Here is a 66,974-nt window from a genome sequence, read left to right on the forward strand (position 1 = left end):
TTGAATGTTTTTTCAAGATAAATAAAAGAGTGTGAGTTGATCAAAAATATAATTTCATTTGAATCGATCAATGATGAATAGAAGGAAATAGAGAAATGATATAAATAGAGAGAAATAGAGTGATAAAAGAGAGAGAAGTGTGACAGAGAGAGATCGATTAATTGAGTACTTATTAATGTGAATCACAATATAATACTGGCTTATATCAATAGCTTACAATACAGCAACATTATAGATGAATTTACATGATATAGACTAAGAAAATAATTATTGAACTGTATATGATAATTATGAAAAAAGCAAATTGTAATAACTATAGATAATAATCATATTGTTATGCATGTACATAAATTGGCGGAGCTTTGGACATATCAATGTCCATTCTTCGGAAACAATATACAAAGTATCCTTCCCTCACTAACTCTCTACCAAAAAAGAGTTGATGAGAGAGACAGAGTTAAAGAGAGAGTGAAAGAGATAGAGTAAGTGAGTAAATATCTTCAGAAAGAGATATGAGAGATTGATTGATTGATTGATTGAGTACTTGATTGATGTAGATTACAATATATACTGGCTTATACACTTATATAAAATAGCTTACAACAACAAAATTATAGATGGATTTACATAATATAGATTAAGAAAATAATTATTGAACTGTATATGATATGGAAAAAGCAATTTGTAATAACTATAGATAATATTGTAATGCATGTACATAAATTGGCGGAGCTTTGGACATATTAATGTCCATTCTTTGGAAACAATATTCGAAATATCCTTCCCACTAACTCTCTACCATAGAGAGAGAAAGAGGGAAAGAGAGAGAGACAGAGTGAAAGAGGAAGCGTGAGAGAGTTGATGAGGAGGAGAGAGTGTGAAAGAGAGCGAGAGTATGAGAAAGAGAGATAGAGTGAGGAAGACGGAGTGAGGGAGAGAGAGTGTGAGAGAGTGTGAGACGATATTCCAATAACATCCAAATTTTGTGTAAACTTAGGTCTGTGATCATTGATATATCCCTGCTTTAGAGAGAAAGAGAAAGAATGAGAGCGACAAGGAGAGAGCTGAAAAAACTGGGAGCGATTATAGAGATAAAGTGAGAGGAAGAGAGAGACTGAAAATGACAGGAGGTGGATGAGTGAGAGAGGATGAGCAAGTGAGTGGTTGGAAACTAATATCACCCAATTTCCTGATAAATCAGCTGCATCATAGTTAATATATCCCTGACTATCAATAGTTGGCCTATTTTGGTGATGTCAATTATTTATCCATCCCTTGATAATTTGTCAACAAGTGGGCTATTCATATCATGATTATTACTCTATAGCGAGGTCCACGTTATAATGGCAGTATTTGATTAACATTGGTGTTGCTATCCTTGTCTATCATTCCACAAAGCAGATAGCGAATGTATCAAATCATAGTGTTGTGTATCGAGTTGAGATGATACTGTATCATATTGTGTTGATACTGTATCATGTTGTGGCTGTTCTTGTTCTATGGTGAGGTCCACGTTATAATGGCAGTAATTGATTAACATTGGTGTTGCTATCCTTGTCTATCATTCCACAAAGCAGATAGCGAATGTATCAAATCATAGTGTTGTGTATCAAGTTGAGATGATACTGTATCATATTGTGTTGATACTGTATCATGTTGTGGTTGTTCTTGTTCTATAGTGAGGTCAAAGTTATAATGACAATATTTGATTAACATTGGTGTTGCTATCCTTGTCTATCATTCCACAAAGCAGATAGCGAATGTATATAATCAAAGTGTTGTGTATCAAGTTAAGATGATACTGTATCATATTGTGTTGATACTGTATCATGTTGTGGTTGTTCTTGTTCTATAGTGAGGTCCACGTTATAATGGCAGTATTTGATTAACATTGGTGTTGCTATCCTTGCCTATCATTCCACAAAGCAGATAGCTCTATACTCGCTTGTGTCTATAGTGAGATATTCACGATATGGAATCAGTGAGAATGATAGGAATACAGAGTTGCCGATTCTCTGTTATGTCAATGCCATCTGTAGACGGTAGCTGATACAGGTTTATTGATGTAATATATTAACTGTTCATTCTCGTTTAAAATGATGAATATTATATTTTATTAAGCAAGAAATTATATTTTTATATTTTAATAATGAATTTTCATAATCACGATAGAATAATCACGAATATATATAAACAAAATATGATACAGTATCAACACAATATGATACAGTATCAACATAACATGAAACTGTATCAACATAACATAAAATAGTATCATCTCAACTCGATACACAACACCATAATTTGATACAAAACTTCCAAGCTTTGAATTAATTCTACAAATCATGGCATATCTTCTCATGCTATATCTTCTCTACAGTATCACACAATATTATATAGTATCAACATAACATGATACAGTATCATCTCAACTTGATACACAACTCCATAATTTGATACAAAACAGTTATCGGCTTCAGTTAACAGTGACGTTTGCAACATAAAGGTCCTTTACCATGGCATATCACCACAGATGATACAGTATCATCTAAATATGATACAGTATCATCTCAACTTGATACACAACACCATAATTTGATACAAAAAACTTATCGGCTTCAGTTAACAGTGACGTTTGCAACATAAAGGTCCTTTACCATGGCATATCACCATAAATGATTCAGTATCACCTCAATATGATACAGTATCATCTCAACTTGATACACAACACCATAATTTGATAAAAAACTTCGAAACTTTGGATGAATTCTACAATCCATGTCATGTCTTCTTGTGGTATCTTTTTTCTATGATTATATGTTTGTTGATTAATATTGCTATATTTGTTTCAGATACTGGGCTGTGACAAATGTGGACTACATTCACACAAGGAACGGGTCACGTATTGTGACAATGATTGTCGTGGTATGGTCAGTAGCACTGGTGGTCAGCCTGGCACCTCAGTTCGGATGGAAAGACCCTGATTATTTAGACCGGATCAATCTTCAACAGAGGTATGTGTCTATTTTATCTATTATATCAAGCGAGCAATCCATATATATATATTTGAATGGTTTTATATTCATGTCCAACGGATCTCGAAAACGCCTCTAACGATTTCCACGGAATTTGGAACATAGTAGGTTTATGATATAAAAATTCGATTGCGCTAGGTATAATCCCTGGGAAAACTCTTTGACTCAAGACATGAAAAGGATAATGATTATTCATCCTTGGGAAAAAACAAAAATCTGGTGTGGCGCACTCACACAACTTTCATTGCCGTTATGAAAATTGATCACCTGACGCTAGTGTTCCCGCGCATCTCAAGTCCACTATTCAAAGATTTGAGCCAGCTGGTGACAGGGCAATAACGCTGGAGACACACGAAGTCTGCTATCTCTTCATAGTGAATGATTTAATAGAATCAACAGTTGCCAACAGTTTGCAATTGAATAATCTTTTTTCTCGAATTTCGAACTTATTTTCAATTTTTGGTGAAAATGCTACTGGACATTAATAGTAGAGATTTTCATGCTTAATCTTTTCCATTTGGAATTTCTTGTTCAAATTGTATCTGAAGCCTGATAATTGGGAATCAAAAATCAAACTTTACCTAGATGGGGCGGAGCTCCTGAAATTTTCACAGATATGAGACTTGTGGCAGTTGATAGAGCTTAACAATGACTATTTTAAGTATGAATTTGATCAAAATCGTTGGAGCCATTTTTGAGGAGATCGCGAAAAACGCTGTTTTCCACAACATTATCGCCATTTCAGCCGCCATTTTGAATTGCATTTGATCGAAATTGTTCGTGTCGGATCCTTAAAGGGGAAGGACCTTAAGTTCCAAATTTCAAGTCATTCCGTTAATTGGGAGATGAGATATCGTGTACACAGACGCACATACACTCATACACACACACACACACACACACACACACACACACACACACACACACACACACCACACACACACACACACACACACATACAGACCAATACCCAAAAACCACTTTTTTGGACTCAGGGGACCTAGAAACGTATAGAAATTTACAAATTGGGGTACCTTAATTTTTTTCAGAAAGCGATACATTCCTTACCTATGGTAATAGGGCAAGGAAAGTAAAAAGAATAATGATTATTCATCCTTGGAAAAAAACAAAAATTAATTTCGTCGTCTGTTGATAATGAACGATGTGAGTGCCTGTGTGGGAGAGAGACAGAATTATGCTCAGCTGTTCAATCAATCAGCTTATCCCACGAGAAATATTATCTAGAAATGTTGATCGACTTGATCAAAATAATCTGATTTGTTGACATGACATGGTATATCATTCGGTATAAAAGTATATCATAATTTTTCAAAGTTCATCATTATTTTACAGTTTTAAATGATTAGCGGCTGTTATTTTGTTATTCAATTTGGTTTGTAAACAATCTAAATTAGATATTTTTTGTTTTGAAATGTGTTGACTGAAAATTGGATCTGAATTCAAGTGTATGGAACATAATCTACTTTCTGGACTATTTATAGTTTATGAATAAAAATTCGGGGAACAAACAGTTTTGGGCTGTGCCTGTTAGTTCTTCCCAAACATTTAAAAGAATTGTCTTCGGTTTATCAGAAGTCAATAAATAAATAAAGAGCAAAGCTCGGTGACTCGATATTCAATATTACTATTGTTATAATATATCATCTATTTGCATATATAAGGATCAATTCACAACAGAGGTATTATTGGAAAATATGATTTCTCGCTTCATGAAATATAATTGATTATCTTGAACGAGAATGAACAGTTAATATTACATAATAAACTTGTATCAACCACCGTCTATAGAAGGCATTGACAAGACACAGGATCGGCAACGTTGTTCTCCTATCTTTCTCCACTGCCATTATCACGTGGACCTCCTATAGGCAGAGCTACGGGACCCTGACTATACACACCATTTATAGTGAGGTCCACGTTATAATGGCAGTGGAAAAAGATAGCAGAACAACGATGCCGATGCTCTTTATTGTCAATGCCTTCCATAGACGGTGGCTGATACAGGCTTATTCATGTGATATAAACTGTCCATTCTCGTTTAAAATAATCAAATATATTTTATTGAGCGAGAAATCATATTTTCCAATGAATTTTCATTTCATCCATGATGAATTTTCATAATTGAGATGAAATATCTTGTCAATGAATTATCAATTCTACATTGTTGAAAGACGATCTGGCAACAAGGCAAAGCGAGAGAGATGAAGCGCTATCCGATTTGTTGCATGATAGACAAGGATAGCAATATCATTGCTAATCAAACACTGCCATTATAGCGTGGACCTCACTATGGAACAAGAAAAACCATGAGCATGATACAGTATCAACACAATATGATACAGTATCATCTTCACTTTATACATGACACTATGATTTGAAACATTCGCTATCTGCTTTGTGGAATGATAGACAAGGATAGCAACACCAATGTTGATCAAGTACTGCCATTATAATGTAGACCTCACTATAGGGCAAGAACAACCACAACATGATACAGTATCAACACAATATGATACAGTATCGTCTCAACTTGACACGGAACACTATGATTTGATACATTTGCCATCTGCTTTGTGTGATTATAGACAAGGATAGCAACACCAATGGAATACAATCATTATAACGTGGACCTCACTATAGAACAAGAACAACCACAACATGATACAGTATCAACTTAATATGATACAGTATCATCTCAACTTGATACACAACACTATTATTTGATCTATTCGCTATCTGCTCTGTGGAATGATAGACAAGGATAGCAACACCAATGTTAATCAAATACTGCCATTATAACGTGGACCTCACTATAGAACAGGAACAATCACAACATGATACAGTATCAACACATTATGATACAGTATCATCTCAACTCGATACACAACACTATGATTTGATACATTCGCTATCTGCTTTGTTGAATGATAGACAAGGATAGCAACACCAGTTAATCAAATACAGCCATTATAACGTGGACCTCACTATAGAACAAGAGCAACCACAACATGATACAGTATCATCTCAACTTGATACACAACACTATTATTCGATACATTCGCTATCTGCTCTGTGGAATGATAGACAAGGATAGCAACAACAATGTTAATCGAATACTGCCATTATAACGTGGACCCCACTATAGAACAAGAACAACCACAATATGATACATTATCAAATATAATATGATACAGTATCATCTCAACTTGATATACAACACTATGATTTGATACATTCTCTATGTGCTCTGTGGAATGATAGGCAAGGATAGCAACACCAATATTAATCGAACACTACAGAGCTAAAGGATCTGGACTTTGTACGGAATGTAGAGATTTTGTAGAATTACGTCTTCTGGAATTAATATTTTCATGTAACTTTAATTTATCGATCATTACTTATTTTTCAGATGTCTAGTCTCCCAGGACATAGGTTACCAGATCTTTGCGACCTGTTCCACCTTCTACGTTCCGCTTCTAGTCATCCTTGTTCTCTATTGGAAGATATTCCAAACGGCGCGAAAGAGAATTCGACGAAGGAGGGCACAAAGGAATGCGGTCCTGGAGGCGAATAGGAGTGTGAAGGAGACGGGAGATGAAGGACAGACGAAAGAGAGCCGGGGGGGAAAAGGACGTTGCATTTTATTACGAAGAGGAGGTTTGATTGATCGATTGATTGCGTACTTTATCTATGTAGATTACAATACTTACTGGCTTATACACTTATATACAATGGCTTAAAATACAGAAAAATTATAGATGAATTTACATAATATAGACTAAGAAAATAATATTATTGAACTGTATATGATATGAAAAAAGCAATCTGTAATAACTATAGATAATATTGTAATGCATCTACATAAATTGGCGGAGCTTTGGACATATCAATGTGCATTCTTCAGAGACAATATTCAATATATCCTTCTCACTCACTCTCTACCAAAGAGAGAGAGAGAGAGAGTGAGAGAGAAGAAGGAGGAGCGAAAGAAGAAGACTACATCTTCACTGTAGTCCATAGAGTAACAGAAAACAATATTGAAATCATTTTTCGAATGATTATTTATTTATTTATTAGGTTAGCAAAAAAAAATACAAGAATCGGAAAAGAAAAAACAGGCTATTGCCTAAAACTTCTTCAATTTCCTAATTTAGTTTTAAAATTGTCCAAATATTATAGGTTATGTCCATTCAAATTTCTACACCAAATCACAATCTAAAATATAAATTAGAATAAAACAAACAATTTTAAATTTGGATGGATTAATAATAAAAGTTTCTTAAAAACATGAAACAAACTATAAATTCACAAAATAAAGAATAGAAACACTTAAATTTTGAGCTCGAAAATATCACATTCACCTTAGCTATATAACTATATATTATTTGATGAGAATGTGAGTATTAGAAGTAGAAGCTCAGGAAGAAAAATTAGAATAGGCCTTTATTCATCCACTGTGGTCACATGACTCACAAAATTAGGGAAAGGAACGGTTTTGAGCTTTAAGCCTGTTGAAGCCGTCTTTTCAAAAAGGCCTTCTCTGATTGGTTTTATTCATTTATTTATCTATTGACCGAACGTAGTGGGGTCTATGTTTCAACTCGATTTTATTTTGTCTGTCTGTATGTAACGCGATTACGGCCAAACGCGTTGATAGAATTCGATGAGATTTGGCAGGAACATTCCTTTTTCAACTGCGCGTCGATGTATACACAAGGTTTTTTTAAATTTTCTATTTCAATAATAACTAGCCGTCCGGCTCGCTTCGCTCGCCATATCCGTCTAGCCAGGGGGCTCCGCCCCCTGGACCTCCGACTGGATCGTCAAAGATGAGATCAGCAGGCTCGCTTCGCTCGCCTGCATTTTTCATTTGAGTATTTTTATCATATGTTAGGACAATCTAGTCGGGGGTCCAGACTAAACGTCTGGCTAAACGGATATGGTGTCACAAAGTAAAATTGTGACGGAAAATATTGTTAAATAATTAATAATATTGAAGAAAGACGCTCGGCTATCAGCAACGCTAGCCGACCGCGGAGATAAGGAAGGTACCGATGGCGCACCATCTTCCGCGCATCGAGACGATTTCCACCGCCTCTGGCGGCGGCACAGCTCCATCCCCTCCACTTTGGGGGAGTATTTAAACGCCGGACGAGCCCCAGTCCAGAGCATTCCGCTCACAACCTTCCTGCTCCTGGTACAGCGGCCCGTTGGCTGCCGTACGTCCCCGACCTCCTGTCCTGGTACCGCGGCCCCTTGGCTGCCGTACGTCCCTGACTTCCCATCTCCCTAGGGCACAGCGGACCGTTGTCTGCCGTCCCTATTCTTCCTTCTCCCCAGGGCACAGCGGACCGTTGTCTGCCGTCCCTATCCTGTCTGTCCTTCCTTTTCCTACTTCACTGGAGCGGAACCGAGGCCGTAAGGCCGATACAAGATTACATCAAAGTGGTGTCATCAGAGAAGAGAGCGACCTTCACGCCGTCAGAAGCACCAGGAGGTGCTGTTCACGCCAGCTGAGGCACAAAGAAGAAGGAAGAGGAACTTCGACTTGCCTCCTTTCCCCGCCCACATTACAACTGAGCGAAGTCATCCAGGAGCAACACCTGGGTATCAATCACCCACCTCTGAAGCTACTCAGGGTGTACGTGATAGATTGGCGCCCGCACTTGGGGCACGAGGCAACGAAGTAAGAACCATGAGTGAACAGGGAGAGTCTGATTCAGATGCTCAACACCAGGAGCTGACAGAGGATCAGTCGGTCGAGGACATAAACCCCGAGGTGATAGCCGACCCCAGAGTTTCCTGGATCTATAAATTGAAAAAGGAAGAAGCATTCAATCTTCTACAAGATTGGGGCATAGTGTCATCTGGAACACTTGCTGAGTTGAGAAGGTTGTTAGTAGAACAACATAAGAAGATGGCTGTACGTTTTCCCAGCCCAAGACCTGGAATAGTGAGCAGAAGCAGTGAGGAATCCGGACACTCAGCAACAGGTACTCATGCTGAAGTTGGAACCAACATTCACACAAACCCCCTCATGGACCCAGGGGCGGTATGTGACAAAGTAAGAAGCTGGAGACTGTCATTCGATGGCAGTCAGATGCTCCCAGCTTCTTAGAAAGGCTAGACGAGCTACAACAAGCCTATGGGCTCACTGGCAACCAACTACTAGTCGCGCTACCTGAGCTACTAGTTGGTAAAGCTACTCTATGGATGCGTAATCGTCGTGACCAGTGGAAATCGTGGGACAATTTTGTGACAGATTTCAGATCACGCTACTACCCACTCACCTATGAGGAGGACCTCGAGAATTTAATACAGGCAAGGAAGCAAAGGGAAGGTGAATCGTTTGACGAATTTCTCGAAGATGTACTGACACTCATGAGGCGCCGAGGAGGTTTTACAGACGAGAATAAATTACAGAGAGTGTATAAGAATCTCCTCCCACGGTACAAATTGTATATTCGGCAATCAGATGTTCATAGTATCAACGAATTGGAAAAATTCGCGAGGGAGTATGAACAAATAAAAGCAGAGGAGAAACAGAATAGACAGAATTCGAGAGTTCACATGATTGAGGACACGAAAAAGATTACAAGGCTCAAGGTTGAGACAGTTATACCCCTACTAGTAACAGACCATCTCTTAGTGAGTCTGAACCCATGTGTGGGCAATACAAGAGACCGGGGCACTGGAGATCACACTGTCCCGATATCCCACCATGTAAAAGGAGCGGAAAGAGAGCACTGAAATGTGTCTGTGATGTGCAGAAGGAGAATAAAACTCCGAACAAGACAGCAGTGATGCGAACAGCACACAGGATTCCTGTGATTGAAGAGTCATCAAGAGACAACAGACTATTCATTGCCGTAATAATCGGCGGTAAAAAGTGTCAGGCCTTGCTAGATACGGTGCTGAAGCTAATTATATGAGCAACGAGGTCTATGAAGTCATCCGGAAAATAGGGATGATACGAAAAGAACCAGCACGTCACCGCGCGATATTAGCTGATGGACGGTCAACCCCGTTAAATGGGAAAGTGACTACTAATGTGACCATAGAACAAATCACAGTTCCACTAGTGGCATCTATAATGGAAGGACTTGAACAAGATCTGCTATTAGGCATGGAATTTATGCGTAAAAACAGAGTGAATATTCACACATTCACAAGAGAGGTGGAGTGGGATCCTCCCAATTGAATCCTTCAAGACAGCCAATTATGTTGCGATCACCCTTATCGGGGAGTAGGACAACAAAAGTCCCAACAATATCAGCTGTACAATCCGAATCTCAGGACAACAAGGATCACGACAAAAGGATATTCATGCAGGTTGGTTTGAATGGAGTTGAACTCAATGCTTTGATTGATGCCAGGGCAGAATTGTCATATATTCCAGAACAAGCATCTTCGGGCAACATAGTGATGGATCACAGGGAAGAGATGACTGACTCTCAACGGCAGGCCACGATTCATGCTCCAGCCACCAACACAAGTGGTGAATCCGAGAGGGATGTGGAAGAGTCAATACCACCCCCTACTGTCATGGATGTGGAGGAGTCAATACCCTCCTCAACTGAAATGGATGAGGAAGAGCAAACGCAGTCTTCAACTACCAATGAAGTAGTCCCACCGTCCCAGGAACCCAGACCAGGCCCCTCTCGAAATATGGATCCAGTGCTGTGCCACCGCAACACAACATCAGGCAAGCGCAAACGGGCTGGCAAGCCACGCATAAAAGTCCGATTATCAAATGGACGATGTAAATATGTACCTGTGGACCAGGTATAGATGAAGCTCATAGCGAGTGTCATACACCTCTAAAGGTGATGCCTGAGAGGTGTACACCTCTTAAGGTGATGCCTAGATGGCTCACGCCTTTAAAGGTGGTGCCATAGAGGGCTCCCCGCCCCCCCCCCAAGTAGGAGTGGGGTGTCACAAAGTAAAATTGTGAGGAAAATATTGTTAAATAATTAATAATATTGAAGAAAGACGCTCGGCTATCAGCAACGCTAGCCGACCGCGGAGATAAGGAAGGTACCGATGGCGCACCATCTTCCGCGCATCGAGACGATTTCCACCGCCTCTGGCGGCGGCACAGCTCCATCCCCTCCACTTTGGGGGAGTATTTAAACGCCGGACGAGCCCCAGTCCAGAGCATTCCGCTCACAACCTTCCTGCTCCTGGTACAGCGGCCCGTTGGCTGCCGTACGTCCCCGACCTCCTGTCCTGGTACCGCGGCCCCTTGGCTGCCGTAAGTCCCTAACCTTCCATCTCCCTAGGGCACAGCGGACCGTTGTCTGCCGTCCCTGTCCTCCCATCTCCCTAGGGCACAGCGGACCGTTGTCTGCCGTCCCTGACCTCCCATCTCCCTAGGGCACAGCGGACCGTTGTCTGCCGTCCCTGTCCTCCCATTTCCCCCCAGGGCACAGCGGACCGTTGTCTGCCGTCCCTGACCTCCCATCTCCCTAGGGCACAGCGGACCGTTGTCTGCCGTCCCTGTCCTCCCATTTCCCCCAGGGCACAGCGGACCGTTGTCTGCCGTCCCTGACCTTCCATTCCTCCAGGGCACAGCGGACCGTTGTCTGCCGTCCCTGTTCTTCCATTCCCCCAGGGCACAGCGGACCGTTGTCTGCCGTCCCTGTCCTCCCATCTCCCTAGGGCACAGCGGACCGTTGTCTGCCGTCCCTGTCCTCCCATTTCCCAGGGCACAGCGGACCGTTGTCTGCCGTCCCTATTCTTCCTTCTCCCCAGGGCACAGCGACCGTTGTCTGCCGTCCCTATTCTTCCTTTTCCCAGGGCACAGCGGACCGTTGTCTGCCGTCCCTATTCTTCCTTCTCCCCAGGGCACAGCGGACCGTTGTCTGCCGTCCCTATTCTTCCTTCTCCCCAGGGCACAGCGGACCGTTGTCTGCCGTCCCTATCCTGTCTGTCCTTCCTTTTCCTACTTCACTGGAGCGGAACCGAGGCCGTAAGGCCGATACAAGATTACATCAAAGTGGTGTCATCAGAGAAGAGAGCGACCTTCACGCCGTCAGAAGCACCAGGAGGTGCTGTTCACGCCAGCTGAGGCACAAAGAAGAAGGAAGAGGAACTTCGACTTGCCTCCTTTCCCCGCCCACATTACGACTGAGCGAAGTCATCCAGGAGCAACACCTGGGTATCAATCACCCACCTCTGAAGCTACTCAGGGTGTACGTGATAATGGCGAGCGAAGCGAGCCTGACGGCTAGTAATATAATATTCCCAGGATTGAAGTAGCAGTGCCCAATCAATTTTTCCGCGATAAATGCATTTAAATCTTGAACTTGGTGCCAACCTAACAGTCAACTCAACTTAATGCCAACCTGACAAAATCATTAATTTAGTTGCCAGTTAATAACTGTTTCGAAAAGGTACTCCATCTAGATTATAGTTCTATAGTAACATATGATATGGAAATTTCAATTATAATCAAGAGATTGGGAGAAGAAGAATATACATGCTAAAAGACGAACTTTAAACCCTTAAAAACAACCCTTAGAGTTGAAATATTGCTAAAAGATTTCTTAGTGCGCCTCTAAAGGGCCAACTGAACATACATACCTACCAAATTTGAACGTTTTTGGTCCGGTAGATTTTTTGTTCTGCGAGTGAGTGAGTGAGTGAGTCAGTCAGTCAGTGAGTGAGTGAATGCCATTTCGCTTATATATATATAGATATAAAAAGAGAAGGAATACTCCATACTCCATATCACTATATATATCATCTACTTTGAAGATAGGATCAATCAGACTATAGAATTATTCATAATCAATCAGCTGACAAGTGAATTAGGCCTATTCATTAATCATATGGGATACAAATTCAAACGTGAACTGAGTTTATTAACAAAAGTGGGTTTTTGATCTTGGAGAAAACAAATAACAATTTAAGATTGAATTATGATTTAACCGTAAATTTCAACTGAATCAACTAGGACAGGTGACGTCAGATACTTTTGACCAGGTAAGAGTGTATGAACGGCACAATATGAGAGACTACCAGCGTCATAAAGCTTCACGGGAAAGAACTACGAGGACAATATCATCTTGAGATAACAGTAAAAGTTGCGACATAAACGCCCTATACCATGGCATATCTACTTATGCTATTGTTTCTCTATGCTTATACCCAGTCTCTCATGGGTTGATCACGGTTGGAATTTAACCGGCTTTTGTGCAACGGCACTGAGAGGTTATGGATCTCTCATAACCTCACCTGGAGCGATCTTGTATTGGGAATCAGTTATAGGCTGTCTCAGTATGGGGAGTTTAAACCTTACATAATAAAATTATGTTAATTATTAATTATTATTGAAATAAATCTCATTGTATTCCCAGGATTGAGATCTTGTGAGGAAAGGTTGTGTTCTACTCAGTCGTCTAATAGTAAAGATTCATCTAATATTTTTTTGTCATCGTCATTCAATTTCAGCTGTTTTAAATCCATGAAATCAATCCGGTAAACAGCTGATTTTAGAACAAATAAACATATTATTCTCATTACAGCATACTATACTGTAATAAAATCATATATGTTTTCTTTAAAGTCGTGTATGTTTCCTAGTTCCGAACTTGGAACAGCAAGACTGCTACAAAAACTGCCTTTTAGTGCTCCAGGTGGAAGTTTTGTCAATTATGATCATAAATTCCTGATTCGTAACTTGTAAACTAGGTAATGTTTATAGAATGCATCTTAGACTAGTTATGAAATAGATACGGCCCATTGTATGTATATTCATACTGAAACTCGATGAAGCCAACATCTACTGCCATATCACCATATCGTGACGTCAGCATCGGATAGAAAACTTTTCTGTAGAGTTTGTAAATTAGATAGATCTTATCTTTCTATGTATAATAATCTTTAATAATTTACTTCCATCTGAAATAGACACAATCTGCTATGAAAAATAATTTAAACAAAGTCTACAGAAAAGTTTTCTTTCCGATGCTGACGTCACGATATGGTGATATGGCAGTAGATGTTGGCTTCAGAGGCTAGACTTGCCAGCATGTCTATTCTATAACTGGTCTATTGAATGCATGTAGTAATGTCAGCACAAGAAGGTAATGTTTTCTGTTTCTCAAAAGTGATTATTCTTTTCTACATTATTATGACGAAAAATAGTGTACATTACTTGGACGTGAATGTCTCTTGCAGTGCTCGAATGAAATTCTTGTCTCGGCTTACACCTCTACTAGAAAATCTCATTCTCGCCTGCAAAAGTCCCCTTTCCGTCCTTGTTACGTAAGATATTATTATTCTACATCGGGAGTGATTGCTATTCGAAACCTGGGTTCAGACTGGAGGACTCTTATAAAGGCGATTTTTTCTCAAACATTTGATACAAAAGTGAAAACTTTGATACAAAACTGATTTTTCTCAATTTTTTTCAACAGGTTTCTCCGTTCAAGTCGCAGTAAATGTGACAACCAGCAAGCCTCTCTAGCTTTAGTGGAAGGACAATCCTCGACCGAGGTTCTCGCTGAGGAGGAGGCACAGATCAGCAGTGAGGACCAGGTGACTGGAGCAGGAGGAGGAGGAGGAGGTGGAGGAGGAGGTGGAGGAGAGGGAGAAGTAGCTGTCACCACTGCCTTTACAATATCTTCGCCTAGCACTGATACGAATCATAGGGTGAAGGAGGAGGATGAGGAAGGGAAGGAGGTGAATGAGAATCAGGTGAGGAGAAGATGGAATAGAATAGAATGAGATAGAGTAGAATGAAGAGTATTTGAACAAAAATTTATTTATTTATTCATTTCAGAAATTTATTTATTTATTGGATAGATTGACAATACAATTTATAGCAAGTTACAGATAAAATAAGAATAGTATCAGCTGATTGGAAGCAAAATGTGCATGTTTGTGGTGCATAAGTCTGTACACATGCTATCATGGCGATTCTGTTCCTCAAGCCGCCATTTTGTCACACCGTTGAGTGGGAGGAGACTGTCAAGCTGGGTCGATGGCAAAATAGATTATGTGTATCTGTACAAATTATGTGTTTGTCAGGCTCCATTCAATCTAGTAGAATTCAAAAGGAAGGCAAAAAAATGTATGTCCAAAAATACATGTATGTGTAACTGGCCGAATATACATTGAGCACTTTAAGACATTACCACTTCATAAATTCAATAATTATCAATCCACATCAAATAAAAACAGTAATTATTATTAATAATAATTCTTGTTTGATTTCCTCTTCCAGGTCACAAACAACAACACAGCAGTGACGTCAACATCGCTAAGCTCCGCCCACTTACCTCCACCATCGCTGGGCGCCGCCCACTTCCCGCCTCCGCCGCTAGGCTCCGCCCACTTACAGCCTCCACCGTCACCAAGCCCCTCCCCTCTTCCCAGCCACACCCCCCACCACCCAAAACGAGACCTGAAGAAAGAGTCACTGGAAGTGAAACGTGAGAGGAAAGCTGCCAAAACTCTAGCCATTATAACTGGTGCTTTTGTTGTGTGTTGGTTGCCATTCTTTATTATGGCACTACTCATGCCTCTCTGTGAGAGTTGTACGATTAATAATTATGTGGCGAGCTTTTTTCTGTGGTTGGGATATTTTAATTCGACATTGAATCCTGTGATTTATACAATTTTTAGTCCGGAGTTTAGACAGGCTTTCAAAAGGATGCTGTGTGGACAGGGTAATGGTGGCAGGGGAAGGGGAAGAAAGTTGAGGTAAAATTGAAGGGGGTGTTCTACAGAATTTCCAAATATCTTTTCGACATTTTTTACATGATGTTGCAGTATTTCTCACATCTTCCAAGGTTTGGATATAGAAAAAACTGAACAGAGGAGGCGACATTTTATGATATTTTCAAAGTTTTTGACACAATTTCCCATTATTTTCCACATGATTGAAAATGAGCAAAGGGAATGGGGATCAAGATAAAATTCAGGTGGAACTCAGGGGGTCTCTAGCATTTTTTAAGATATTTTTCAAGCTTTTGACAATATTTTACACTATTGTTTTGCAGAATTTTCAAGTGGGTTAGAATTGTTGTATTCTTGAGAGTTTTTTTTCCAATTTTGACTAATTTGTCCAAATTTGTTTCAAATTCCTCAAATTGAGTTGAATCATTGTGGGAGTTTTAGGGTGTATTTAAATATTACTCAAGCTTTTGACAAATTCGACACATGAATCAATCAAACTATGCGAACTATTGAATTTGTCGATCTCTACAATAATGGAATGGACAACAGTATTCAGATCTGAAAACTAATATTTTTAGATTCAGTTAATTTTATTTTCCGAATCAAATTGTAGATTTCATGATAATAGGCTCTCTTCACATTAGAAAAACATAGTAGAGTGATTGTCCATAGCTGCTGAGTTTGTAATATAATACAGTAATGTACTCGAATATATTTAGAATTTGTAAAAGAATTCTTGTAATTGAATATTAAAACAATAATATATAAAAACTATTCAATCTGGGAATATGTAGATAGCTGTGTTTAAAATTTGTAAAAATATTGTTGTAGTCGAGTTCAAATAAAATATAAATATGTATATTGTAATCTGGGAAGTACATCTATGTATATATAGATTTGTAAAATGATTGTAATTTGAATGAATATGTATAAGTGAATTAAATACAGTGTATACTCATGCCCTATAATATGCAATAAAAATGATTGTATTGTATTAAGAAACTTATATCGATTGTTATTGTGTGATTCTAAGTCTCATAGATATACTGTTCAAGTATTCTATATAGTGTAAAAAAATGATTTATATTGGATAAATTAATTGTTGAAGATATTGAATGATAATATTATGAGAGCGATTTAATGGAATCCACCAAAAATCTAGCTATTATTGTTATGATATAAGAATTCCTGTTTTAAATAGTTTAGGATGTTTTGTAAACTTACATAGGTCCAGTGAAATGAAAACTGTAAAATTAATTGTAAATGTTTGAATATTGAAGCTTTGCATGAATTTAGATTAGATTTAAGTGATGGATATTGTTAAAAGTATTGTCTATTGTACTATCTATACTATCAATAATCGATTATTGTACTATCAATATTTTCGATTATCCTAATATCGATATTATCATTTATCATACTATTGATATTATCGATTATCATTCTATCAATATCATTGATTCTTGATTATCGTACTATTGACCTTATCGATTATCATACAATCAATATTATCGATTTATTGTAGTATCTATATTATCGATTATCATACTATTGATATTATTGATTATCGATTATTTAACTATAGATATCTTTGATTATCGATTATCATACTATTGATATCATCGATTATTCTACTATCGATTCTAGATATTGCACATTCTGTATTATCGACTATTATTGTGGAAAGTTTGGACTTTGGATTTGTCAATAGCAAAATTAAGAATTTATCGGAATACTGCTGAAATAGCTTGTAGATTTGTACTGATAACTTCTAATATGTAATTAATTCATTATAAGTTGTATAAATGTAACTTGTATTTGTAATTCATAACTGTTACTTCTAGCTTGTAAATTGTAAATGCAACTTCTAATTTATATGTAACTTGTGAATTGAAACATTGAAATAATATTAAATGCTTGTAAAAATTATTGCATTGTTCTTCAAAAGTTTATTGGATAAATATTGTACATAAAAATATTATAGTACATCTAGATTAAGGTATTGACAATGTAATAGCATAGAGAAACAATAGCATAAGTAGATATGCCATGGTATAGGGCGTTTATGTCGCAACTTTTACTGTTATCTCAAGCTTATAGTCCACGTAGTTCTTTCCTGTGAAGCTTTATGATGCTGCTAGTCTCTCATATTGTGACGTTAATACACTCTTACCCCAACAAAAAATCTACAGTAATCGGCTTGAGATAACAGTAAAAGTTGCGACATAAACGCCCTATACCATGGGATATCTACTTATGCTATTGTTTCTCTATGGTAATAGTTTATGGATGTCCGACCTACCTTTGGTTCATAAAATAAGTAAATTCGTATGGCTTTTGTTGGTGGGGAGTCCCTTACGGGAACCTTCAGTTCATAATGATGTATTTAATGTATGTCCAAGATAAAATTGAAGAAGATAGGTCTGGTTGCACAGAAGCAAGTTAAATTCTAATAGTAATTAATTTCAAGAGAACCAATCAGAGCTTTCAGAAAAGATGGCTTCTCTGATTGTTTCTCCTGGGATTAATCATGGTTGAAATTTAACTGGCTTTTGTGCAACTGGCACTTACTCATTTTCAAGTAATTGTTCTTCAGTTATCAGCCATTCCAAAAACATTTTCCTCCATTCTAAAGAAAGCATCAACATACACTGAATGAATTCATTGATTGATTCTGTTAATTCAATATAAAAACCATACCATATATCTTTAGTGAGGTTCACGTTATAATGGCAGTGTTTGATTAGCAATAGTATTGCTATCCTTGTCTATCATTCTACAGAGCGGATAGCGCTATCTCTTCCTCGCTTTGCTCTGTTGCTAGATCGTCCTTCAACAATGTGGAATTGGTCATTTATTAACAAAATATTCCATCTTTATTATGAAAATTCATTATCAAATTATTGAAAAATATGATTTCTTGCTTAACAAAAAATTAATGATTATCAATGAACACTTAATATAACATCAATAAACCTGTATCAGCTACCGTCTATAGGAGGCATTTACAAGACAGAGAATCGACAATGTTGTTTATTTATTTGTGGACAGAATCACAAATCATATAAATATGATTGAGAAGGAACAACAGGCTTGGCCCAAATCTATTCCATTCCCAAATTTTGATAAATCAATAAATGTCCAAAGAATAGGTTATGTTTCTACTGTAAAACGTTCAAGTTCAATTTTCGTCCAAAAATATATATAAGCTGAAAATTTTAATTTAGAGAAATTAAAACACCAAACTATATTTAAATATAACACTTAATTATCACTTCATATTGAATTAATCAAGTTATTTTTTGAAATTTTGTTCTCCTATCTTTCTCCACTGCCATTATAACGTGGACCTCACCATAGGATATTTACTCCAAGAATGTGAGCATCTGATGAATGGAGAGTTTCAATGATGTTTTATATTTCAAAAATGTAAACATTTTTTTGTAAATCTCACTAACCTATTAAGCTTATTGTATAAAAATGTATGAGAGATCTATTAATGTTACTGTAAATTAATTTATATAGAAACTTTGATGCTAAATAGCTTACTGTATACAATATTATAGAATAGCTAAAGATATAATAATATGTAAAGTAATGTTGAAACTTCTAAATAAAACTGGAATTTATCGAATTGATATTATAAATATATTATGGAGAATAAATGAAAAAAGTGTGGGAGTGTGTGGGGTTGTTTTTCTTAAGCATAGCATATACATACAGTTAGGCCAATATGATAATTGAAAATATTATTATTGAAAGATAGGTATCTACTAAAAAGTTTATGATGATGATTGTTGAAATATTATGAGAACCTTTGAAATTTTTTTGTTGGAAGCAGGGAAAAAGAGTGGTAATTTATTCTAAAATTGATTGGATATATTGTGTAATGTACACTACTTATTGTAATAAATTCAAATATTAGTAAATTGGTGTCTCCGATTGAATTTCCCAATGCACCATAGATAGAGCTCGACCTGACAAAATGTCGGAGCCAAATTTGGCACCCATAGCGGGGTTCATGTTATGAAGACATTGTTTGGTTACTTAATACTATACTATAGTAACATCACCCTTATAATAGCAGTGGAGAAAGATAGGAGAACAACGTTGCCGATCCTCTGTCTTGTCACTGCCTTCTATAGACGGTAGCTGATACAGGTTTGTTGATGTAATATTAACTGTTCATTCTCGTTCAAAATAATCAATTATATTTTACTAAGCAATAAATTATATTTTTCAATATTTTCGTAATTAAGATAGAATATTTTGTTTATCAGTTATTTATTCTACTTTGTTAAAGGACGATCTGACAATAGAGCAAAGCGAGAACGAGATAGCGTTATCTGTTGTGTTAAATGATAGACAAGGATATAAATACCATTGATCATTGTTACTGCCATACCATTGATAGGAGAACAACTTTGCCGATCCACTGTCTTGTCACTGCCTTCTACAGACGGTAGCTGATACAGGTTTGTTGATGTAATATTAACTGTTCATTCTCGTTCAAAATAATCAATTATATTTTACTAAGCAATAAATTATATTTTTCAATATTTTCGTAATTAAGATAGAATATTTTGTTTATCAGTTATTTATTCTACTTTGTTAAAGGACGATCTGACAATAGAGCAAAGCGAGAACGAGATAGCGTTATCTGTTGTGTTAAATGATAGACAAGGATATAAATACCATTGATCATTGTTACTGCCATACCATTGATAGGAGAACAACGTTGCCGATCCTCTGTCTTGTTAATGCCTTCTATAGACGGTAGCTGATACAGGTTTATTGATGTAATATTAACTGTTCATTCTCGTTTGAAATATTTCACTAAGCAATAAATTATATTTTTCAATATTTTCGTAATTAAGATAGAATATTTTGTTTATTAATCATTTATTCTACTTTGTTAAAAGACGATCTGGCAACAGAGCAAAGCGAGAACGAGACAGCGTTATCTGTTGTGTTAAATGATAGACAAGGATATAAATACCATTGCTGATCAAACACTGCCATTATAACGTGGACCTCACTATAGCGGTATTATAGCGGAACGTCTCATATTATAGCACAACACTTGTTAGGTCAACCTCTATCCATAGCCCGAATAACAGCCAAATCTGAGAGATTTACATTTTCCATGAAATCCATGAATAATCATGGATTTTTGCAAAAAGGGTTGAGAATTAAAATCGCTCAAACACTCCGGAATGATACTTGACAAGAGAAACAATGATATGTCATCACATTTTCAAAACTCACTAATTTCAGAGCCAAATTTGGCACCCCCAGCTACTATACAGAGTGAGTTATGAAGCTGCAAACATAATTTCTTTTAATTTTTAAATGGTCATATTACCTGAACGGTGAGGAATTTTGCGAATATGATTCCAGATTCGTGTTTCTCGCACCAAAGACCATGAGATCACAGAGTTTGAGCGATTTTCATCTTTCACAAAAAAAAAAAAATTGATGAAAATCATGGATCTCAAATCAAGTATCTCAGATTTGGCTGAGATTCGCATCATAGATGAAGCCTGACCTGAGAATTGTCAGAGCCAAATTTGGCACTCCTAGCTACTATAAAGGGTGAGTTATGAAGCTGCAAACATGAAATTTTCAAATTTCCAAATGGTCATATCTCCTGAACGTTGAGGAATTTTGCGAATATGATACCAGATTCGTGTTTCTCGCATCAAAGACCATGAGATCACGAAGTTTGAGCGTTTTCATTTTTCTACAGAAAATTGATAAAAATCATTGACTTACCTTCGTGAAACACACATGAAACAAAAAGTATCTCAGATTCGGCTAAAATCTGCATCAGATAGAGCTTGACCTGAGAAATGTCAGAGCCAAATTTGGCACCCATAGCGGGGTTCATGTTATGAAGACATTGTTTGGTTACTTAATACTATACTATAGTAACATCACCCTTATAATAGCAGTGGAGAAAGATAGGAGAACAACGTTGCCGATCCTCTGTCTTGTCAATGCCTTCTATAGACGGTAGCTGATACAGGTTTATTGATGTAATATTAACTGTTCATTCTCGTTCAAAATAATCAATTATATTTTACTAAGCAATAAATTATATTTTTCAATATTTTCGTAATTAAGATAGAATATTTTGTTTATCAGTTATTTATTCTACTTTGTTAAAAGACGATCTGGCAACAGAGCAAAGCGAGAACGAGATAGCGTTATCTGTTGTGTTAAATGATAGACAAGGATATAAATACCATTGATCATTGTTACTGCCATACCATTGATAGGAGAACAACGTTGCCGATCCTCTGTCTTGTCAATGCCTTCTATAGACGGTAGCTGATACAGGTTTGTTGATGTAATATTAACTGTTCATTCTCGTTTGAAATATTTCACTAAGCAATAAATTATATTTTTCAATATTTTCGTAATTAAGATAGAATATTTTGTTTATTAATCATTTATTCTACTTTGTTAAAAGACGATCTGGCAACAGAGCGAAGCGAGAAAGAGATAGCGCTATCCACTGTGTTAAATGATAGACAAGGATATAAATACCATTGCTGATCAAACACTGCCATTATAACGTGGACCTCACTATAGCGGTATTATAGCGGAACGTCTCATATTATAGCACAACACTTGTTAGGTCAACCTCTATCCATAGCCCGAATAACAGCCAAATCTGAGAGATTTACATTTTCCATGAAATCCATGAATAATCATGGATTTTTGCAAAAAGGGTTGAGAATTAAAATCGCTCAAACACTCCGGAATGATACTTGACAAGAGAAACAATGATATGTTATCACATTTTCAAAACTCACTAATTTCAGAGCCAAATTTGGCACCCCCAGCTACAATACAGAGTGAGTTATGAAGCTGCAAACATAATTTCTTTTAATTTTTAAATGGTCATATTACCTGAACGGTGAGGAATTTTGCGAATATGATTCCAGATTCGTGTTTCTCGCACCAAAGACCATGAGATCACAGAGTTTGAGCGATTTTCATCTTTCACAAAAAAAAAAAAATTGATGAAAATCATGGATCTCAAATCAAGTATCTCAGATTTGGCTGAGATTCGCATCATAGATGAAGCTCGACCTGAGAATTGTCAGAGCCAAATTTGGCACTCCTAGCTACTATAAAGGGTGAGTTATGAAGCTGCAAACATGAAATTTTCAAATTTCCAAATGGTCATATCTCCTGAACGGAGAGGTATTTTGCGAATATGATACCAGATTCGTGTTTCTCGCATCAAAGACCATGAGATCACAAAGTTTGAACGATTTTCATTTCTCACAGAAAATTGATAAAAATCATGGACTAACCTTCGTGAAACACACATGAAACAAAAAGTATCTCAGATTCGGCTAAAATCTGCATCAGATAGAGCTTGACCTGACAAATGTTGGAGACAAATTTGGCACTCCTAGCTACTACACAGAGTGAGCTATGAAGCTGCAAATATAAAATTTTCGAATTAACAAATGGTCATATCTCCTGAACGGAGAGGTATTTTGCAAATATGATTCCAGATTCGTGTTTCTCGCATCAAAGACCATGAGATCACAAAGTTTGAACGATTTTCATTTCTCACAGAAAATTGATAAAAATCATGGACTAACAATCGTGAAACACACTGAAACAAAAAGTATCTCAGAATCGGCTGAAATTCCACCATAGATGAAGCCTGACCTGAGAAATGTCAGAGCCTAATTTGGCACTCCTAGCTATACTATACAGAGTGAGTTATGCAGCTGCAAATTCAAATTTTGCAAATTTTCAAAAGGCCATATCTCCTGAACGGAAGCGACCTTTTCAAATTCGATTGCAGATCCATGTTCCTCACATAAAAGAGCATGAGTATGCCAAATTTCAGCCATTTTTTTCTATTTTCACAAAACTGGCCATATCTGCTAAACCTATGAGTATATTCTCGATTTCATCATATACCTTAGTTTGTCTCTTCAAGATCTATCGTTTGGTACCAAACTCAATTAAATCCTACCATCCGTTTAGTGCTCTTGAATATTCACGATTTCCATGAAAATTTCTACACTAGAACGAAAAGTGTCTCAGATTTGGCTGAAATTTGCACCATAGATAGAGCTTGACCTGACAAATTTCGGAGCCAAATTTGGCTCCTCTAGCTAATATACAGAGTGAGTTATGCAGCTGCAAATTCAAATTTTGCAAATTTTCAAATAGCCATATCTTCTGAACGGTAGCGAACTTTTCAAATTCGATTGCAGGTCCGTCTTCCTCGTATCAAAGAGTATAATGCTCATGCTATATTACATCAAATATACCAGCATCAGCTATCCTCGGCAAGGCAGAGAATCGGCAACGTTGTACTCTCATCTTCCTCCACTGTCATTATAACGTGGACTTCACAAAAGATACTTAATAATAATAATGATTTTTGTGATTAAGAAGTAAATAAGATAAATGACTACTATGAAGAAAAAAGATTTCGATCTTCAGCATTGAAGATCAATTGAGGAAGGGGCGAATGAAATCTGATTGAAAAGTACTTTAAATTAAATTGCTGATTCACAAAATGAATTGAAGGAAAATACAAAAGAGAATTAACAGAGAATTCCACAAAATAGATGTATATGGATTCTCCACAGTAAACAATAACAGTAATTCAAATACAATAGATTTGAAAAAAGTGAACCAAGAAATAGAAAATGGATAGAAAGGAAAATAAAAATCTCTGTACCTTTTTGAATTATTTCCAGAAAGGGTACTGAGATTGTTATTTTTCTTTCTATTATTATAATACAAGTAGGTCTATACTGAAAAGAGATAAATTGAAAATAGAATATAGAGAATTTGAATCAAGTACACTAAAATATATTGGGGCAAATTTGAAAAACAAACAACATAGAAAAATAACACAGGCTATTGAAAACTATTCAAATCATCAATTTGAAAGTAGGCTAGAAATATCAATCAAGGATATTACAATAATTTTGAAAGAGAATAAGGATCTTCCTTTCCTCTTTTGAAATCGATAATTGAAATTGAGTATATACCCTCAAATCCAGGATTGTAGGACAATCTACAATTCTCAATCATAACACAGAAATAGATTTCAGAAATCGATAAACTATCGAAAAATTTTCTCAAATATAGGCAACATATCACTCAGCAACACAGTATCGATTTATTACAAAATCTTCAGTTTTTGAAACCAATAGTTTTAAGTGGTAGGTAATACAAGTACATTACAAGTAGTTTTTATATCTAAGACAAAATCAATATCATTCGAGGTTTTCATTACTAAAATTGTAGATTTTGAGCTCAAATTTTCTATCTAATTTTTCTTCCATTAAACATAAAATACCAGAAACGTTGTACATACAATTATCAGAACACCCTGTATTATAATAGTATTATACAGTATTACAGAATTATGGTGATAAATAGTTAGGTCCACGTTATAATGGCAGTGGAGAAAGATAGGAGAACAATGTTGTCGAACCTCTCTGTCTTTTCAATGCCTTCATAGATGGTAGCAGATACAGGTCTATTGATGTAATATTAACTGTTCTTTCTCATTTAAAATTATCAATTTCATTTTATTTGGCAATAAACTATATTTTTCAATGATTTCATGATGAATTCCCTTAGATGAAATTAATTAATTAATTCTACATTGTTAATCTAGCAAAAGAGCAAAGTGAGAAAGAGTTAGCGCTGTCCACTTTGTTGAATGATAGACAAGAATAGCAATACCATTGCTAATCAAACACTGCCTGCCTTTATAACGTGGACATCACTATAGTGAGATTGAAACTGTCAGCATATATCTTATGATAACATTAGTAATGCTCATCATTCTTTGCTGACAATATAAAGTGAATCTCACTATGATTATTAATTATTAATCATATTTTCATAGATATGACAATAATAATTTTGATAGTAATCACCATATACCATACAACAGACACCATGATGTAACCTCTGTATATTATTTATAATTAATATCGAACAATTAAGTTTGAGAATTTACATGTAAGTTGAACAGTAAATAATACAATTATCACATATAACTCGCTATATATCTACCTTCTATTATTTTTATCAATAGAATTGATACAACCATCTTCATAACTCGGATATTCATAAATTGATATTCGGAGGAGCAAAAACATGTAGTGATAGAAATTGTGGGATTTTATAATAAATTTTTTGTGATTGAGAATCAATACTTGAGACTTAAGAATCAAGAATTTGGAAAATCTTTAATCAAGAATCAAGAGTCAAGGATCAAGAATCTAGCCTCAAGAATCAAGAATCGAGAATCAATAATCAAGGATCAAGAGTCAACAATCATGAATCAAGAATCGTTAATCAACAATCATGAATCAAGAATCGTTAATCAAGAATTACGAATCAAGAATCAAGAATTACAAATCAAGAATCAAGAATCAGGAATCAAGAAACAAGAATCTAGAATCAAGAATTACGAATCAAGAATCATGAATCAAGAACCAAGAATCAAGAGTCAAGGATCGAGAATCTAGGCTCAAGAATCAAGAATCGAGAATCAATAATCAAGGATCAAGAGTCAACAATCATGAATCAAGAATCGTTAATCAAGAATTATGAATCAAGAATCAAGAATTACAAATCAAGAATCAAGAATCAGGAATCAAGAAACAAGAATCTAGAATCAAAAATTACGAATCAAGAATCATGAATCAAGAACCAAGAATCAAGAATCAAGAGTCAAGGATCGAGAATCTAGGCTCAAGAATCGAGAATCAATAATCAAGGATCAAGAGTCAACAATCATGAATCAAGAATCGTTAATCGAGAATTATGAATCAAGAATTACGAATCAAGAATTACAAATCAAGTATTACAAATCAAGAATCAGGAATCAAGAATCAAGAATCAAGAATCACGAATCGAGAATCACGAATCAAGAAACAAGAATCGAGAATCAAGAACCAATAATCAAGAATCGGGAATCATGAATCAAGAATTTCAATTCAAGAGTCAAGAATCAGGAGTTGATAGCTTAAAACAGCAATAATTTCTATTCATATTCCAATAATAATAAATTGACTGTTCATGAATTTGAAATAGATAATTTCTATTGCTCCTCTGTTACATCAATAAAATGTATTTCAAGATACTTCAATCTATTGATAAAGTATACATTTTCCAATACAGTATTTAAACTTGCATACAGTTGAATGAAAAATTGAAGATATCTAATTTTTCCAATCTGTGAAAATCATTAGAATTCAGATGATATCATGTCATAAATATTATGATGTTTTTTGAACTTATTCATGATTGAATAAAATATTGATTTATTGATGTGAAATCATACTAGAGATGAGAGTAAATTGGAAAATAATATATAACTTGCAGGGGAAACCACCAAAGAAATTACAATGATTAAAAAGCTTGAAAGAAGTTGAAATTATATAACTTGCAGGGGGAAACCACCAAAAAAATTACAATGATTTAAAAGCTTGGAAGAAGTTAAAATTTGATCGGTTGAAAAATAATTTGAAATAGACAAAAAAATCAAAAACTGATGGAATATCTTTCAACTTTATCCAACTACGTAAGATTTCTTTCATTGGAGAAATTCGGAAATTCAATATTGACATCCATTGAACATTCAATCTATTTACAAATCTATACTAATCCACTTTACAAATACAGAACAGTATCAAGTAACACAAAATTTGAAAGAAATACAAATACAAATTAGATCACACATCACAATAAATTATGAACATAATTACAATTTCAATACACAAAAAATAATGATGTTTATATTATTCACAGATCATGTGGAAATAGAAAAATTGTGATTATTCTCCAAAGATAATTTATGGGAATGCAATATTGATAGCAAAAAAGCTAATTCTCTTTGAATGTCTCTTACATGAATATTCCCATACTGGATTTGAATCTTTGAACAAGACTAAAAATTATTTCAATGGAATTATTAAAGAGATAAGACTATTGAAAAAAATTGAAAAGATGTAGAGAGTAATAAAAACACTACCAAAATTTTTCCACTACAATTTCCCGAATTCCACTCCAAAAAAAAACTGTTGCATTATTTTGGAAAATTTTCTAAAATTTCCATTGAATATTAGTACCTTGATTTCATCATTTATTTAGAATACAATTTAAAATTTTCAATCCAAAATTGTCTTCTAAGAGAGAGTAGTTGTTGATCTTTCATCTGAGAACAGTCTAGGAATACACCAAATTTGTAGAAATTATAATGAAAAAATTTCAAAAATATGAACAAAATTACAAGGATATTGAGTTCTCAAGATTTATCTGAATTATTCAGATTAATAACAGAAATCAAATTAATTGAAACGCAGGGTCATAGTATTAAGTTGGAGCAGCAGTATGGAATATAATATGATGATGATCAAAAAAAAAAAAGATAGAAATGGATGACAAATATATGAATGGAATAGATATATGATGTATAAATCAAACCAATTGGAAAAACTGAGGGTTACTAAAATATTGAACAAGAATGTATTAACTAAATCTTCAAAAAATATTATGATATTCAAAATTAAAAAATAGTAATATAAATTATGAATTAAAAATTAAAATATAACTATACCCTTTTTCATCTCCACACTCCAATTAGTTTAATACTTGAGCCGAGAACTATACATATCATATTTATACATATAGTTTCCATAATATAATTAATATATCCATATATAATTTCATAGATGTAACTTATGTCCAATAATTTTCATTTGGGACACATTTCCACCTTTTTAATTCATGATATAAAGTTTTTCCTCAACCACATTTTCACATCAATTAGTATAACATTGTTATCGTTGTTTAATTATATCTATGTATCATTTAATATATATAATAACTGAAACTTAGCCTAATACATTCCATTTCCAATAATAGTTTCTTACATGTAGAGAAACAATAGCATGAAAAGATTGTTTTGATACTGTATCATATTTTGGTGATACTGTATCATATTGTGGTGATACTGTATCATATTGTGTTGATACTGTATCATGTGTGGTGATATGCCATGGTGAAGGACCGTCATGTTGCAAATGTGAGTGTTAACTGAAGCCGATAGTCCTAGTAGTTGTTTTTGGTGGAGCCATGTGACGCTGGTAGTCTCTCATACTGTGCCCTTCTTACACTCTTACACTCCCAACAACACACTAATAATAGACAGTGTATAGGGTGTCTATGTTGCAAATGTGAGTGTTAACTGAAGCCGATAGTCCTAGTAGTTGTTTTTGGTGGAGCCATGTGACGCTGGTAGTCTCTCATACTGTGCCCTTCTTACACTCTTACACTCCCAACAACACACTAATCATAGACAGTGTATAGGGTGTCTATGTTGCAAATGTGAGTGTTAACTGAAGCCGATAGTCCTAGTAGTTGTTTTTGGTGGAGCCATGTGACGCTGGTAGTCTCTCATACTGTGCCCTTCTTACACTCTTACACTCCCAACAACACACTAATAATAGACAGTAGTCGACAGTAATCGGAGAAGAAATTTGGAATTTAATCTACCTATACCATGGCATATCTTCTTTGGATGCAATCTTTTCTCTTTGGTTCCACTTCAAAATGTCAGCTTTTTAATGAGAACAACATCAGGGGTCCTATCCTATTAATGCTGACAGATTGCAGTGGAAAATAAACATTATAATGTAGTAGTTACATAATTTTCAGAACATAGAAAATTCATTTTTCATGCAGTATTTTCAAAACGTCATTTCCAGAACATAGAAATTTCATTTTTCAAAACAAATTCCAATATTTTCATAATTCACATTATAATATTGTTGATCAATGATCCTTGTTTTACAGTGAGATAATCTCTAAACTGGCATCATCCTTCATGAAACATCAATGCTTCTAATTCTATTATATTGCTGACGGTTTTAAAGTGAATCTACTTTGTGAGAATACTTGAGGACTGAAAATGTAGTGAAGTGAACAAGTACAAGACTCAACCTATTTGGGACTATGTGTAACCTTATCTAAATTTGGCAGAGGAATAGCACAAGGTTACCTTATTTTTCCTCTCCCTATCATTCTTGATGATGTACTTATTATATGAATCAATTAAATAATTAAAATCAATAAATGTAGTGAAGTAAACAACTACAAGACTCAACCTATTTGGGACTATGTGTAACCTTATCTAAATTTGGGAGAGGAATAGCACAAGGTTACCTTATTTTTCTCTCCCTATCATTCTTGATGATGTAATTATTGTATGAATCAATAATGAATAAAGAATTCCACTAGAGAAGTTTTCTTCTACAATAAGATCTGGAGTGAAATGAAAAACAATCATGTTTTTAAAATCAGGGGACCTTGAAACATAGAAAACTTGAAATAAGAGTACCTCAATTTTTTAAATCTGGAGTGAAAATTCAAAAACAATCATGTTTTTAAAATCAGGGGACCTTGAAACATATAGAAAACCTGAAATTAGGGTACCTCAATTTTTTGGGAAGCAATACTTTCCTTACCTATAGTAATAGGGCAAGGAAAGTGATAATATAGGCTAATTATTACAGAGCTTGGAAGCAATTCAATACTCTTTTAAAGTCAGTTTGCTCAATTGTTGTTTAACTTGAGTTCAACAATCTAATCAATTTTGTGAACCAATTCATTGTAAGATTAACCCAAGATCTATTTGAACCTGGTTAGAATCAAGCTATCTTATCATTTCCATAATCGAAGCTTAATCCTCCCCTCAATTAATCTCAGATTAACTGTTCATTGTCAGTTAAACTAACCAACATTTTATTTTATCCAGGTTTAAATCAAGCCATATGACCATTATTTTATGATGAAGCTTCACATACCAAGCTCAATCCTTCACTCACTCAATCAATTTATTTATTTTATTTATTTATTGTATAAAATACTATAATCATAATACAATTATGACATTGGAGGAAAAACTAGGCTAAGCCTGTACTATTTCTCTCCAAAAATTTTGATAAAATGTTAATGTTGTCCAAAAGATAAGGTTATATAGTCACACACTGCTTCGTCACTTGATTTTCGGTCCAGAAATGATGATTTAAAATTTTGAATTTTGAAGGTTGATTTTATACTCTAAATGAATCACAATAAATTAAAAACTTTAGAAATATTGCACTAATTTGAAAAATTTGAATACAAAATCAAAAACCTACTCACTATTATTTTGTTATTCACAGCTCTAAAATGAAATAAACTGTTCATTACCAGTCAAACAAACTAACGTTTTATTCAAACTAGGATTAAATCAAGCCACATATTTCATGTAATCATGTAGTAAATGGAAATTGTATTCTTTTAATATCCCTCAAATAGCTAAGAGCTAAAAGGGATTAAAATATATATGAATTTTGTATTCTATGAGCTGTGTATTGAAATAAATTGAAATCATGGACTATGTGTAACCTTATCTAAATTTGGGAGAGGAATAGCACAAGGTTACCTTATTTTTCTCTCCCTATCATTTTGATGATGTACTTGTTGTATGAATCAATTAAAGAATTAAAATCAATAAATTTTGTGAAATGAACAACTACAAGACTCAACCTATTTGGGACTATGTGTAACCTTATCTAAATTTGGGAGAGGAATAGCACAAGGTTACCTTATTTTTTCTTCCTATCATTTTGATGATGTACTTATCATAGAAATGAATCAATAAAAAATAAATAATAAAGAATCAGTCTCACGCCAAGTTCAAACCACAAGCTGATATAAATTTCAATTCAAAATGTTATTTGAGTATACAGTATTTTCTATAGTTGAATTGGCATCAAGGCATCCACTGTGATTATTGAATGGAAGCATTATAAATAATAATATCGAGTGACCTGGCTGGGTCAGGTCTGGTGTCAGAATTTTCAGGTGGCAACTGATCAATTTCAGGGCTTCTGAAATAACTAGACCTAACGACTGCTTTGCAATGGAAGCATTAATTATTATTTTTATAGAATTTGAAACAGTTTAGAGGGAATCTCACGACAGATTTAGTGAGGTCCACGTTATAATGGCAGTGGAGAATGATAGGAGATAAACGTTGTAGAACCTCTGTCTTGTCAATGCCTTCTATAGACGGTAGCTGATACAGGTTCATTGATGTAATATTAACTGTTCATTCTCGTTTGAAATAATCAATTATATTCTATCAAGCAAGAAATCATATTTTTCTCAATAATTCCATAATCAAGATGTCATATTTTGTGAATGATTTATCAATTCTACATCATTGAAAGACGATCTGGCAACAGAGTGAAGCCGGAGAGAGATAGCACTATCCGCTTTGTAGAATGAAAGACAAGGATAGCAATACCATTGCTAATCAAACACTGCCATTATAACGTGGACTTCACTATACATATCTTACTGTATTATTTGTTGAGAATATAATCCAAGATCTGGGAGATTTTTTGATTTATTTTAGATTTCATTACAACAAATATAATGTGAAATGAGCTGAAGAATGTTTTGTTTTTTTGTAAGTTTGTATAATTATTGAGAGATCTTGTAATGTTGGGGATAATTACACATCACAGTATTGATTCAAAACAATGAACAACATTTTCATACAAAAATGAAATTGTTGGTATTTATTATAAATGGCTCAATTTAACTCTGGAACATAAAATAATAATGTAAACATTGAATTCAAAACAATAGAAAACATTTCTACATAAAAATGTGATTATTGGTATTTATTGTAGTCTTATTCATTTCTGGAACATAGAATCATAATGAAAAACTTATCCTTCATAGGATGAATAAGAGACTTCTAAAAAATCAAAGATGGCTACTTCAAACGTTATACTGAACCAAAATACATGTGATCTCTACCAAAACAGAGATTACATGGAAACCAAATTATTGGTATATATTATAAATACCTCAATTGATTTCTGGCATATATTATAAATAGCTCAATTTATCTCTGGAACATAGATTCATGATGGAAAAACTTATCCTTCATAAAATGATTGAGAGTCTTCTGCAAAATCAAAGGCAGTCATTGTTAAGGTGCGTACAGATATACGCGTCTCCCACATGCTCCGCGCACGCTCCGCCCTCGTTCCACCATCGCTCCGCACTCGTACCGATCATGAACGTTACGGGAGATGTTAGCTGTTCTCGCGTTCCACTCTTGCTCCCCGGTCGATCATCAATCGATCTGCTCGAGTGACATTCGATTGCGGAGCAGAGCCAAAGTCTGTACGCACCTTAAAGATTACAATGAACCAAATTACATGTAAAGGTGCGTACAGATATATGCGCCGCGAACATGAGCAATTCACTCTCAATCAGCTGATGCCAAGCTTTTTATATCTGTATCTTACCGTTTCTGTAAAAATACAGATATAATCAGCTGATTAAAAGTGAATTGCTCATGTTTGCGGCACATATATCTGTACGCACCTTAATCTTTACCAGAATGAAGATTAGCAGCTCCATTCCTGTATGTTTAATTTGAATTCTGAATAAAAATATGGAAATGATGAATTGAAATTTCAAAATATGTATAGGATACTGAATAACGAATAGAATAAAATAGCTGGCTTGAATGCTTGATCGATAGATTTTTTCAAAATAAATAAAGTATTCATTAGATAGAAATATAGGATGGATAGGGTAACTATAGTGAGGTTCACGTTATAATGGCAGTGGAGAAAGATAGCAAGCAACGTTGTCGATTCTCACTGTCTAGTCAATGCCTTCTTGACGGTAGCTGATACAGGTTTATTCATGTAATATTAATCGTTCATCCTCGTTTAAAATAATCAATTATATTTTACTTGCAAGAAATTAAATTTTCCAATGATTCCATAATGAAATTTCATAATTGAGATGCAATATTTTGTAAATCAATTATCAATTCTACATTGTTAAAAGCCAATCTTACAACAGAGAAGAGCAAAAAGATATTGTTCATTCTCCTTTAAAATAATCAATTGTATTAATTTCATCAAGCAAGAAATTATATTTTTCAATGATTCCATAATGAAATTTCATAATTGAGATGCAATATTTTGTGAAATAATTATCAATTCTACATTGTTAAAAGACGATCTAGCAACAGAGCAAAGCGAGAAAGAGATAGTGCTATCTGCTTTGTGGAATGAAAGACAAGGATAACAATACTATTGCTAAATCAAACACTGCCATTATAACGTGGACCTCACTATAGATTTGATATATATTAATTAAATAATACTTCAGTGTTTTATAAAAACATCCAACTCACATGGGCTATTTTTTAACAAATTAATAAAAATTAATGATAGGATAAATCATAGATACAATCATACAATACTGTGATGTGCTCATAACCCAATATTCTCTATTACAATTACATAAAATTCATAAAATTTTCATATTTACATAATAATTATTCATAACACCACTTTGGTAACTTATTTCCTTATTACTTATTAATACTCACTTCAAACTGTCAGTGACTCTTATGGGGAAACATCAATGCTCCCCGTTTAATCAATACTGACAGGTGAAGTGAATTTCACTATAATATCAACTTAAATCCATATAGATGACTGTTCATTAAATATTTCCACGATAATAAATATTTATCACTTGAAAATTGATAATATCAAACATCATTTTTTCTATCAATTCTAGATTCTATAATAATATATTTATTTCATACTCTTATTGACTCCAATCCTACATATATAAACAGATTTATATCATCATAATAATATAACTATGTATGTTAGAAACGAGAAATTCTGGTTTACTTTTTTAGTCTACTATTATTTTTATCATTATTTTATTTGGATAACGTTTTCCCTACAATTCGTAATATTATAATTTACACTATTTTCCGACATTTTTTATAGTTTTATCAGATTTTTTAATGCAAAAAACGTGATTTTTTAGAAAATATATATACCGATCGTTATAATTGTGATACCTAAGAACGATGTACCACTTTATACTTAGAAATAAGAAGTTTTAAGAGTTTTTCAGAATTCTCGAGTTTATATTATTAGTTAGTAATCAGTTTAGAGTTCAACGTAGACAATTTTTCCATTTTGGAGTAGATTGATCAGGATTTCAATTATTTTAATTTGTTCATCAATTATTAATTTATTATTCAATTTTTATTTCATTTATTCATCGATTATTATTAGTTGAAAAGAAGGGTGAATTTGAATTTCCAACAGAGGATCTGATAGATTTATGAATTTGAAATCTGGAAATAAGGAGAAATTCAACAAAAAAAAAATTGATGGTATTATAATATTTTGGTGTTCTGGAGGAATTTGTAGTGAAGGATTCATATCCACTCCTTCTTCAATGCCTAATTATTTTTTTGTTTTTCAATTTAACATAAATCGATTTTCTCATTCTGCTTTCATCTCTATTTTATTTTTGTTCTTGCCTTCTCCCCTTCTGCTTCCTCTATGTTAATCATCTTCCCTTTGATTATTCCTCTCACTGTGGAAATTTTCTATTCTTTCTGTTTTGGCCATTTTGTATTTTCTTATCTTATTTTTTATATTATTATCACTTCTTCGTATTTTCTGTTCATTTGAACATTCTCATTCATATTCTCTCTTCTCCCAACTTTTTTCCTGCATCTTCACAGTCATTTCTTCCATTAGATCAAGTTTCTCTTGTTTTCTTCGTTTCTTCTAGAATAGATTAATCTTGTATTTTAAAAATGAAAAAGTTTCAAAAAATTGAGCTCTCCCAAAGAAAATATTAAATGGTTATTAGGCATTCAAATATGGTTCAGTTGAATCATCCAGCCACCTTTTAAACATGATTACTGTATTGTTTCATTAATCTTCTAGAATAGATTAATCTTGTAATTTTAAAAATGAAAAAGTTTCAAAAAATTGAGCTCTCCCAAAGAAAATATTAAATGGTTATCAGGCATTCAAATATGGTTCAGTTGAATCATCCAGCCACCTTTTAAACATGATTACTGTATTGTTTCATTAATATTCTAGAATAGATTAATCTTGTAATTTTAAAATTGGAAAAGTTTCAAAAAATTGAGCTCTCCCAAAGAAAAGATTAAATGGTTATTAGGCATTCAAATATTGTTCAGTTGAATCATCCAGCCACCTTTTAAACATGATTATCATTTTATTAATTCCTTTGATCATTTTTCAATATCATCTGTTTAAAATTGGAGAGTTCAATTTATATAGAGATTGTTTTGACATTGATTCAGTTGTTGAATTTCCCCAAAGGCAATTTTGAATTGATATACTTGCAGGTTTTTAGATTAGGTATTTTGTCATATATAGATGAATAAATCTACGAAAAATATACAGAAAATGGATCCACAGTTGAGAGTTACTGATAGTCAGATAGAAATGGAAAAATTGAGAGGTTAATAAGAAATTATATTTTTAAATTATTATTTGTATTATTACCTAGTAGTCAATTATTTTTAATTAGAATTCAAATACGCTTTAACATGGAGGGTGTGGAAACAGGATTTGAAATAGAATCTATTTTGAAGAAGTTTCAGTGTTTCGTTTTCTCTACTTTCTCTATATTTCTTCCTTTCAACCCTCTTCCACACACTATCATCTCACTCCTTCCCATTCATCTCTCTCCCAGTTCTCCTCTTACTCCTCCTACTCATCCTTCTCCTCCTCTTCCTCCTCATCATCCCCCTCCTCCTCCTCCTATCCTTAACCTTCCGCTCCTCCACCTTCACCTCCTCCTCCGACTCATCCGCCTTCTTCACTCCTCCTCCTCCTTTTCATCCTCATCCTCCTTCCCCTCCTCATTTTCCTACTCCTCAACCTTCTTCTTCTTGTATCTATTTCTGCCTTTTCCTCCTGATCCTCAATCTCTTTCCCAATTTCATCATTTTCTTCATCCTTCTTTCCCTTCTCCTCTTTCTCTGCTCCTCTATTATTATTCTCTTTCTCCTTCCCTTCTTCTCTACCACTATTCCTCCTCGATGTCATTCTCTTCTCCTTTCATATACACCTACTCTCCCTATCAACTCACTTTCTCCTTCTCATTCTCCTTTTACTCCTCCTTCTCCTCCTCCATCTCCTTCTCCTTCTCCTTCTTTTTCTCCATCATCTCCTTCTCCTTCTCTTTCTTCTTCTCCTTCTCCATCTTCATCTCTTTCTCCTTCTCCTTCTTCTCCATCTCCTTCTCTTTCTCCTTCTCCTCCTCCTTCTTCTCCTTCTCTATCCCCTTCTCCTCCACCTTCTCATTCTTCTCCTCCTTCTCCTTCTCCTTCTTCTTCATCACCATCTCCATCTCCTTCTCCTTCTCCTTCACCATCTCCTCCACCTTCTCTTTCTCCCTCTCCTTCTTTTCCCTCTCCATCTTCTTCTCCTTCTCCTTTTCCTTCTCCTCCTCCTTCTTCCCCTTCTTCTCCTTCTTCACCTTCTTCTCCTACTCCTTCTCATTCTTCTCCTTCTCCTTCTCCATAATCATATCCTTCCCCTTTTCCTCCTCCTCCACTCAATTCTTCTCCTTCTTCCCATCATTTCAAACCCTGTTTCAATCTCCAGTTGCTATCATGCAAGATAGCCGATATTGGCAAAACTGCCAATTTTTTTTGCAATTATTATCAACTTTGAAAACATGATTATGTCATCAAATTGAAGTTATCCAACATGTTATTCTATTTTCCCACAAACAACACCTATATAAAATTACCCTTCCAATAAGATTCCACATTTCCCATAATATTATGAAACATTACTTCCTACTAGACATCTACACAGTTAAACACCAATCCAGTAATCGTTTTTACACAAAACACTAATCGAATGACAACTTTCTTCAGAGAACTCTTGAAGATTCACTCCTATTCTTTGAGGACTTGGACAGTAGTTTTCCACTCTTGTAAACCATAGAAACCATGGTTCACAAAATCATCATATACATAATACCCTTTTCCCATCATTTGTTGAGATTTACACATAGTTTTTCTAATATCAACACAGATTCACAAACTCACTGGAGTATAATACATCATATGAATTGGATGTATCTTATGTATGATAAATGAGACATCTATATACATCATAATTCCTGGTATATCATCTACACAAAAACATTCAAAACATCACAAACTTTTGTCTTTGTGGAGATTATTGGACATTCGTAGATATTCCTTTCAATAAACAATATCTAGAGCTTACACATTTTGTGGAACATCGATAATTGGAATACTCAATTGAAAATGTTGATGATTCAAAAGTGTTTCTTATGAAGAAATCACTCCAAATCACATCAATTGAGAATGTTGATGATTAAAATGTGTTTCTAGCAAAAGAAATCTCTTCATCTAAGAATACACTATTATGAGAGGATTCTCTAGAATTCTTATAAGCTTTCTTCACTTGATTTTCCAGTTCAGTAGGTAACTTTGGATATCAGTGGATATATTCATGAATGATCACCAGTTCAGTGGGTGAATTCAGATATTACTGAATTTATTAATGAATAATCACAAAGTATGATGGTTTCTTGTGAACATCAACCAAAATTGCTTTCAACAATAGATCCTTGAGAGCATTTTGATGATTTTTCTTACACATAGAAATATTACACTTGGACATCAACACTTATAATATATTTTTGAGAAATCACATACTCTGGGAGTTCCATGTGAACTGACATTTCATAAAAAAACTGACAACATAGCACTTTTTTCTCACAAATCACAAATCTTGGAGGTTCCTTATGAACATCATCTGACATCACTCACAAATTCTGGAGCCTCTTGACATCAGTGCTTGTATTCTGGATACCGTTTAGGCCTGATGAGTGCAGACTGTTCTGTCACAGGTGAAGCACTAGATGATTCGAGAGTATCTTGTGAAGAACTCGGCAAAGAATGACGTCTAACCTCCTCCATGGCAGAAGATGGCCTTGAAATCTGACGCACTATTGCCTCCAGCTCCCCCTCCTCCTCGTCATCGTCCTCCTCCTCCTCTTCATCGTCTTCGTGGCCGTCGGAGTCCACCGGAGACGACTCTGCGCTGTGGTCCTCCGGCGATGGATAGTACTCTCTTTTGTGTCCCACATCGGGCGCCACTTTGTGTCCCGCTTCGGGCGCCACTTTGTGTCCTGCCTCGGACGCCATTTTGTGACCCGCTTTGGGTGCCACTTTTGTGGTGGCGGGCGGGTCTGGCAGCGGCAGATCACTAGCCGACTGGACTAGCACTTGTTGAGCTTGAATAAAGTCATCACTAGAATACACAACCGTTTTTGTTGTACATTGTAACTGTGTGAAGGTGGTTTTGTGCAAAATTGTTACAGGATCCACTATAGTCTGTTCACTGAGAGGAGAGGCAAAAACAAAATGTTCACACTCCCATTTTAATATCCTAATTTATTCACTTATTTATAAATACAATATCATTCTCAATTATGAATGATTGGGAGAGGAACAACAGGCTTGAGGCCCAAAACAGTTCCTCTCCCAAATTTAGATGGAAATTGTCCAAGAATAGGTTATGTTAAACTTATATATGAATCAATACTTTCATACTATGGGGCAAACTCTATTTTGTTGTCTCTCCTTTCAGTGAACTAACTATAGTGGAATACAATATGTGATGCAAAATTATATTATCTTGAGTCAGTTACTCCAGATTTGAATCCAACATAATATAACTCACTACTGGAATTGCAACACTGATGAAAATAATGATGAACTGGTGAAAGGTGCAGATTTGAGAAAATGTTGACCAGTCTGAATCAATAATGTTGGATTCCTACACCACAACATCAGTAAAAAATAAAAATTTATCAGTGTATCTGTCTGGAAGTTGAGTGGAAATATTATTTGCATGAATTCTAATGGGACCATACCCACTCAGTCGAGCCAAACAAGTATGAATACTCTCATTTGAATGAATGGAGATAATATTAACACTGTACCAGACACATATCTATGATAAAACATCAAAATGAACTTTATTCCGAAGTGAAAAGTGTAAATTTGAAGTATTGTGCTGACTATAACCTTAGTGTCCGGTTTCTCATTAGGGAACTTTGGACTATATATGGCGAGATGGAACTACCCTTGCGTCTCCCCACCATTCAAAGCCATATGCTTATAATAATAATAATATCTATGATAAATCTGTATCAAATCTGAATTGGACTGGTCATTGAATCATTTTTGCATCACCTATTGTATTTGTACTGTATAGTGGTAGCTGCATCTAAGAGTATGATCACTTATTTGTGTTCTGTATACTATCTGTGACTAGCAATGGGAAAGTTGGGGCTCTCTTCCATTGATAAATCAGATCAAAGTAGGTGTGTATTGATGACAGACAAGAAATAATTGTATTATTAGAAAAGTTTGTTCTATATGGAGGAATCCATCAAAGTAAATGAATACTCGATAATTGATGCTAGGCGATCCCAAGAACCCATGGGCTTCCTACTGAGGATGAGGCTCACATGAAGACCAGACTTGTGCATGAGTAATTGAGGGATTAATCTTCCTCATCCATCATAAAATGATGTGGAATAGTCAAGATAGATATCCATGATGAAGTATGAATTAAAGTGTTACTATCTGATTAACCTTATTATCTGTCTATGATTCATAATTCTATTTCTTATTTCAATATTAGTCACATACAGTATACGTTCACACACATATATGAGTAAGAAATGCTCATTCTACTTTTGAATGATTCTATCAAAGAAATTATATTATAGACTTCTTTGTTGTATGAGTCTTTTTGTGTATCTATTTCGTGAATAATATTTAGAAGAACAGGTGTATGTTTCAGAATGCAGCTAGGAAATTCAAATCAGCTGAATGACCTGGTTTGACTCACAAACCCATGTAGTTAGGGTGTTATGAGGATCTAAATGTGCATACAGATATACGTGCTGCGAACATGAGCAATTCACTTTTAATCAGCTGACTATATCTGTATTTTTACAGAAACGGTAAGATACAGATATGAAAAGCTTGGCATCAGCTGATTAAAAGTGAATTGCTCATGTTCGCAGCGCGAAAATCTGTACGCACCTTTAAAAATTATTCTTCAGTTCTACAACAAGTGAATCACATTCGAGATTCTAGGTCTAATTTGAAATCAAACAGTGAAAATAAACAAGACATTTGAAATGTTAACTTTGAAATTTAAAATAAGAGGGAACTAATTTGAATCATTCAAATGTGAGAGCAAGAAAAAATGCAATCATCTAGGTCAACATCAGTTATGCAGTGGGATGTTTTTCTCATAAATCTCCAATTTTGAAAAATCTCCTGTAATTTTGTGAGTGTAATCAATCAGTCAATCTCTTTGTTTGACAATGTCATTTTGAACATAAATTCATCCTAATGGAGGTCTGAATATTAATCTTCTTCTCTGCAATTGAAGCTCAATTACATTATGATTTATTATATATAAGGAGTTAATTATTATGGAAGGAGTCTGATAGTAAAATGTTTATTCCCTGAGTATTTGCTTCAAATCGAAGGTCAGTAATAATTCAAATAACAAATTAATTCATCTTCTCCTTTGCAATTGGAGCTCAATTACATTATGATATATTATATATTATAAGAAGTTAATTTCTTGATTATAGAAGGAGTCTGATAGTAATATGCCAATTCCCTGAGTATTTGCTTCAAATCCAAGGTCAGTAATATTATTCCAATGACAAATTGATTCTTTGAAGAAACATACTTGTCTCTATAAAATAGATTGACATCTCCCTTTGGACCAGAAAATCCCACTGCTAAACTAATATTCAACAAATGGAAACAATTTTCAAAGATATTAAACTTCATCATGCACATAATAAATATCAAATATTTTAACACGAAATATTTTCAATCACCAAAGAAATTCAACAAAATATCAATATTCTCGGAAACAAGGAAGAGATCTAAGAAAGTCATGACATTCAACTATCAGGATTCATAATATTATTAGTGGAAATTGTATTTCAATCTCCAATTCTCAATAATATATTCTTACTCCAGTTAAAACATAGAGGAAATTTTTCTACTTGAATACATTTCGAGAACTTGTAATCAAAGTGTAGAAATGGAAGTCTATTGTGGACAAAACTTCTTTCATAGAGAAACAATAGCAAAGAAAGGAAAATAAAAAATTAAAATCCTAGTACCCTTTATGAATTATATAAGTTTTTATTTTTCTTTCTATTTCTATAAAAAGTAGCCCTATACAGAAAAGAGATAAACAATAGCATAATTGTTTATTACACTATTGTTTCTCTATGTGCTATCCTAGAGTATGGAAAATAAATATGATTGTCAATACATTTGATGAAATGAAACTTGTACATAAGAATTGTAAATAATGGGAAAATTGTTAACAACTCAGTGGCAAGCAGAGAATAAGAATGTAATACTAGAAATTGAGTAGAGAAAAAATTAAGAAATTATTAGATGAATATTACACTACTTTTTCCCAATTATCACAAAATATTGCAAGAAGATGATCATGGTTCATAAAATGTTCCTCGAAATATGTACAAGATTTTAAAATTTTCTTAAAAAAATAGATTTTTACTATAATCAATATTGACTATTGTTTGTGTTTTTATCTTTATTTCATATATAGATACAATGTGAACAATAATACGAGAAAGTAAGAGAGTAGAAGCCTAGCAAGGTGAAAGATTGAAAGTAGAAAAATTTTAAAAGAGGAAAGAAAGCATAAAGTTTGAAAAAATAGTACATACATTTCAGGTGTTTGGGTGGAGAAGTTTCAAATTTGGCAACAGCTGATCATGCATGCAGAGAACAGCTGATTGATGATCACCTTGAGAATCAGCTGATTGAAGGTTGTATCATATATTTGGCTCATCAACACCTTTAGGCCTATGGATAATTTTCTGTATTGTTGTAAAACTAATCATCTTCAACTATATTTCTGAGCTGCTTCCAGAAATCTTTAGTTGTGTCAAGACTTGTATAATTATGAAGTGAATTCATGTGTTCTCTATGTTTATCAGCAAATTTTTCCGATGTACAGATTCTTGGGTAACCTTGTCTGTGACCTTGTAGATCAATGTTATAAAAACTTTGATATTGGCCGATTTGAGACACTTTCTATTATCAGTTGCTTTCTAGCCATTATCATCAACAGTATCTGGTGACCTGTGACCTTGAGAAACAGCTGTTTCAAGTAGGAAAAAAGCAACAGATGATCTGTGTTATCTCTGAGGTCATTCACATTGTCAAAGGTTTGTTAATAAATTAACTGATTTAAGATTATTTTGGGAAACATTATTTGTAGTCTTTTTATGATCCAGTCAAGTGTGACCTTGGGAAACAGCTGTTTTGAGCTGAAAAACCCAACAGCTGATCAATGTTAACTCCGAAGATCATCCAAATTGTCATTACTTTGGTTATCAACTGATTTGAGATTGTTTTGGGGAACATTTGCTGATTTGAGATTGTTTTGGCAAACATTTGCAGTCTTCTAGTGATCCGGTCAAGTGTGACCTTGAGAAACAGCTGTTTTGAGCAGAAACAAAGCAACAGCTGATCGGTGTTGAGCGTGACCTTGGCAATCAGCTGTTCTACATGTACAAGAGTGGTTTTTCATGATGGCGTCCGTCGCCCGAGATAGGAGCTGTTGCTACCGCGCCATCTCTCCAGTTGCGGACTTCCAAATTTTGCAAAACAAAGAAAGAGAGAGAATTCCAAATCAGGATGCTGACTTTATTACTGTTCTCTTGAGAATGTTTTTGCTAGTTTTGCTAGATTTTTGAGAATTACTACTGTTTCCACACTCATCAAAACTATCGGATGATACATAGAATAGTGTCCTCTGATTGGCTGAAAATCAGCTGTTGATGAAAATCAGCCAATTTGAGGTCATATCCTGTAGTGAGGTCCACGTTATAATGGCAGTGAAGAAAGATGGGAAAACAACATTCCAGAACCTTATTCTTGTCAATGCCTTCTGTAGACGGTAGCTGATACAGGTTTATTGATGTAATATTAACTGTTCATTCTCATTTAAAATTATCAATCATATTTCATAAAGCAAGAAATCATATCTTTCAATAATTTTATAATAAAGATGAAATATTTTGTTAATTAATTATCAATTCTACATTGTTAAAAGACGATCTGGCAAAAGAGCAAAGCGAGAATGAGAGAGCGCTATTCGCTTTGTTGAATGATAGACAGGGATAGCAATACCATTGTTAATCAAACACTGTCATTATAACGTGGACCTCACTATAACTGTCAAACGCTGGATATCAGCTGACAATCAGTATTGTCCTCTAATTGGCTGAGAACCAACCAGCTGTTGTGGGAATGAGTCAATGAGAGGACAAGCTTGCTATTTCTCACAACAGCTGATTCTCAGCCAATAGGAGGACAATATTATTCTGAGTGTTGACAGATATGGTGAGGCTCTCGTTATAATGGCAGTGTTTGATTAGCAATGGTATTGATATCCTTGTCTATCATTCAACAAAGCGGATAGTGCCAACTCTTTTTGCTTTACTCTGTTGCCAGATCGTCTTTTAACAATGTAGAATTAACAAAATATCTAATCTTAATCATGTTAATCCATTATGAAATTATCAAAAACTATAATTTTTCGCTTAAAAAATAAAATTGAATATTTTAAACGAGAATGAACAGTTATATTACATCAATAAACCTGTATCAGCTACCGTCTATAGAAGGCATTGACAAGACTAGGGTTCTGTAACGTTTTTCTCCTATCTTTCTCCACTGCCATTAAAACGCTTATCTCACTATAAATGTTAGCTGACAATATTGGTGACTGTGGAAACGGACATTGGCATTACTAATTATTGTTATTTCAATAATTTTTTCTATTGTTTGGCAAAGTATGTATACACAAAAAGTGTGCATGGAACTAGAGCTACAGAGGCCTGTTCCATAGAGATTTATGGATTCCATAAGCAAGAGATTCAAATCCAGTTATGCCAAGATATTTCTTTCTCCTTGAATTTGTCAATTATTCCTAAAATACAATTTCAACCGTGATTAATTCCACGAGAACCAATCAGAGAAGCCATCTTATCAAAACCGCCTTCTCTGATTGGTTCTCATGAAATTAATCACGGTTAAAATTTAACCGGCTGTTGTGCAACCGGGCTTACACATTTAGGCCAATTGACTATTATATTTAGAAGTAAATCTATAACGGATTCACTTGAAATTGACAGCATTGATATGATTTAAAGGGAATAGTGACAAAATTGAATCTTACTACACCAGTAGTTCAAAATATAATTTTAAAGTGAGTGAAAATTCAGATTTTTCTTTGTATTTCTTCAAAAATGATTCTCTTAAAACTCTTCAACTATTAGCTGTACCTGTTTTAAAGGACTTCCAAATCTCCATGAAATAGTCCCCTGCTCTATATCTGTCTATAAGTGCATGAGACTGGAGAAAGCCAGAAATGTTAAAAAAATGGCAACTAAAAATCTCAAAACTAAACTGATGAAAACTCAGGGTAGTCAAAAAAGCTGACTATACTAGGAGAGAAATTGTACTTCGAAAACTATATGTCTATTCTAGGAGAGATATTAATTGACTAATAGTGAATATTACTAATAATATTTACTAATAGTAATTACTGTGCTAATAGTGAATTTGTGATTCTTTTTTGGCTCAAAATTTTGCAAAATTACTAAAAAATTTCAAATTTGTAGAGATTTTAGTAGAATATTTTTGGTTTTAATTAGTGTTTGAAGATCAAAATTTAAAATTTGTAGTTTAGTCATTAGTTTTGGAGTGGAAATTGGACTTTTGAAGTGAGAAGTGAGTCATAACCTCATTCTTTTTGAAACTTTTATTTTTTAAAAATTTGGGAGAAGACAGTTTTGGGCTATGCCTGTTGTCTTCTCCCAATCATATTATATTGTAATCATGATTTGTGAAGTTCAATTAAATAAATAAATAAATAAATAGATAAATAAATAAATAAATAAATAAATAAATAAATATTAAAGCGTAATATACAAGAGAACCCACTATAATAGACTCACTGATACTGATTGAAACAATATCAGCTTTATGCTTTTAAGTGCTGTTGAAAAATCCACAAAAAGCAAAAATTGGCTGTAATAACTATCTTATGAACTGTAAGCTTTTAAATGATCATGAATGAGAAAAAAGCAAAGTGCTGTTAAAAAATTTCCATAAAGCAAAAATGTGCTGTAAGGGCTATTTTATGAGCTGTAAGCTTTCAAAGGATTATGAATGAGAAATTCATTCCCCTAGAAATTCGAACAAAAATCTAATGGAACTAGACTGGAACTGGGAATCTATTCCCCTAGAAACTCGAACAAAAATCTAATGAAACTAGACTGGAACTCAAAAATAAAACAAATGATAAGTGAAGATTCAGTATTCGAGGGATATGATAATTCAAAATAATAAAATCAATTATGAACGAAAGGCTAGGCTACTCCATAACTGAGAACTGGAAATATATGTATGGAGCTATAACCTATACTATCACAATGTTATTATTCCAGATACTCTATACTTTTTGTGTAGTTGATAAGTTGATATTGTGGTAATTATTCATATTGAATGAAAATACTAAGAAATTGTCAAAAAACCACTGATTTATTGATAATTAGAAAGACCGGTTTTGGTTAAGCGAAAACCGAAACCGGTCTTTCTAATTATCAATAAATCAGTGGTTTTTTGACAATTTCTTAGTCTTTTTCATTCAATACTCTATACTCTCTATTTTACGTTCTGTCTATGAGAAGGAATGAATTCATATTTCAAACATGTAATGTGTTTCCAGTATTGTGAATGAGGAAAGAATTTATGTGAGATTATTATGATTGCAATTGATTTTTCATCTTTTTTTTCAATTATTTATGAAAAAGGAAGAAAATGCAAGAGCATAATGACTAAAGAACATAGATCGACTAGTTTTGACTATGAGCTATTATTTTTTTTCACTACAAAATTGATATTGGTTGTAAGACATTCATTTATTTATTAATTCGTTTGTCTATCTATTCAAACATTGATGGATAAATCCGACATGGCTGCACTACAATCACGTTTTGGAGTAGAGACAAAAAATCCTCAATTTATGTAAGATGTAGTATATTTGGAGGGAAGAGCACGAAATCACAGATGTGGTAATTGTGGTAGCTCTAGTGATGGAATAGTTAGTAAAAGTAAATTCGTATGGCTTTTGTTGGTGGGGAGTCCCTTGCGGGAAGGTCCCACCGCCTGAATATATAATTTAAGCCGTCAATGGGCCTTACGACTGTCATACTTCAGCCGGGACCGACAATTAACGTGCCCATCCGATAACAAGGGAGTGATCTGGTTAAAAAACTCTTGGAATAGTTAGTGATAAACCACATGAACTTTCACACAATTTGTGAAAAAAAAACTTGTTTGATTAGTATAGAACCTAATAAAGAAAGCTATTATTCTTCAAAAAATCAAAAATCACTGCTTTTATGCAGTTATTAGTTATTGAATGTCATGAAATTCAAAGACAGAAACTAATAAGCGAAAACAACACTAGTCTAGACAAAACACATTTTCAAAAACTTCAAAAAAGGTACTGCAATGATGAATCTAGGAAAATTTCAAATTTAATTCAATACAAGTAGATATATTTTTAATAGCTGAATGATCCTGATAAGAAGCCTAATTTGACATCGGGTAAAGCCTCATATAAGGAAAATTTTCTATAAGAAGTAGTTCTCCAATCCATTCAATCCCATGAAGATTGAAATTCCATAGTTTTTCTCCTATTAACCTGATGTTATTGGAGTTTAATTGCTGGAATCATTTTTTCATTTCATAATATTTTAAAATATCCTCTTGTTCCAATTCAATCTGTTTCCAGACAAGTATACAAAAATGTATCATGGCTACATTGAATTTTATAAATTATAAGCATAAAATTTCAATTTTTCTTGACAACTCTTTTCTTGTGAGGATAGTGCCATGTTTTTTCCCCTGACAATAGAAATATTATGTATGGATTACTATCCATCTATTAAATCGTGAAATCATTATCTTGATGGTCATGTCTCAATATTTGTATCTAATAATAATTGATATTCACCTCTCGCTGTCGGGCGTATTATCGCCTCCTCCTCTGTGATGCCTCGACGGTGGATCGGCACTCTCATATATGCCCTCCTCCTCTCCTCCTCCATCGCCTCGCAACATGTGGTGGTGGTGGTGGTGGGCGGATAGCGGCGAGTGGGAGTGGCCAAAGTTCGAGGCTCCGCCCCCTCCCACCGAGACCCCGCCTCCCAATACCGAGTGGGCGTGGCTGAAGTTCGACGCTCCGCCTCCTGTTGACGAGGCTCCACCCCCTGCCGCTCCACCCATCGCTGACGGCTGCCGGTAGCGGCCGTACGTGAAGCGGGAGGGCGGGTCGTGTGTGTCCTCTTCGAGCGAGGCTCGTCCACGCATACGACTGTGGGACAGGACAGAAAGTGAATGGTCAGGGAAAATGTCTCCATTGCAATGAATAGTGTCATTGAAATATAATACTGGGTGACACAAAAAGGACTTTACAACTTTGAATATTCATATAAATCTTATTGGACAAGGTACAGAGCTGGTTTTGGTGTTGTTTTGAAGGAAAACACTCCAAGTTTTGACTCACAGAGTCTTCTAGTGCCAGGTCACACCGCACAAGTGCTAGCAACACTTTACTGGACCCGAGCATGCTAGCTATATGTTCTGGTTTGAAAAACGGCATAGTATACCTTGATAGTATACCACAGATCAATGAGGATGACCGAGAAGGAAATGTTTTCTGTATGCAAGATGGCACACCATCACACTATCTGACTGACATCTGGGATTTTCTCAATGTCCACTCTCCAAACCAGTGGGTTGGCCGTAATTGGCCAATAGCATGACTCCCTCGATTCCCAGACCTAACACTGTTGGATTCTTTATTGTTGGGATTCATAAAAGATATGATGTACATACCTCCTTTGCCAGCCACTCTACCTGAACTTAGAGCAAGGATTTGCGCTGCTGTTGAGCAAGTTACACCTGAAATGCTAGTGCCAGTCTGGGAAGAAATCGACTATCGATGGGATGTCTGCAGGATAACCAACAGAAGTCTCATGAAACATCTTTAGTTCAAGGTAAAAAAACATGGAGTGTTTTATCCTAAAACAACAACAGAAATAGCTCTGTACCTTGTTTAATAAGATTTATACGAATTTATATATCCATGACTCACCACACAGATCTTGTGGCAACTGTTTAAAAGATATTACTTCCTAATATTTGTGGAATATCATCAAGCCATGAAATAATTGCAGTGTCATACTATTAATGAAATCATCACAGTTCTATGGACATATTATACATTTCGCTATACAGTATAACCTCAACATAGTACAGCCTATTATAGGAACAAAAATTATCACTGTAGTTTTTTCTAATCAATCAGTCCGTTCCTATGAGTTCCTGTCTTGTTCAGACTATAAATATATGTGTATATTCTGAATGGAACAAGTTGAGATGTCGACAAACCATCTGTGAAACCAAACTATTGTGGAATTTCAATCTATTCATGCAATCTAATAATATAATCAAAGCTGGACGTAAATATAATCATACTTGTTGAAAATCACAAGGATAGAAGCCGGAGAAAGCAGATAATTCACAGCATAATATAGCAGTTCAAAGCATTATTTCAATAACTGTTTGTTTAGCTGAAGCATAGTAGGATGAAATTGGCAGTACATGAAAATAGGAGAAAGGGATGAAGAATGAAGGTTTGGGATAAACTCTGAGATTCTTCAATAACCTGGAAAAAGAGGTGATAATTAATTTTTTTTAAAGAAATATTGAGAAAAATGGGATAGGACATGAACATCGAACAGTTGATAGAGTTATAGTGAGGTTCACGTTATAATGACAGTGAAGAGAGAGATAGGAGATCAATTTGCTGATCCTCTGTCCTGTCAATGCCTTCTATAGACGGTGGCAGATACAGGTTTATTGATGGAATATTAACTGTTCATTCTCATTTAAAATTATCGATTATATTTTATTGGGCAAGCAATTATATTCTTCAATGATTTCAAGATTCAATATTTTGTTAGTTAATTATTAATACTACATTGTTGAAAGATAATCTGGCAAGAGAGCGAAGCGAGAAAGAGAGATTGCTCTATCTGCTTTGTTGAATGATAGACGAGGATAACAATACTATTGCTAATCGAACACTTTTATTATGACGTGGACCTCACTAAAGGAGAAGATGATTATAAGGAGAGAAGAAGGATGTACTGTTGTGAATTGAAAACAGAGTCAAAATGAAAAATGCAGGAGAAAATAGAAAAATATTGAAGATATTATATCACGCAACCGAAATAAAAATTCCGTTCAAACTTTGTCAGTATTGTTTAAATGGGAAACACGTTTGTAATTGTATGAGGAATACTGCCAGGTGAATGGAAGTTTATCAGAGTAGAATATGAGTGATAGCTTCAACTGAAAAATGAGAAAATTGTTTAAAAGTGGAGAAAGTTTAGAAAAAACTTTAAAATGACTATTATTAATCAATTTACCTCTAGTGTTAAATTGTAAAGTCAGTTCAACAACGTCGGATCACAAATAGAACTTGCGAGTCCTGAAACAGGACATAAAGATTTCGATTATCGATTGTGGAAATATCGATATCTGTAGCAAATATCGATATTTGACAATATCGATATCTGTAGCAAATATCGATATTTGACAATATCGATATCTGTAGCAAATATCGATATTTGACAAAATCATGATCAAGGAATTGTGTAGGCGCACACAAGCTAGTCAAGACATGATCAGACACGTTCAGTCACAATACTTCACATAGATGCTTGAGAAGACATGTCTAATTGCAATGACTAATCAGTGGGAGTGGCGTCACAAGCAGCTATGTGAGGCATTGTGACTAAACGTGTCTGATCATGTCTTGTCTTGACTTGACTAACTGGTGTGCGCCTAGCCTAAAAAGGTTGATAAGTGTCAGTAAAAATAGAGAGAATAGTGTCATCTATTTGGTTCAGCAACTATTTACAATGAATAAGATTGGTGGCATTGATATTGAGTTAGTATCGAAATATTGAAGTATCAATATATAAGTATCGAAACAATATCGATGTATCGAAATATCGATATATCGAAAATAATATCGATATATCGAAACAATATCGATGTATCGTTATTCAACTTCGATAGTCGATACCACTTTTTGATACGATACTATAGTTATCAATCCATTGGAGAAGTGAAAAATTGTATAATGAATAATATCATGAGAGAACTGGTAGTACAATTCAAACACATAGAAGTAAATCGACAGAGTGAAGTTTATAGATCGGAAAACAATAAATTTTTCAAAACTTAGCCGACTAGTTCTATTTTTCCACATTAATGGTGAGTTCATTTAATATTGTAGAATACATTACACTATTATTTCATATGATTTTAAATTTGAGTAATAATATAAAAATCATTGGAAATTATATTACATTACATGTTTGATATAAAATATTGAAACAATTTTCATCCAACCTTTCGATCTACAGGTCGGTGAAGAGTCGAAGGTGGAGGTGGAGGAGTAGGACGTGGTGGATGAGAAGGAGGAGGAGGAGGACGAAGAGAAGAAGGAAGAGGAGGGGGATGTGTCAGAGGAGAAAAGGGAGAGGAGGAGGAGGAGGATGAGTGGCCGGAGGAGGAGAATATAGATAGCATAAATCTCCAAAACTATAAACCAATTTTACTTATCCAGACTGGAGGGACAAGGGGTGGTGGAGGAGGAGGAGGATGAGGAGGAGGAGGAGGAGGAGGAGGAGGAGGAGGAGGAGGATGAGGAGGGGGAGAAAGTTGTTGTAGAGGAGGAGTGGGTGGAGGGGGTGGTGGTGTATGAGGGGAGAGAAGATGATGGTGAGTGAGAAAAGGGAGAAGATGGTGGTGAGTGAGAAGAGGGAGAAGGAGGAGAAGGATGAAAAGGGGAAGAAGGAGAAGGAGGAGGAGGAGGAGGAGGAGGAGGAGGAGAAAGAGTGGAAGGAGGAGAAGGAGGAGAAGAATAAGAAGAGGGAGAAGGAGGAGAAGGAGGAGGAGAAGAAGGAGAAGGAGGTGAAGGAGGAGAAGGAGGGGAAGGAGGAGAAGGAGGAGAAGAAGGAGAAGGAGGAGAAAGAGGAGAAGGAGGAGGAGGAGAAAGAGGAGAAGGAGGAGGAGGAGAAGGAGAAAAGGAAGAAAAGGAGGAGGAGAAGGAGGAGGAGAAGGAGGATGAGCAAGAGGAGGAGGAGGAGTAGGAAGTAGAGTAGGAGGGGGTAGATCTAGTGGATCTGGACAATAACAAATAATATTCTATGATATCTCATTTTAGGACTAACCCAGACTGGGCGTCGAGCCGATAGTTGCGATCGGCTTCTGTCTCAGACATGCGGATATCCTCGGATCCGGACGGACTCATGTGGCGGCTATGATGCTCCAACTGGCGAATCAGATCCTCCAGGTTTCGGATGCGAATCGGCCCCAGCGAGGGAGGCACATCGTCGTCCTCGTCGTCTTCTAAGACAGTAAATGAGAGAGAGAGAGAGTGATGAATATGAAGAGAAATACAGAATACATTACAAAAGACAGTAAATGAAGAATAGCCGTGAGTGAATATTATCATAGAGAAATAATAGCGTAAGTAGATATCCCATGGTATTGGGAATTTATGTCGCAACTTTTACTGTTATCTCAAGCCGATTACTGTCTATTGTTGTCGATTTTTACTGTTTTGACCGGGTAAGAGTGTATGAAAGGCACAATATGAGAGACTACCAGCGCTATAAAGCTTTACGGGAAAGAACTACGTGCACTGTAGGCTTGAGATAACAGTAAAAGTTGCGACATTAACGCCCTATACCATGGGATATCTACTTATGCTATTGTTCCTCTATGATATTATATTGAATGATATAGGTTGAGATTTATGCATTACTAGCCGTCAGGCTCGCCTCGCTTGCCATATCCGTCTAGCCAGGGGGCGGATCGTCCAAGAATGAGATCAGCAGGCTCGCTTGGCTCGCCTACATTTTTCATTTGAGCATTTTTATCATATGTTAGAACAATCTAGTCGGGTGTCCAGACTAAACGTCTGGCTAAACGGATATGGCGAGCGAAGCGAGCCTGACGGCTAGTAATATAATATTCCCAGGATTGAAGTAGCAGTGCCCAATCAATTTTTCCGCGATAAATGCATTTAAATCTTCAACTTGGTGCCAACCTAACAAAGTCAACTCAACTTAATGCCAACCTGACAAAATTATTAATTTAGTTGCCAGTTAACGACTGTTTTGAAGAGGTACTCTCTCTAGATTATAGTTATATAGTAACATATGATATGGAAATTTTTCAATAATAATTGAGAGAATAAGAAGAATATACATGCTAATAGACGAACTTTAAACCATTAAAAACAACCCTTAGAGTTAAAATATTGCCAAAAGATTTCTTAGTGCGCCTCTAAAGGGCCAACTGAACATACCTACCAAATTTGAACGTTTTTGGTCCGGTAGATTTTTAGTTCTGCGAGTGAGTGAGTGAGTGAGTGAGTCAGTCAGTCAGTCAGTGAGTGCCATTTCGCTTTTATAAATATAGAGATTGATTTAAGTTGTAATGTAGTTTTACTAATACAGATTAATTCATATGTATGTTAACCCTTCAATAAATTGGAAACTGTTGTAGATATAATACTGTAACTTTCAGGATAAGTTATTGGTCGAATACTCTAACCTTTGACGTACAACTGAATTTCAACCCCTCATAAGGGGGTGACCTAGGGGTTTAGATAGAATACTTCAAATGTAAACACCCATTGTGTGGTAGATCATTTTAAAGACCTTTTTAGAACAAGAAAGATAACATCCATTGAAAGGTTCTATGATACTTGTATCCAAAATGGCGGCTGGTTGAAGTTTTAGTTTTCAAAGAAATGAGGGGTTGTAACTCAAATATTTTGAATGTAAACACTCATACATGTCTCACTCTGTATATGAAGCATTTCGCCGAATGTAAATTCAATAACAAATTGAATTCAACTGAGAACAATTTTGTTTTTTCTTCTACATCAATTTACTCACCTGCATCACTACGATGATTTCTATGATGATGATGATGTAATGATGATGAGGAACCCTCCACCATGACTGTGTGCGTCTGCTGTTGTGGGTGACCTTGAAAATGAATCAAGATTTTATTTATTTTGTTTTAATATAATATCACCCACTCATTTATCATTTTTCTAATTGATGACTCCTTTGGAATAATTCTCATCCATCTATCTATTTTCTATACTATAATAGAAGAAAGAATTGAGCTAAAAACTGAAATAGTTATTTGTATATCTAGAGTGAAAAGTACGACTTTTTCTCCCTGTGGGAAAAAGTTTGAAGCCCGAGGCGAAGCCGAGGGCAACAATTTTCCTGAGGGAGAAAAAGTATTTTTCGCTCGTGATGTACACAACATTTTTCCTCCATCTACATTTTTTTATAGAAACTTCAAATTGAATCATTCTAATAACTTACATATTGGTGACAATGTTTCCTAACAACATAACCTAAAATCTAAAACCTAAATACCGGTCGTCTGATTGAAACTGCCGATTGCGCTATCTATCGGCCAAAGTTGTAACAATTATATCAGCTGGGCAGGCTACCAAGAATGGTTGACTCCAGATCACGCGGTTCAGATTTGAATTGCAGATCAAAAATATTTGTTGGCTGGTATTTTGAATAGAATAAAATGTTTTAAAAATTGTATTAATTTTTATTGTCTACTAATATTAAGAATATAATATCATACAAACATATATTTCATGATTTGATCAAATTCCTGGTTGTGGTATTGAATTCAGTTGACTCAATGACAGACACCTCTATTACGCTTTCTCATCTGAGCTTAGACCTTCTAACCTATTACCATGTAAGTTTTTAAAATAGAGATACTTCCCATGTTATTTAAATGGAGTCACTTTTCCTCCCTAGGGAGTTTTTCTGTTTTTTACTACCGAGAGCGAAAAAGTGACACTTTAGTATTAGGTTTCAGGGAGTAAAGTAAGTACTTTAAACAGTAGGTGGAGGAAAATTATGTTTGACGCCTCATCACGTCTCAACCTACTCAACTGATTCACTTGACATTTTGCATATTGATTCTTAATTAACCGAGGATGGTTATAGGCCTATCTTGAATACTTCGAGATTTTGTTTTGTCGAGTTTTAAAATGGACCTTTGCGGAGCAAATATATAATACAATAATAGTCTGCTCTGAACATTTTACTCTCCCAACGACATTTTACTCTCCCTTTTCGCTTTCCACATCACTAAAAATATTGAATGAGAAAGACTAAGGAATTGTCGAAAACCACAGATTTATTGATAATTAAAAAGACCGGTTTCGGTTATTACACCATTGTCAATCTCTGATAAACCTCTGATAATCTCTGAGTTTATCAGAGATTGACAATGGTGTAATAACCATTACTGGTCTTTTTAATTATCAATAAATCTGTGGTTTTTTGACAATTTCTTAGTCTTTTTCATTCAATATGAATAATTACCACAATATCAATTTCTCAACTACACAAAAAGTTATCAGAGATTGACAATGGTGTAATAACCGAAACCGGTCTTTCCAAGTATCAATAAATCTGTGGTTTTTCGACAATTTCTCAGTCTTTTTCATTCAAAATTAACCCTGAAGAGACACACTGGGGTGTTCACACCGCAGGGATTTTTTACCCTGTTCTGCAGTTGACAATATCAAACAGATGGGAATTTATGCCCAGTCTAAATTAGGTTTGTAGTATTGTCAACTACACTCCACCATTTCCAGTCAGTGATAGCATTCTACAAGGTCACCAGCTCATCTTGTTCTTCGTTTGGGGTGTCTAACACCTCAGAGTGGTAGGTACTTTTTACGTCGGACTTTTATCAAACACTTTTATTACAAAGATTTACTTGTGTTGTCACCACGAATGTGGTATGGGATGATGGATCAGATTGTAATAAATGCTATGATTCTCTACAACTTGAGATTCAAAACAATAAAATGAAGAGACGTGAGTTTTTGATGAAGTTGCCATTGGCAATTCATTCAAACCGGATTAGGAGCTCCAACACTTAGGCGGAACATACGTACTTCTAAAATTAGTATAAATATTGATAAGCAGTGCTTTACTTTTGATTATGTATGCACTTGGAACAAAAATGATTGAGGAATGATGAATTATGGTCTAAGTATTTGTTTTTTTTTCATATTTTTCAAAGAAAAATGCAAAATGAGATTGGGGTGTTCAACACCCCAGTGTGTCTACTGTGTTAGCATGAAATTAGTATAAATATTGATAAGCAGTGCTTTACTTTTGATTTATGTATGCACTTGGAACAAAAATGATTGAGGAATGATGAATTATGGTCAAAGTATTTGTTTTTTTCATATTTTTCAAAGAAAAATGCAGAGTGAAATTGGGGTGTTCAACACCCCAGTGTGTCTACTGTGTTAGCATGAAGTAAGTGTGTCTCTGTAGGGTTAAAAGTAACATCTCACAGACTTTTGAAGCGAATTTTCAATCACTCTGCATAATTTAATTCGTATATTATCATAATAAATGGTGAAATGAATAGATAAATACCATCGCATAGCTTATCCTGACTAGCTGCCCTCTTATAGCAATGGCTTTCGACGGCGGCCGCTAGAGACCTCCTCAGCAGATCCTCACTGCTGGCGGACTGAGCTCCTCCTCCGCCTCCTCCTCTGTCGCCGCAGATCGAGGAGGCACCCGACGCTCCTCCTCCGCCTCTGTCCGAGGATGGAACCCGGTGCTGGGAGGCTGCTCGCTTTAGAGTCTGCAGGAGGTCTTCATGGTAGCCGTTCAAAGATTTTAGCTGGCGTTCCACCTGGATGGAATGAAATATTGATTGATTGAAACTTGAAATTAGAATCGATTAGTTACTCAAGTTTTTGACTCATAGCCGATCAAAGATTTTAGTTGGCGTTCCACCTGGATGGAATGAAATATTGATTGATTGAAACTTGAAATTGAAATCATGTAGTTACTCAAGTTCTTGACTTATAAATCTCAAAGATTTTTGCTGGCGATCCACCTAGATGGAATGAAATATTGATTGATTGAAACTTGAAATTGAAATCATGTAGTTACTCAAGTTCTTGACTTATAAATCTCAAAGATTTTAGCTGGCGTTCCACCTGGATGGAATGAAATATTGATTGAATAAGATGAGGGAGGTGGTAGTGTAATTAAGTCAGTAGGAGAGAAGAGGATGGCGGAGGAAGAGGAGTAGGAGGAGGAGGGGTAGGTAGAGGATGAGGAGGAGTAGTTGAGCGAGAAGAAGAAGGAAAAGGTAGAGTTGGTGAAGGAAAAGGTAGAGTTGGTGAAGGAAGAGGAAAAGATATTTTCCTACAGTTACCATTGAATATGAAAAGTGGGTAATTATGGGTAAAATTGCCTGAATAATGTAGTAGTGTTTGAATGGCGGGGGGCAGCTGTGTGGTGTGTGCTGTGGTGGCACTGTGCTGTCGTTGTCCTTGGTTATAATATATACTTAATAATTAGCGCGTTGTGCTTCGTTGCACCTCTGCTCACTATAGCAGCCACAGCAGTCACTGTTGCCAACTTAATTTTGATTTTGCTGCACTGGTGCTCCATATAACCTACTAACTATTTTGCGTTGTCATGCTGCAAATCTGGAGTACGCAAAGTACTCACTTTGCGCACTAGTGCGGAAAAGTGATTCTTTGCAGCCTGCAATCAGTGCACAAATGGTCACTTTTCAGGGTATCTGTAGGAAAAATATATTTTCCTACAATTACGTTGAAAAGTGGCCATTGCTGCACTGATTACAGAACGCAAAGAATCACTTTTCCGCTCTAGTGCGGGAAAAAGTTTTCCTGCACTCCAGATTTGCAACATGGCAACACAAAATAGTTGGTGGGCTATATGGAGGATTAGTGCACGAAAACAGAAATTAAGTTGGTAACAATGACTGCGGTTAGATTAAGATAAGAATCATTACAATGGCTACCCTACATTTATGATAAAATCCCAATCTAGAAATCCAAAACAAGAATAATGTTTATCTTAATCATAATTAAATAATCATCATTACAAATTCTCATCATTGAATAATAAATAATAGTTCTTTTCTATTGATAATTATTATTTTAACTGCAAGCAATGAGAAAAGTAGCAAATATACATTATAAAATTCGAATTTTGAGGTTAAATGATTACCGTTCGATATCCATATAAATAAAAAAACATAACAATACTACAATAAATATTCTCTGTTGTCTATGTTATTTTTATAAATATTTTTCAGTTTACTTTGAGAATTTTTCTCGGTAATTCGAGCAAAAGTCTGAATTTCTGAATCCTGTTTCTGTAGTTTTTAGCTGGATGAAACAAACTTAGGTACGATTCTTCCCGCTAGGTCGTGCGCTTGTCGGTTCAGCCATCTTGTTGTGTTCAGCCATCTTGCAGCCATCTTGCAGCTCAGTTCAGCCAATCAGCTGTTGGCGTGTATTTTGAATGAAAATTTTTTGTTCTATCTGTTTTTTTTTTCTGATTCTTGAATGAATAAAAATGAGAACTTTGGCTGAGAATTTTAAACTTCAATTGGATTATCAATTTTCAAATGAATTAAGGTTGTTATTAATAACAGTATCACACACACAAACATTTGATGGATTTCAGCCATCATTTTACCCATGATTACCAACTTTTCATATTCAATGGTAACTGTAGGAAAAATTTGATGTGAAATACGTGCGCAAAGTTCCTCTGCTGCACTCAACAAACCATTCCGCCCTCGCCTACGGCTCGGGCATAAACGTTTCTTTCGGTGCAGCAAACTGTCACTTTGCGCACTAGTTGCACAAATAACTATTTCATATCATATACAGTTCAATAATTATTTTCTTAGTCTATATTGTGTAAATTCATCTATAATGTTGCTGTATTGTAAGCTATTGTATGTAAGTGTATAAGCCAGTATATATTGTAAATCTACATAAATAAAGTACTCAATCAATCAATCAATCAATTCTTCTCACAGCCTCCAACTTCTCATAGAGCATTGTTCTTGGCATTCTTTTCCCCATCATTCTTACCACGAGTCAATAAAGGGTACTACAAGTTTGTATATTGTTTCTATTAATTTGTACAAAAGTAGCTCATATAATTGAAGTTTAGTGTTCTCAGAAAAAAGACAATATATGATATTTACCTCTGAAATAGCACCTCCCTCCCGCATCATATCAGACCCCAGGTTATTGTCTGACTGAGACAATATTTCCAGATTGTCCGATTGGGAGTCCATCTCCGACGACCATTTATCCTTCATGTAGGGGTCACCGTAGGGGCACGACTTTTTCAAAATGCCCTTTTCGGGCAATTTCGAAAGATTGTTAGAAGCCAGACCGATTATCGACACCGATTCTGCTTCTTCTCCTGCGGACAGAGCACAAAGAGGAATCAATGAAGAGGAGAGAATGAGAGAATTCAGAATTCTTGATTACTAACTGCATCATAATAAAGGAAAGAACTGGCTTATACAGGTAGGGGATAGGAAATTGACGAACGACGCATCATCACATCTCAACTCATTAACTTGACATTTCGCAAATAGATTCTCAATTATTTACCGAGGATGGTTATAGACCTATTTTAAATTCTTGAAGACTCCAGTTGGTCAAGTTTTCAGTCAGCCAAGTTTTTAATTCGATCATTGTGGAGCACTGCAAAACCTGCTAATTTGTTTTTCAATTTCATATTCTTTATTCAACAAAACAAGCATATAATATACAACATATTTGTTGATCGCCCATATGGACCTCATGGGTCTATATTTATTTCAGATATGATATATATATATATATATATATATATATATATATAGATATATATATATATATATATATATATATATACCATACATATGAATTGATAAAAACAATATAGAACTCTCAAAAAGTACAAACTCTAATAAAAAAGTATCCTTTTTATTCAAATTATTTTTGAAGATTTAAAATAAAAAGGGTATTACAAGTTTTATATTGTTTTTATTAATTTGAATAAAGTATCCTCAAGTGAAATAATTTTATACTATATACTATACTACTGTATAAAAACTTTATAAACAACTATATAGAATTAATTATACTGGTTACCCTATCCCAGTTAACGTTTTATTAATTATCCTTATTGAACTAATATAAACTTATATTCTGATCTCTGTTGTAATGTTAGAAATATGATTTTAGAAAATATATTATGATCTAATAATAATCAATATATTATTTCACCTGAATGCATAGGTTCCTCCTCGCTCCCGGAGCCCAACCCTAATCGCTGCATTTTATGCATTTTGTGCTCCCTGAATTTCACAAAAAGCAAACATTAATACACAAATGTCACATTGAAAATTGATTCAAAGAAGTGGCTGACCGACAAATATTGATTAATTCACATACTGAGGCCTTAATTTGCAGAAATTCCTAACATTTCTGTTTATAGTGTGAATTTTATTTATCCATTTATTTATTCATTGTACAAAACACTACAATCATAATATAATTATGACATTGTAGGAAAAACTAGGCTGAGCCTGTAGTATTTCTCTCCAAAAAGTTTGAAAGAATGTTTATGTTGTCCAAAGATTGAGTTTATGATTTAACCTTCCTTTGGTCGCGCCCTACTCAATCACACGAGTAGTCGCGTGTTGTATTTTGTACAACATCCAATTTCCCACGTGTTATGTACTCTGTTTACTGTCAAAACATATTGATTGATTGTATAATTACTTTTCCATCTTTATGGATTATTTTACGCCTATGAACATTTGGTTGATTATCATTTCATAGCCCAATAAGGTACACCAAGCAAAGCCATCAATTCTGTGTTATTTGTTCGTTTACAGTCGCCGTATACAGTCTTCCCCTATCTTATGCACTGTGGCGACTAAATGACACCTAAAGACTGAACCATTGCTCGGTTGACACTGCAACTCAGTGGAGTGATGGGGGGTAAGTTTTGGAATGCATAGGTGACTCATTCACTGACACCACCCCATTCAATAGTTTTGTGCAGCAAAAAAGACTAAGAAATTGTCAAAAACCATAGATTTATTGATACTTAGAAAGACCAGTTTCGGTTATTACACCATTGTCAATCTCTGATAAACTCATTACTAACTATACTATTACTCATAAAATATTTCTGAGTTTATCAGAGATTGACAATGGTGTAATAACCGAAACCGGTATTTCTAATTATCAATAAATCAGTGATTTTTGACAATTTCTTAGTCTTTTTCATTCAATATGAATAATTACCACAATATCAACATCTCAACTACACAAAATCACTAAAAATACTTCACATTGACAACCCCAATGTAAACGCTGGTGAACAATATAGCATAAAATCATTGTGAATATTGAATGAAAAAGACTAAGATATTGTCAAAAAACCACTGATTTATTGAAATTAGAAAGACCGGTTTCGGTTATTACACCATTGTCAATCTCTGATAACATTCTTGATTAAACATTCGATTAAGTTTATCAGAGATTGACAATGGTGTAATAACCGAAACCGGTCTTTCTAATTATCAATAAATCAGTGGTTTATTGACAATTTCTTAGTCTTTTTCATTCAATATGAATAATTACCACAATATCAACATCTCAACTACACAAAATCACTAAAAATACTTCACATTGACAACCCCAATGTAAACGCTGGTGAACAATATAGCATAAAATCATTGTGAATATTGAATGAAAAAGACTAAGATATTGTCAAAAAACCACTGATTTATTGAAATTAGAAAGACCGGTTTCGGTTATTACACCATTGTCAATCTCTGATAAACATTCTTGATTAAACATTCGATTAAGTTTATCAGAGATTGACAATGGTGTAATAACCGAAACCGGTCTTTCTAAGTATCAATAAATCTGTGCTTTTTGACAATTTCTTAGTCTTTTTCATTCAATATGAATAATTACCACAATATCAACTCCTCAACTACACAAAATCACTAAAAATACTTCACATTGACAACCTCATGTAAACGCTGGTGAACAATATAGCATAAAATCATTGTGAATATCATAGAAACAAATTGTAAAATACTCATGTAGATAAAATGTGGAAATCTATGATATTTTTCATGGAGAGTGGAAAAATTGAACCAGGTGTAGGTAGTCTATACTCTTCTTTGGAACTCTGTAACATATACTGATATGTGAAAAAGGTTACATAACATGTCATGGAAATATAGGAATGCGTGTTCTATTTTGTAAAAAATATAATATAATATTCTAGAAGCTGATGATATATCAAGTCATGCTTTCATGCAATGATGAGTCACACTGTTTAATATATTATATAATATATATGTTCAATATAGATGGAACATTGTAGAAACCAAATTGGAAATTTGTAATCATATGGAACATTGAAACTATAGTCAGGTCCACGTAAAAATGGCAGTATTCGATTAACATTGGTGTTGCTATCCTTGTCTATCATTCCACAAAGCAGATAGCAAATGTATCAAATCATAGTGTTGTGTGTCAAGTTGAGATGATACTGTATCATATTGTGTTGATACTGTATCATGTTGTAGTTGTTCTTGTTCTATAGTGAGGTCCACATTATAATGGCAGTATTTGATTAACATTGGTGTTGCATTCCTTGTCTATCATTCAACAAAGCAGATAGCGAATGTATCAAGTCATAGTGTTGTGTATCAAGTTGAGAGTATACTGTATCATATTGTGTTGATACTGTATCATGTTGTAGTTGTTCTTGTTCTATAGTGAGGTCCACGTTATAATGACAGTGTTTGATTAGCAATGGTAACGAGAATTATCGAAAGTCTATTGTCTAATAAGACTTTCTTATAATAAGTCTCGTTTCTAGCAAAGAAACGAGAATTATTTTAAACGAGAATGAACAGTTGATATTACATCAATAAACCTGTTTCAGCTACCGTCTATAGAAGACAAATTGCTATCCTTGTCTATCATTCCACAAAGCAGATACCGAATGTATCAAATCATAGTTTTGTGTATCAAGTTGAAATGATACTGTATCATATTGTGTTGATACTGTATCATGTTGTGATAGTTCTTGTTCTATAGTGAGGTCCACGTTATAATGACAGTATTTGATCAACTTTGGTGTTGCTATCCTTGTCTATTATTCAACAAAGCGGATAGCGCTATCTCTTTCTCGATTTGCTCTGTTGCCGGATCGTCTTTTAACAATGTAGAATCAATAATAAATTGAAGGTATATTTCATCGTAATCATGAACGTTCATTATGGAAACATTGAAAAGTATAGTATAGTTTCTTGCGTATTAGAATATGATTGATTATTTTAAACGAGAATGAACAGTTAATATTACATCAATAAACCTGTATCAGCTACCGTCTATAGAAGGCATCGACAAAACAGAGGATAGGCAACGTTTTTCTCCTATCTTTATCCACTGCCATTATAACGTGGACCTCACTATAGAACATTTGAGAACAAAAATGGGAATTTGTTTCATTGTTAATGTTGAAATAATGAGAATTTTCCCTGTCCGGCAGAATAGTGTTTTATTTACATAGGAAGGGAAGGGAGAATAGAATAGAATAGAATAGAATAGAATAGAATAGAATAGGATAGGATAGGATAGGATAGGACAGAATAGGATAAAATAGGATAGAATAGAATAGATTAGAATAAAATAGAATAGAATAGGATAGAATAGAATGGAATAGGATAGAATAGAATAGAATAGAATAGAATAAAATAGAATAGAATAGGATAGGATAGGATAGGACAGAATAGGATAAAATAGGATAGAATAGAATAGAGTAGAATAAAATAGAATAGAATAGAATAGAATAACATGGAGTGTTCAAACATTACATGTATGGGAATGATATAATTATGATATTACACTGGTACATAATTATATGAAATATCATAGAAATCATAGGTTTTTTTCATTTCTGTATACAAGAGCTGAGATTCATGATTTATTGGAATGCAGGAAACTAGAGATGAAAAATCACTATAGAGAGGTCCACGTAATAATGGCAGAATTTGATTAACATTGGTGTTGAAAAATTTATTCCCAATATTACAAACCACCCCAAAATATGTTCAAATAAATTATTTTGAGTTTTTAGTCTTCCTAAACACATATTTTGTTAACCAAATATCTCCATTAGTGCTGTAGTGAGGTCCACGTTATAATGGCAGTATTCGATTAACATTGGTGTTGCTATCCTTGTCTATCATTCCACAAAGCAGATAGTGAATGTATCAAATCATAGTGTTGTGTATCAAGTTGAGATGATACTGTATCATATTGTGTTGATACTGTATCATTTTGTGGTTGTTCTTGTTCTATAGTGAGGTAGGCTACATGTTATAATGGCAGTATTCGATTAACATTGATGTTCCTATCCTTGTCTATCATTCCACAAAGCATACAGCGCTATCCTCTACCACTCCTGGCAAGGTCTATAAATACAGGTCATGACACAATCCCGTGATGCATTGCAAAATCGCCATTTTATGGGGTTCTAGTTCATCAATTTTCAAATTTATCAGCTGTTATCATTATAGATTGAACAACATGATGTGTTATTTTGTTATATTGTTCAAGTGATATTGCTTGGCTTTGAATTGTAAAATAATTCTTCCCACAGAATAAAAATTAATATTTTGATTCCAACTAGGAACTGAATTGTTTTTATTTTTGGATTGAGAACTTGAAACACTTTTTGAGGTTAGCCTTTTGTCCCAATGCCTTATGAATCATAACAAGTTACAAGAATAATTTTTAATAATACGAAAATGTATTATTGAACCATTAATTATTTAAATTTTATTATTAAAAAATCGAAAACCTAAATTTACATTTAATCTGAACCAGAATATTGTTTTCAAAAAGCAAAATGCATGATTTTGTTATAAGCAGATTGGATTTTCAAATTTACCGCCTTCAAGACCCCACATAATGGCCGCTCCATAAGGAACACGAGTGTCATGACCTGTATTTATAGACCTTGCTGGAATTTTTAAAACAATATTCTGGTTCAGATATGAATTCAGGTTTCCGATTTTTTAATAAAGAAATTTCAATGATAAATGGTTCAATAATTCATTTTGTCATTATCAAAAATTATTCTTATTCTTGTAACTTTCTATGATTCATAAGGCATTGGGACAAAAGGCTAACCTCAAAAAGAGTTTGAAGTTCCCAACCATTCTGAAGATCAAAAATTCAGTTCCCAGTTGGAATCTAAATATTATTATTCTGTGAGACGAATTTATTTCACAATTCAAAGCCAAGCAATATCCCTTGAACAATATAACAAAATGACACATCATGTTGTTCAATCTATAATGATTACAGCTGATGAATTTGAAAATTGGTGAACTAGAACCCCATAAAATGGCGATTTTGCAATGCATCACGGGATTGTGTCATGACCTGTATTTCAAAGACCTTGCCTCTGCACTGTTGCCACATCGTTTTCCAACAATGTAGAAATGAAATCAATTGGGAAATATCAATCCTTAATTTCAAAAATTCATTATTGAGAGATATATATTTCCTTGACAAATAAAATATAATTGATTGTATTGATTGGAAAGGAAACAATCATTAATTGTATCAATCATGAAAAATCACTACACAATTGTAAAGCTGTGTTTACACCAAAGTTATTAACATAATTAATAACAAATTATAACATAATTAACAAAGTTAATAACTCAATCCATACAGATTCTATAAGATTGATTATAACTTATCATACACATGATGATCAAATGTGTTTGTTTATTCATTTATTTATTTATTCGTTGATATAATTATAAATGATATGAATATGATCGGGATAGAACAACAGGCATAGCCCAAAACTATTCTGTTCCCAAATTTTGATAAATAATGAAGTGTCCGAAAAAATAGGTTAATATGTTCTTACTGAGGAAATTTAAAGTTCAAAGTTCTGTCCAAGAATATAATATTAGCTATAAATTTTGAATTTAGAATGATTAAAATACCAAATTATAGTCAAATTTTGCACTTAATATCACCGCACTTTGAATAAATTAAGTTATTTCAGAAAATTTTGAAGCCAAAAATATACACACAACTTTCAACTAGGCACAGCTGTTACAAACTCTGTTTAATCTAATAGAATCTATAAGGATTAAGTTATTAACATTTTGTCAATAACTTTGCTGTAGACGTGGCTTGAGGTGTATTGATTAGTTTAAACAAGAATGAACAGTTCATATAACATCAGATATACCGGAATCAGCTATTCTCCAAAGAAGGCAGTGCAAGGCAGAGATTCGGCAAGACTGTTTTCCACAAAATTTCTTATACCACCATATTTAATTCAGAGTATTGATGAAGCTGAATATAAGAAATAGTGTAGTATTTCCAAATCAGGTTTATTCCAAGGCCAAAAGGGAGAGAAAATCCAGTATATTTTCCAAATAACTTACATCAATAAACCTGTATCAGCTACCGTCTATAGAAGGCATTAACAAGACAGAGGATCTGCAGTGTTGTTCTTCTATCTTTCTCCACTGCCATTATAACGTGGACCTCACTATAGAACAAGAACAACTACAACATGATACAGTATCAACACAATATGATACAGTATCATCTCAACTTGATACACAACACTATGATTTGATACATTCGTTATCTGCTTTGTGGAATGACGGACAAGGATAGCAACACCAATGTGAATCAAATACTGCCATTATAACGTGGACCTCACTATAGAACAAGAACAACTACAAACATGATACAGTATCAACACAGTATGATACAGTATCATCTCAACTTGATACACAAAACTATGATTTGATACATTCGCTATCTGCTTTGTGGAATGATAGACAAGGATAGCAACACCATTGTTAATCGAATACTGCCATTATAACGTGGACCTCACTATAGAACAAGAACAACCACAACATGATACAGTATCATCTCAACTTGATACACAACACTATGATTTGATACATTCGTTATCTGCTTTGTGGAATGATAGACAAGGATAGCAACACCAATGTGAATCAAATACTGCCATTATAACGTG

General features: G+C 34.6%; 2 protein-coding genes across 2 annotated transcripts; one reads left to right on the plus strand and one right to left on the minus strand.

The window, feature by feature from the left end:
* The first annotated feature begins 2,855 nt into the window (after nucleotides 1-2,855).
* LOC111053767 (5-hydroxytryptamine receptor 2A-like) lies at nucleotides 2,856-15,787 on the plus strand. Its single transcript, XM_039441216.1, has 6 exons — nucleotides 2,856-3,014; nucleotides 6,466-6,713; nucleotides 10,456-10,841; nucleotides 13,627-13,742; nucleotides 14,480-14,759; nucleotides 15,289-15,787. The coding sequence occupies exons 1-6, from the start codon at nucleotides 2,914-2,916 to the stop codon at nucleotides 15,769-15,771; spliced, it is 1,614 nt and encodes a 537-aa protein (XP_039297150.1). The 5' UTR covers nucleotides 2,856-2,913; the 3' UTR covers nucleotides 15,772-15,787.
* Nucleotides 15,788-37,175: 21,388 nt separating this feature from the next.
* On the minus strand, nucleotides 37,176-52,234 carry LOC120354131. The gene is made up of 4 exons (XM_039440423.1): nucleotides 52,158-52,234; nucleotides 50,343-50,404; nucleotides 47,861-48,220; nucleotides 37,176-38,995 (listed from the first exon to the last, which is right to left on the minus strand). The coding sequence occupies exons 3-4, from the start codon at nucleotides 48,214-48,216 to the stop codon at nucleotides 38,533-38,535; spliced, it is 819 nt and encodes a 272-aa protein (XP_039296357.1). The 5' UTR covers nucleotides 48,217-48,220; nucleotides 50,343-50,404; nucleotides 52,158-52,234; the 3' UTR covers nucleotides 37,176-38,532.
* Between the last annotated feature and the right edge of the window lie 14,740 nt (nucleotides 52,235-66,974).

The sequence above is a fragment of the Nilaparvata lugens genome, chromosome 14 (assembly GCF_014356525.2).
Source record: "Nilaparvata lugens isolate BPH chromosome 14, ASM1435652v1, whole genome shotgun sequence".
Lineage (NCBI taxonomy): Eukaryota > Metazoa > Arthropoda > Insecta > Hemiptera > Delphacidae > Nilaparvata > Nilaparvata lugens.

Coding starts and splice junctions, on each gene's coding strand:
- LOC111053767 (XM_039441216.1), top strand. CDS start 2,914: ATGATTGTCGTGGTATGGTCAGTAGCACTGGTGGTCAGCCTGGCACCT. Junction 13,743..14,479: donor AAATTCCTGATTCGTAACTT/GTAAACTAGGTA, acceptor TTTTTTCAACAG/GTTTCTCCGTTCAAGTCGCA. Junction 14,760..15,288: donor AGGAGGTGAATGAGAATCAG/GTGAGGAGAAGA, acceptor TTCCTCTTCCAG/GTCACAAACAACAACACAGC.
- LOC120354131 (XM_039440423.1), bottom strand. CDS start 48,216: ATGCGTGGACGAGCCTCGCTCGAAGAGGACACACACGACCCGCCCTCC. Junction 38,996..47,860: donor AATACGCCCGACAGCGAGAG/GTGAATATCAAT, acceptor TGTGTATTCTAG/TGATGACTTTATTCAAGCTC.